The 71,877-nt window shown below is 44.7% G+C and overlaps 1 protein-coding gene and 1 long non-coding RNA gene across 2 annotated transcripts; one reads left to right on the top strand and one right to left on the bottom strand.

Moving 5' to 3' along the window:
• Window positions 1-28,497: 28,497 nt before the first annotated feature.
• On the bottom strand, window positions 28,498-32,635 carry LOC129046716 (uncharacterized). The gene is made up of 3 exons (XR_008508445.1): window positions 32,529-32,635; window positions 30,998-31,188; window positions 28,498-29,935 (listed from the first exon to the last, which is right to left on the bottom strand). It is a non-coding gene; the product is annotated as an uncharacterized LOC129046716 (long non-coding RNA).
• Window positions 32,460-53,337, top strand: NAA30 (N-alpha-acetyltransferase 30, NatC catalytic subunit). Its single transcript, XM_036384120.2, is given in 5 exon segments — window positions 32,460-32,688; window positions 32,690-33,535; window positions 40,802-40,925; window positions 42,942-42,997; window positions 49,919-53,337. Coding segments are annotated over 5 exon segments (1,248 nt in total). The 5' UTR covers window positions 32,460-32,604; the 3' UTR covers window positions 50,057-53,337.
• Window positions 53,338-71,877: the final 18,540 nt, after the last annotated feature.

The raw sequence follows: 71,877 nt of genomic DNA, 5'->3' as shown, positions 1-71,877 counted from the left end.
TTTGTTGGCTGTTTTTCCTAAATTGAGCAATAAAAAAATCTTCATCAAATAAATAATATAGGATGATATTCTATGCTGATTACATTAAAAACTATTTGCTGATTATTTATAGTAATCTGATGGTTAATTGCTTAATAAACAGGGTGTTATTCAAAACCAGGAGGCATCTCCAACACCTCTGAAATGTGAATAATTTCTATTTTTCAGCCCTCAGCAGTATTTCTAGAGGAGAAACACCCCAAACCACCTCTCAGAGCTCTGCTTTAAGTGCAGTGTGCACTAGGTCAACCTCCCAATTTCAATAAAGGGCAGGGACGTTTTATTATAATATACGGATATTTTCAGGAATGTTTTAATAAAGGCAGAACTTCCCTGGCTGCCGCCGATTTCCTGGGGAAAGCTGATGCTCTCCAAAGGCCGTTCCTGCCCCCCTGTGGTGGCTCAAACCAGAGCTGCAGCCCCAAACCAGCACCAAGGGATGGATGGAGCTGGCTCTGACATTTATTTCTCTGCGCTCTGGGCTGTCTGGGGGTCACTGGGACGCTTGATTTTGGGGGCAAGGACATTTTACAAATGTCATTTTGCATTTTACAGAGTGACAGGAAAAGAGGGGATGGATTCAAACTGACAGAGGGAAGGTTAGATGGGATATGGGGAAGGGATTTTTCCTTTTGAGGCTGGTGAGGCTCAGCTTACCCACAGGAGCTGTGGCTGCCCCATCCCTGAAGTGTTCCAGGCCAGCCTGGATGGAGCTTGGAGCAACCTGGGATAGTGGAAGGTGTCCCTGCCATGGCAGGGGGTGGAACTGGATGAGTTTTAATGTCCCTTCCTATGATTCTGTGCTCCACTGGTTTGCTGCAGCCTTCCTGGTGTGAGCACTGCAAACACCTTCACTCTGCTCTTTGAGCCACCCTCATCCTCACCCGTTTTTATTTTATGCTGACATGTAATTCTCATCCAGGCAGACATTTCCTCAGTCTGGCTTCATTTTGGGGATGGGAGAAGTTTGGGAATGACTTTGTTATCACAGCCTTTGCAAGCATTTAGGGTGATTCTCAGCCTCCTGCCACAGCAGCTCCTGGAGCAGATCCAGCCTCATCCCAGGCCATGGCAGCTCCCTGGGATAGCCCAGGTGAGCAGAGGTGCCTCACTCTGGGAAAACCTCTGGCAGCTACAACAATCTGAACAAAGCTTAGAAATAGGATTCTATTCACAAATTTCTGCAGAATCACTTTGCCACTGTCAGGACTTCTCCAAGGTTTATTCCCATTTTCAGAAGAATTTTCTCAATTTCAAGACTCAGGAGTGCAATATTGTGCACCTTTCACCCCTAAACCTCACTAAAAGTGCAGTAGCAATCATGAACTGATTTTTGCTTCCATTTTTCTACTTCCTGGCAGAAAAGGTGTGGCCACACTTACCCCTGAGCTTTACTGAGTGCCAGTAGAATCATGGTCAGGCTGGTTGCATTTATTGACACCAGAGGGTGAGCTGGGATTGCAGACTGGGCAATCAGGAGAAATAACACTTTGCATTGCTAAAACAGACACCTTTGGCTTGGAGCCACAGAGAGAGCAAGCAGAACGAAGGAAACATCAGCCCATTCCTACAAAACCACTGCTCTCCTGTGGGATTCACATTCTCTGAACCTGAGAGAAGCAGTGAGAGAAGCCGAGAAAAGAACGATCAAAACAATTCTTATCTCATTTGCTGCTCCTGTGTTGTGCCAAAGCAGAATGCAATGTGGAGATTGTTTGTTGTGCCAAAGCAGAATGCAATGTGGAGATTGTTTACCCAGAGTGATGGTGTTTTGTTTCCTTGGCCTGTCAGGGCCAGGCACGTGTCTGACAGTCACGAGATTCTGGGAAGTTGAGTTGAGTTGGGTGCTTGTGCAGATTCAGTTTAGATGTAGTGTAATATAGTCTAGAATATTATAGTATAATAAAATATTTAGCCTTCTGATATCCCTGGAGCCAGATCCATCACTTTCTCCCCACCATCCTGCTTTTACTGCACTCTCCCAGTCCCTGCTCCAACACACCCACCCTGCTCCTCAGCCTCCTCTGTGCTTGCCCAGGGATCTGGCTGGAGAAGGAACAATACCAGATGAACGGAGCTGCATTGTCTGAGCAGTCTGAGAGCAGAACTGGGGGCTATTGCCACGGGAATAAATCACCTCCAGACATTTCTTCACCTCCTCACCAGGTGCTCGTATCCGTTTCTGCGGCCGGCGGGAGCCGCTTTTCCGACATGAAACCGTAGCTCCGACAGCCAGCGCCTGGTGGCACTTCCAATTCAATTAACTTACTCACTGGAACTCCCAGAGAAACTGAATATGACCAGAACAAGAGGGGAAGCTGGGCCAAATTAATAGGATGAGATCCTTTTACAGCCCTGGCCAGCAATCCTGAGCAGCAGCCCTGAAAAGCAAATTGGAACAAGCAAATTGCTGTTGAAAAATTCTTTCAGCACTCGGCTGTTGCTACTCAGCCGGTCACTGCTGGGAGTCAAAGGTTGAAAAATCCTGGGATGGTGCTGACAATGGAGGCATTCTTATGACAAACATTTACATTTTATTTATTGGAGAGTTGGAGGTAGATTAGTCTCATCTTCGGCCACTCGGGATGGGCTGCACCGTTTGGAGAGGAGAGTGGTGGGAACAAGCATTTTATTGTGGGGGGAAAAAACAATAAAATCATATTTCCTGCTCCCAGCCTAAGGAAAGGGTAGTCAGATTTTGAAGATTACCCTCAGGAGAAAGCTTTTGTCCCAAGGATTCCTTTTAAGGAAAAAAGCACATTATGGGGGTTTTTTCTGATTCCAAATTAAGTTATCTTCAAAAATAATGTCATTTTATGTGTATGTCTGACTTGCCATGTGCTTTATGCTAAAGTCCTGCTGCTTCCCTTCATGGAGACCAGGGCACACAGCAAATAATTCATTCAAAGTGTCCAATCAATGCTTTGTACAGATGCAAACTTGTGTGTGGGCATTGTTTAATTGTGTGTGGTTGTGTAGCCCCATATTCACGGGAAACTCATTAGGTTGTAAAAAGAATAATTCCAAGTTCACAGCTGCAATTTCACTGAAACTTTTTTGGCTTTCAATGAGCTGTGGAGAGGGAGTGGAATTTCTGCTGGGGGAATGGACACAAGCAGGAAATCCTAAGAACATCCTTCTTCTGAATTATGCCCCAGACCTTATTTTATAGATAATAAAGCACCAATATACCTGTAGGGTAAAATGCTGGGGGAAAGAAAAGGGAAAACACCCAGGTGGGACCTGAGTGAATGGCTTGAACTGGAAGAACAATCACAGTGACCGAGTTCCTCACAGGGCAATGCTGGTCCCATGGAGGCTCCCGTGTCTGGGGGTGTCCCAATGGGGTGCACCAGCTCCAGGGCTCTGCCCCAAAAAAACCTTGGGACAGCTGCTACAAGGGGGACAATCCCCTTTGGCACCCTCCTCCTCAGCACACAGCAGAGAGCAGGGCTGCTCTTGGTGATGGCCTCAAGTCCAGCTCTGTCCTTGTCAATTATTTGGGAAAGATAAACCCCAAATCCCTTTATTCTCTCCTGCTGCTCCTGCCTGCTTGCCCACAGATAAGAGCTGAGGGAGTGCTTGTTCACAGACAGAATTTCTCTATTTTTCTGTGGTTTCCTTCTCTTCCCTTTGGCATGGAAGGGAAGACCAGAGAGACCATCAGCAAGGAGGGTGCTGGTCCCAGGGGCAGGATTTGTGTGCTGGCTGCTCTTGGCCACAGCTCTCTAGAAAGGCAAGAATGATGATCACTCCTCTTTGGGGGAGATCTTTTGGGGGTGATCTTTTGGAGGTGATCTTTTGGAGGTGATCAGTTCTTTTGCCTGTAGGTCTCAAACTGGAGCATTCCATGGGCCACAAAATCTCTCCTGCCGCACACTCCAGAAGCAGCAGGAGAGTGGATCCCAAGGCAGTGCAGCAAGGTGAGCCCTGCAGCAGACACTGGATGTTCACTCTGGCTCTTCCCAGGAAGCAAAGAGTGACCCATAACAACTCCAGGCCATTCTGGGGGGTTGCTGCCACACTCAGCCAGCCCTTGGATGATGACCAAGGTCCGTTTGATCTCCAGAGCTGCCCCAGCTTGAGTTGCAATGAGGCCACTCTGGCCAGCAAAGCTCCTGCTGCAAGACTCACCTGCCTACAGGGAGATTTTGCTTTGTTCTCCTCCTGAAAGCCCAGAACTTCATCCTTTGTGTCATTTTCCTCCCACGCTACCTCTGCCCCAATCTTTGCTTTGTGTCTGGCACAACGCTGAAACCAAATTCCACAAAAGCCCCACCTTAAAAAATTTGCTCAAGGAAAAATCAACTCCTGTCCCTGTCCAGCTGTGACCGTGTTCACAGGGATTTTCAGATGGGGGAAGAGATGAGGATCTGACTCCATGTTACAGAAGGCTTGATTTATTATTTTATTATATATATTACATTAAAACTACACTAAAAGAATAGAAGAAAAGGTTTCATCAGAAGGCTGGCTAAGCTGAGAATAGAAAGGAATGATAACAAAGGTTTGTGGCTCGGACTCTCTGTCTGAGACAGCTGGGCTGTGATTGGCCATTAATTAGAAACAATCAACATGAACCAATCCCAGATGCACCTGTTGCATTCCACAGCAGCAGATAACCATTGGTTACATTTTGTTCCTGAGGCCTCTCAGCTTCTCAGGAGGAAAAATCCTGAGGAAAGGATTTTTCATAAAAAGATGTCTGTGACACCCAGCTACATTGGATTCTGCAGGAAAACTTGGAGCATCATCATGCACTAAGAAAGGATGGAGAGGAAAGGCATGCCCTGGTTTTCTTTTACTCATGACCATTTATGGAACAAAAGGAGCTCACTGGAGAGGGACTCCAGCCAGGATCTGTAGTGGTAGGACAATGAGAAATGGGTTAAGAATGAAAGAGGGGAAATTTAAGTCAAATATACAGAATAAATTGCTCCCTGTGAGGGTGGTGAGGCCCTGGCACAGGGTGCCCACAGAAGCTGGGGCTGCCCCATCCCTGGAAATGTTCCAGACCAGGTTGGACAGGGCTTGGAGCAACCTGGGATGGTGGAAGGTGTCCCTGCCCAAACCATTCTGTGATTCTATACTGCTCAATCCTAGGTGGGATTTGCAATAAATGTCCCTTTATCCCCAGAGAGGGGCTGTAGGATTCCTTTCCACACCCTTGCAAACCTGAAGCAGCCCAGCACTGTGAGTAGCTGGACTACTGACACCTGATCCACAGAGCAAGGCCACTGGATTAAACACTTTGCACCTTTTTAATTCCAGTGGCCTTATTTCAAGCATTCAATATTTTCTCTCATTTTTGACTCAACTTATTTTTAGTTTTTTTTCTCCACTGTCAAATGTATTGAAGCTGACATAATTATCGCTCTGCCTCCCCCAAAGGCATGTATTTACCTACTTGTTAAAAGGCTTTTTCCATGCTGCCATGCTGTTGCTGTGACAAGATGACTTTGAAGGCACAGTAGGTAAAATAATATTGTATATTGCACAGCAACCCCAACAACGAAATGTTAATTTAACCAATAAAGTAACCACATGGTAATTATAATAATCACTGTTCCTTATCTCTTAACAGGGCTAAAAGTGGAATTCAGATTTGCCATGTAGTGCGTGTCAGCTCAGAAATTACTACACAAATCACTCAGAGCAGGGAAGTTTTTAGCCCCAACACCTCTAACTCATGGAAAGGATTCTCTGGAGAGTTCAACGTGGTCTCAGAGCCATCATCTTCCTCCCCCCTGCCCCAGCATCACTCTGGCAACAAATCACGCAGGGGCTGTGCAGGGACACTCTCTCTGAGCAGGTAATTAGGATTTAGCCATCATCCCTTTGTGCTTCCAAACCTCTCTGCTGGCTTTGAGACTCCCACCCTGCTTCTCATTGCCAATGTCACACAAATAAACGGATGCCAAGTTCTCTTTGAGACTCAGAAAACGAGTTACCAAAAATAAAGTAAATCTGTGGCAGTGATGGGCACCTCGGAAGGCAGAGAGCTCACAGAGGGAAAGAAAGGCAAGGACAGGGATGGAGAGCCTTTTTGTGCTTGTAGGCATGGCAAAAAAACCTGCTTTTTGCCCTTTTGCTGAGCAGCAAGTTAGGAAAAGTGCGGTGCAGTGCAGCTGGGGGAGGATGATCCAAAGCTGAACAAGGGGATTAGCAGGGCTTAGCCAAAATGCTCCCCAAAATGGCAAAGCAGGAGCATCTCAGGCTGGGCACCTCAGCCCTGGAGAGGAAGAGGCTGGAGCTGCACATCCCAGTGCCTGGGTGGCACTGAGGGGACCCCAGCCTGTGCCCGCAGGGATTCCCCAGGGATCCAGGGCTGCTTGGGAACCATGCCCAGCTCAAGCACAAGGGGATCCTTTTCCTGCCTTTACAACCCCTCCCATGGCAGAGATGGGATAACCCAGCTGGGATAACCCTCCCAGCTTAAAAACCTCTGCTGGGAATGTGCCACAAACCCTCCTGGGATGTGGGGCACATCGATGGAACAGGGGCAGCTGCAGACAGCAAACCCCATAACCCCATAACCCCACCATGGGTTAATTCCTGCTCCTGCTCCTGCTCCAGCTCCAGGATGTGGCTTCCAGACCAAAGCTGCCTGGCCAGGAGCCCCTTGGTAAAGCAAGGTTCCCCTGAGGGAAGGATCTGTAAGTGATCCCAGGAAGGTCCTGACAGCCCCTACAGAGGAGCTTTTTGAGGATGATTCTGTTACAGCCCGAGCAGCGCTGAGATTCTCCAACACCCCCAGTCTGTGTGAGGTCCCAAAACAGATTTTTCCCTTCTCACATTTTATGGGGTGTGGAAATAAAGCCAATTGCCATCCCAGGCCAAATCCCCCAGCCAGATGCCAATCTGGCTCCTGACTGTGATCCTCAAGCTGATATTAACTTGACACAGAGGCAACAGCAGAAATGAGGAATTTGAAGAGCAGGCCTGGCTCCATGCTAGTGTGGGTTTGGAATTTTAGTCCAGAACTTTTGGTCTGAAAATTGATCTGTGGCTTTGCAACACACCTCAGGAGCCACCATCAAACATCAGAGTACCTAATGCTTGCTCTGGGCAGATTTTCAAGATATCAGTCTTTCTCTTCCTTAAAAAGTCCTGGAAACAGCAATAATTCAGGAAATCTTGGTAAATACTGGGCTGCACTGACCAAAGCACCCCAGGAGAAATGCAGCAGCTCTTGGCATGGCCACTGGGTGTTGCCAGCCAGGGCTCAGGTTTTCATTTTGCCAATATCAATCCAACAAGATATTCCTTGTATTTCCCATTTCTACTCCCAAAGTTGATCTTTCTCCTTTTCTCTGCCCTGGGGCTATGGCAGGGGCTGGACACCAGAGAATTCCTCATCCTTTCCTCAGGATATTGAGGAAATGCAGCAGTAACTCTGTGTTAAATAGAGGGGGTTTAAGCCATCCCCACACGGCTTCTCCTCACCCCAGCACTCCCAAGAGCATTTTTAACACCAAATCCACAGCACCTGTGGCACTTCCCAGGCCTCAGAGGTGACAAACCTTCATTGTCACCTGCAAATGCCACTTTGTGCCTTCTGGGGACTAACGGTGAGAAAATGTACCCGTGCCTCTTTTTAATTTTCTCATCAGATTAGAGGCATGCACGTGGCAGGGGTTAATTGCCAGCAACTTTAATTGTTACCCTATGACTCCTGCTTCCCCTGTGTGTTAGTGGCACACAGTCAGGGCTAATAGTGAGAAAATTTGACTGTAGCTCCACCACTCTCTCTTCATTAGGCTAATGGAACATTTTCCTCTCATTTTCTCCCCGGGGTAGCTGTAGGAGTGCTACCTTATAATTGTTGCTCTTACTGTAATTGGCAGTAGTAGGAGGATGTATAATCTCATTGTCTTTCCTGTGCAGTGCTAGATTTATTTATGACCTATTGACAATTCCCAGCCAGCAGCAGTGGCACAGTGAGGGCTGCATTAGCCTTTCCCCCCCAGCAAAGGGGAGACTGCACAAAGGCTGTGATTAACCACAAAAAACAGGAGCCCAAGATGTCCCACAGGACCAAATGTTAACATCAGGAATGGCAAACAAAGGCACTGCTGACCCTGAAGGGATGGTGGTATCAAACTCCCAGGATTCACAACAGCATTTGTGGGTTCTCATGGCACATTCTCATCTCACAAAGGGTTAAATTAATCTTCGGAGCTGCTTCAGCACACTGACACCAAAAGTGTCTTCCAGACTGCCTTCCACCGTAGCTGGGTGAGAAAATGAGGTTCCTGAAAGCCTGTGGGTGAGGGGGGACATTCCAGCCCCACTCAGCAAAGCACCTAAACTTGGGCTTAATTTCCAAGTCCTTGCTTTGGGGTTTTGCTTCACAGGGCCCTAAACTGGTTTGGCAGCTGGTTAGGATGGTTTCACTTCTCCAGGCTGTAGCAGTTTGTGTCATCACTGAACATAATCACAGAGTCCCGGATGGTTTGGGATGGGAGGGACCTTAAAGCTCATCCAGTTCCAGCCCCTTCCACACCTTCCATAGGCCAGGCTGCTCCAAGCCCTGTCCAACCTGGCTTTGAACAAATCTGATCCTTCCTCCCAAACACAACTCTTGGATCCAGAAGCAGCTTGTAGGTCACAGTTGCTGTTGCCAGGAGGATGAAAAATAACACTTTTTCCATGGATGACACCCTGCAAGCAGCTATTTCAATCAGAGGCTGGTAGAGACCTTATTTATGTCTCCATGTCTTTTCTACCTAGAAGCTGCTGCTCCTTTTGGCTGCTGCTCCAGAGGAAAGCTCTTTGCATTTAGTCACAGAGCAGAATTTTCATAGCAGAAGCTTCAGACCTTTAGAAAGCTGGGGTCAGGGCAAGGCATGAAGCTCTCCAGGCTGGAGGAACTGTGAGCAGGCATTTATCCAGTGGTCCCAACAGAGCCAGGACCAGCCCCTGAGACCCTGAAAACACTGGGCTATCCTGCTGCACCTCAGGTGGAGAAAATAAATAGAGGTAGGTCAGGATCAGAGCTGGGATGAAGCTTGTGCAGAATGCTCCCATCATGTTTTTCCAGTGTCTGAAATGATGTTCTTTATTCCACCTCTCATCCTCTAGGCTGAATCAATCAAAGCAATGCTTGGAAAATCCCTGTGTCTCCAAAGTAGGGAGAACATGAAAAGCAAATCTCTGTCCTCCACCGTGACCGTGTTCACAGGGGTCTCAGGATGAGGGAAGAGACGAGGATCTGACTCCATGTTTCAGAAGGCTTGGTTGATTATTTTATGCATATATATTATATTAAAACTACACTAAAAGAATAGAAGAAAAGGTTTCATCTCAGAAGGCTGGCTAAGCTAAGAATAGAAAGGAATGAATGATAACAAAGGCAGCTGTTTCAGACTCTCTGTCCAAGCCAGCTGGCTGTGATTGGCCATTAATTAGAAACAATCCACATGAGACCAATCCCAGATGCACCTGTTGCATTCCACAGCAGCAGATAACCATTGGTTACATTTTGTTCCTGAGGCCTCTCAGCTTCTCAGGAGGAAAAAATCCTAAGGAAAGGATTTTTCATAAAAAGATGTCTGCAACACTCCACACTGTTAGCTTTATTTATTTATTTTTCCATCTTCTGTCTGTTTAAAAAAAAAAAGTAAATAAGAGAACAAACAAACAAATAAATAATAAAGAGGAAGCAAAGATAAAAATACTGACCCAAATCCACTAGCAAAGCAAAAAAAACAAAGGAAAGAGGGAGGGCACCACAAGATGCATCCTGGTTCTGTGCTCATGCTCACAAGGGTCCTGCTCACCTCCCTGCTGCTCAGCCAGGTCTGTCTGTGCTCCCACCTCTTCCCAGCCCAGGAAAAGCAGGTTTAGGGCTGGTTTAGGGCATTCCATAGCAGGCAGGATTTTCCCTCAAAAAGGAATTTGCCAGCTAGGCCCCAGAATGTGACCCAGGTAATGAGCTTTGTCATTTGCCACGTCTCCTGCGGGAGCTATTTTGGGAGCCAAACCAGCTTTTGTGCTCTGCTGAAATGCTTTGAACTCAGAGGGGCTGTCTCAGGGATCCCTCTGACAGCGAGAGCCATAACACCCACCCTGACATATCCAGCACACTTGGTGGGGGAAGCTTTCCCAGGAAAGGCTGGGATTTTCCAAGCTTTCCCAGGAAAAGCTGGGATTTTCCAAGGGAACATCAATTTTTGGGTAGGCAGGGAGATCCAGGCTCTCCAGGGAGGTGCTCTAGGCACCAAGTCATCCAGAGCTCAAGGAGGGTTTGGACAACGCTCTCAGGCACAGGGTGGTATTCTTGGGGCTGTGCAGGGCCAGGAGTTGGACTTGATGCTCCTTGTGGTTCCCTCCCAACCAGGATATTCTGTGATTCTCTGATCCTGCCCATCCAAAGGCAGAGATGCTGGAGATGCACCTTTCCTTTCACAGGACTGCTTCTTATATTACAAATAAAGCAGAATCTGAATGTAGATGAATATAGATCAGTAAGCATAATTTTGTGGCTGCAGTAGCCAGAGTGTCAGACCAGAATGATGCTGAAACAGTCACTTCTCCCCTTAATTTTCCATACTATATAATTTTGAGCAGGTGATTCAAAGCATAGCAAATTGTTATGTGCATGCAGATGCCATTAAAAACACACTGAAGAAATTACAAGCAATCCCCTCTCTTCTAGCATTATTATGAAAATGATAAGAACACTTGCCAGTCCCCCAGGTAAATGTCATAGGTATATACACTTTAAAGAATGTGGGAAGCCCCTGTCACCATAATGCTTAAAACTTTAAAAACTTGATTGTAACTCTTGCTTTTTAGGAAACTGCAAATGTCATGAGGAAGACTGAGCTGCTCTGTGCTGGCTGTCACCTGGAGATCCATGTAGCCAGAACTCAGACTGCCCACGCTCAGCTGCAGCCTGGTGGGAAACCCAAGCACGAAGATGCAGGAGCAAGAGCTTGGATTGTCTCATGGGAGCAGCACCCTGGGAGGCCCCATGGTGGCCCTGGGAAAACAAAATGTTCCAAGAGAAACATTCATGGTTTATCCAGGAGGAGATGGACACAAACGCCCTCTTGAGTCCTGCATATCCCAACATGTGGAACAACCTGACACAATTTTGGAGTCCCACACTGATCCCATTCCTTGCTCTTTGTCCATGTCTAGGCCCTGGGGCTGACATGGACAAAGAGCAAGGAGTGGGATCAGTGGTGGGATTCCAAATTTGTCCTTCCCAGCCCTGTAAATGGGTCAAGTCACAGAATCCCAGAATGGTTTTGGTTGGAAGGAACCTTCAAGATCATCCAGTTCCACCGCCTGCCATGGGCGGGACACCTTCCACTATCCCAGCTTGCTCAAATCCCATCCAACCTGGCCTGGAACACTTCCAGGGGTGGGGTAGCCACAGCTTTCCTGGGTGACCTTTTCCAGGTGTCCCATTCTGAGCCTCATTGGATGCCAGTGGAAGTTTTACTTCCGTGAGAGGCAAAACCAGCCCGTGCCCAGAGCAGCACACACGTGTTGATGGACAGGATGGATTTTCGTGTCAGAAGAGTGGTTTTGCTTATCTTCCACTGCACACAGATGAGCTTATTAAAGCAAAGTAGGTCAGGCACATGATATAACAGTGTGATCTGTGTGAAAGGCACTGGGAGGTGTTCATTGTGCTGAGACACTCCACTCCTGATGGATTTATTCCACTTCACACAAAAAGACTCGGCCAGAGTCAAATCCCCCCAACAAAGCCAGGAGCAAGCTCCCCACTAACTTCGGTGAGACCAAGATTTCAGCATCAGTCCCTGGTTTCTGCAGAGAATATTTCAAGGACTCCACAAAAGGAATTACTACCTCTGGATTCTATAGAAAATAAAAAGAAGACTAATAAAATTAAAAAATAAAGGAGTACAGTGCTGACTTCAGAAGGAGGATGACTTTACTTCTCCAGGCTGTAACAGTTTTTGTCATCATTGAATAGAATCAGAGTCCCAGGATGGTTTGGGTTGCGAAGGGATCTTAAAGCTCATCCAGTGCCAGTCCCTGCCATGGGCAGGGACACCTTCCATAGGCCAGGCTGCTCCAAGCCCTGTCCAACCTGGCTTTGAACACTTCTGCCACACTTGCAGCTCTGCAGGAACATGAACAGCCACATCTGTGCCTTCACCCAGCTGAAAATTAACCAGGTTTTGTCCTCCCTTGTCGCAGACATCTTTTATGAACAATCCTTTCCTTAAGATTTTTCTTCCTGAGAAGCTGAGAGGCCTCAAGAACAAAATGTAAACATTGATTATCTGCTGCTGTGGAATGCAACAGGTGGATCTGTGATTAGCCCATGTTGGATGTTTGTAATTAATGGCCAATCACAGTCAGCTGGCTCGGACAGAGAGCCCGAGCCACAAACCTCTGTTATAATTCTTTATTATTCTATTCTTAGCCAGCCTTCTGAAGAAATCCTTTCTTCTATTCTTTTACTATAGTTTTAATATAATATATATCATGAAATAATAAACCAAGCCTTCTGAAACATGGAGTCAGATCCTCGTCTCTTCGCTCATCCAAAAACCCCTGTGAACACGGTCAGACTCCCTCATTCCCAGCTTCCTCCTCTCCCTGACCTGGCTGGCACAGATGCTGACACAGGCCTGAAGGTTGGACTCAGCCCAGGACTACATTTCACCTCCCAGACAGAAGATTATTCTCAGTTAGGCATGAGCAAGCCCTGACTCCTCACTAGTGAGCAGCTGGAAGTGGAACCCCCTCCAAGAGGTGTCAGATCCAGCAGAAGATTCCTGCCCTGGGCTGGCAGAGATAATCTCTCCCTCCCTTTTGACAGGCACCATCCAACGTTATCAAATCCAGCTCGTGGCTCCTGCTCAATCAGCAGCTTATTTAGAAAAGTCAGTTTGCTAATTGAGAAAAGTTTAATGAATTTTTGGTGTACATGAGAAAAAAAAAAAAAAAAAAGATTACTTTATATTACCGATGTGTTCATTTGAAAAATTCATTACATTTATGTATTGTGTTTTCATGTAAATACCTCAGCCAAAATGTATTAGCAAAGAATACAATATTATGGTTCATGGTTCATGTGGTATCTGAAAGGAATAATTGTATAACTAATCAGTGAAAACAAAGTAAATGTTCCTCTTGAGCTTGTACAATAAAAAACTGAATTAAAACTATTCAGGCTCAAAAATGCAAATATGCCATGTTTCTCATCAGCAAGAAAATAAAAAAAATAAATAAAAAAATTAATATTTAGAAACCCACCTGCAGTACTGGGTTCAGGTCTGAGGGCCCCAGCTTGAGAAGGATGTGGAGATGCTGGAGTGAGTCCAGAGGAGGCCACAAACATTCTCCAAGGGCTGGATCCCCTCTGCTCTGGAGCCAGGCTGGGAGAGTGGGGTTGTTCAGCTGGAGAAGAGAAACCTCCAGGGAGAGCTCAGAGCCACTTCCAGGGCCTAAGGGGGCTCCAGGAGAGCTGGAGAGGGACTGGGGACAAGGGCATGGAATGACAGGACACAGGGAATGGCTTCACACTGACAAAGACAGGGTTGGATGGGATTGTGGGAAGGAGTTCTTCCCTGTGAGGGTGGGCAGGCCCTGGCACAGGGTGCCCAGAGCAGCTGTGGCTGCCCCTGGGTCCCTGGCAGTGTCCAAGGCCAGGTTGGATGGGGCTTGGAGCAACCTGGGACAGTGGAAGGTGTCCCTGCCCATGGCAGGGAGTTGGAACTTGATGGACTTTAAGGTCCCTTTGCAACCCAAACCATTCTGGGGTTCCAGAATTCAAGGACCCAGGGCCTCTGGGATTTTCTGACAGTCTCATCACAAGGCACTGCCCCAGTGTTTGTTCAAAGAACTTCCCTGTCCTACAGCCCCACCAAACAGCTCAGGCCTGGACTTGGGCAGCTCAGTTTGGGGACAGCTTTAAATGCAACTTTCTCCAATGATCCCTGGAGTGTTAGAGCAGAATGGGAACAAGGTGATTAATACACAGGAACAACCCCAGGACCTCTCAGAGGACAACCTGCTGTGTTTGAATGCACCCAAAGCACACAAATGTGCTGGCATTTGCAATCCACTTCAATTCCAGTGATTCCCTGCCCATTCCTCTCTTTTCATGTGCATGTGTATCACAGGCTGGCAGCATGAGACAGCTTTTCTCAGGGGTGTCTCAGGGATCCCTGTCCCTACACAGCCTGCTCTGAAACCCACAGACCAGAGCTACACCAAGATGATTTTTGGGAAGCAGAGGGTCTGGATGAGCAGCACAGCCTGTGGAGTTGGTACAGCAGGGCCACAACCTCCGTGTTTTCCAGAGGGCAGGGATATGCTGCAAGCAGGTGAGAAAGAGGGGACAAAAACAAGGGCACTCCCAAAAGTAGGGGGAAAGGAGGTTTTGCTCAGACTACAAAGAACTCAGTGGGGTCACGGATTCTGTGTCTCTGTTGGACCCCAGGACCACAGACAATGCACAGTGGAGCCTCCTGGATGGGATCTTCATGTCCTGACAGCAAAGGAAAAATGTTTTAAAAAGGGAAGGGAAAGGGAAAAAAATCCACTTTCAGCACCACTGGTGACACTCTGATTTTCACAGCCAATTGCTAACAGCATTTTCCTCACTCAGTACAAGCAGGGCTGGTGAGCTTTCACCCAGGCTGCCAGCAAGGAAGGGTTTTGCTGCTCCTTCAGCAAATCCCCAAAGAGCAGAGGCAGAGGAGATCCAGCACCCGCAGCAGAGGTGGAGATGGAGGATGGAGAACATCCAGAGCTGCTCACCTGGGCAGGATGAGGAGGCATTCCCAGGATAAATAAAGTCACACAGCATGCCCTGTGTGGGGTGACACGAATCCTGTGGCTCTTAATGGATTGGGGACCCCAAACCCCACCCTCAGCCCAGCAGCTGGGTGTCCCTTTTCCCAGAACCAGGCTCATTCCCGAGGCACAGCGTTAATATCAGCAGCGCTAAATTATTCACTGCCTCAGGGCACTCTGAGCCAGAGCTGGATGAAAGCATTCAGGAAGGCTCTCACAGCATCCTTGGGGGCTGCACAGGGTCCTGGGTCACGGTGGCTGCGAGGAAGGAGCTGGATCCTTCTCGGCAGGGCAGGAGGAGCCTCCAAGCGCCCTTGGAGCTGGCCCCGAGCAGCGTGCACCGGCTCCGAGCAGCCACAAGAGTGAGCCTGCAGCACGGCTTTGGGAAAATCAGCTGGGATGATGCTAAAAGCTCCCCTCCTCTGCACGATTTATTTTAAAAATGTCGGAACCCAGGACATCCCTCTGGCTGCCCTGAGCAGCCCAGAGCCCTGCCAGGGGGCTCAGAGACCCTGGCACAGAGCCCAAGATGCCCCTGGGGTTTTGATTATCACCCATGGAGCAAGTTACCAACCTAAGATGAAGATCTGCAAGCCACGACAGTTTAAGTAGAATGATAGTGAATTTATCACAAGGGGAAAAAGGAGATTTTGGGGTTTTTAGAATGGGGGTTCAGGGGGGCAAGATGGAGGGATCTGGGCGTGTCCAGCCTTTCTCCTTCTTCTTCTTGGTCTCCATCTTCTGCTGTGATGTTGGCACTTTTAGTTTGGTTTAGAGTAGAAGCTCACTGTCTAACATAGGTGATAGGTATTGGGAAGTAATTGTAAACATTGTACACGTAGTTTTTAGTATAAAGACATAACACTGCCCCTGGGGTAGGCAGAGTGCCTGGAACTGTCCTGCTGGACGGACCTCGGCAGGACAGGAGGAAGAATTTTATAGATAAGGAACAATAAACACCCTTGAGACCGAGACTGAAGAGCTCCGACTCCTTCTTCAAGCATCAGGATGGGAAAAGAGACTTTCCATCTTTTCTCAGGGTCACTCTGACCAGCAAGAGATCCTGAGAAAAAAATATGGATATTGATCTAGTGCTGATATCCAACTGTGAGGGACAAAATCTCTCTAACAGTTTAGAGTTAGAAAGTGTGTGTTTATTGTGGGATAGCTCCCAAATACACACTGCAATTTACAGGTGATTACAGCGTCCTTTTATCTATACAAGTGTTGAATACCCAAAATACAAATGCATATTCATAACTCTGGTGCATCCCATTCCCAATATGGATATTGATCTAGTGCTGATATCCAACTGTGAGGGATAAAAACTCTCTAACAGTTTAAAGTTAGAAAGTGTGTGTTTATTGTGGGATAACTCCCAAATACACATTGCAATTTACAGGTGATTCCAGAGTCCTTTTTTCTATACAAGTATGGAGGACCCACAATACAAGTGCATATTCTTAACTCTGGTACATCCCACTCCCTGCTCCGTATGGTAATTAGTTCAAAAGCCATTAAGCCAGCGCAGTTTGTTCCTTGAAATGGGTCGGTGGTCCCTTTCATGGGGAGGGGAAAAATGAGGAAGTAAATGAAGTCTTCCTCATTATGACCTTTCCACCTTTTCAATGCAGATACGGCTAATGAACCCTTGGTAGGACTCCTGCTCAACTGGTTTCAGAACAGAGGAGGCCACAATTGTCTTATGTTCCTAAAAGCCATTTATCAGTTTCTATATTCTTCATTATAAACCCAGCTAACCAAACATTGTGCTGACAAGCAATCAATTACTAGTTAACTAATAACTCTTAACTTCGTCAGGGCCTACCCATTTATTTTCATTAACTCCAATAAAGCTTATCTCTAACTAAAATCTTAGCTCTCTAAATCTCAGCTCTCTAAAATCTCTATATTTCTTAAAGTTTATGTCTCGTACAAGAGAAGGGTTCTGGCTCTGCCCTCCTCCTGCACAGGATCCCCCTCTCTTTGAGGACCAGCCATGACTCTTGGCTGGAGGGAAAGATCAGGATTTTGGAGCAGGCAGTCTGGAGGTTCTCAGCTGCTTTTTCTGCCTCTGTCAAGGTCGGGATTGAAGAGCTCAAGATGATGATTTGCACTCAGACTGAGGTGTTTATCATTTCTTATCTATGTTACAGTCTCACAAGCAGTGAGCTCTGCAGTATTTCATAACAAGGTACAAAATGGCTCACTATCTTTCTTCACAAGGTCTTTTAAGGCTAAACTATCCAATTAAGAAATTACACCTAAATTATTTTCACTTTTAACCCAATAACTGATCACTCCAAGCCCGCAATGCAGACTTTTCTGTCCAATTACAAAATACCACCCAAACCCATGAAGAAGGAAGAAGAAGGTGAAGAAGAAGGACCAGCCTCCTCCCTAAAACCTCCATCATGCTTTATATTTATTACTATATTCTAAAACCTAAAACTCCAAGTTTTTCACCCAGTGATATTACACACTTCTAATCAAACTACACACCCACAATCCCAGTGCTATCAATCAATTTTGGAAGTTTTCTCCATGGCCTCAGGTCAAATATAGTATTCTCTTGTGGGTCTGTGCCCTTCAGCAGAAAGTTTAAAATTCTCAGCATCCAGGTTTCCAACAGCAATCTTTTGTTGCATGTCTGGGTAGGCATTTTCTGCCTCAAGGATGTTTTTGCTTTCAGGCTCCTTAAAGCTGTAAACTCTGGAGATGGGTCCCTGCACCAGCAGGTTCTTCTCCCAGATCTTTAAGAGGTGTCATAACTTCATCCTTGGCAGTGCTGCATTAATTGTTGGACTTGATGACCTTAGAGGTCTTTTTCAGCTTTAATGATTCAGTATTTCCATGATCTGAGGTGGTTACTCAGGCTCTTTATTATGAAATTGCATCCCTAGGGCAAGACCATCCAAACTTCACTCAGTGACTGTAGGATGAACACAGACCTCAGGATTAAAAAGTGTCTTTCAGTGCATGTAAAGGGAGCCAAGGGTGTTTATTCCAGCTCTAGGGGCTGGTGCCTGTAGATATTGTGTTTGGCCATCTAAACTGATCTAAAAATTCACTCCTGTTGTCTGAGACCTGCTTTCACAGAATCACACAATCATTAAAGTTGGAAAAGACCTACAAGATCACTGAGTCCAGCCTTTGAGTGATCACCACTTTGTTAACCAGACCAGAGCCCTGAGTGCCACATCCTGTCATTTCTTGAACACCTCCAGGGCTGGGGACCCCATCACTTCCCTGAACAGCCCACTCCAATGCTTGACAACTCTTCTGTGAAGAAACTCCTCCTGATGACCAACATGAAGCTCCCTTGATGCAAGTTGAGGCCATTTCCTCTTATCCTGTCTCTTCTTACTGGGAGCAGAGCCCAACCCCCCTGGCTGTCCCCTCCTGTCAGGAGCTGTGCAGAGCCACAGGGTCCCCCCTGAGCCTCCTTTCCCAGCTCCCTCAGCCTCTCCTGGGGCTCCCAGACCCTTCTCCAGCTCCATTCCCTTCTCAGGACACGCTCCAGCCCCTCAATGTCCTTCCTGTCCTGAGGGGCCCAGAACTGGGCACAGCACTTGAGGTGTGCCCAGCACAGGGGGACAGTCACTGCCCTGTCCTGTGGCCACACTATTCCAAATTCCAGGTGCCACTGGCCTCTTGCCCACTTGGGCACATCTGGAATCATTCAGCTGCTGTCACCAGCAGCCCTGGGTCCTTTCCTGCTGGGCAGTTTCCAGCCACTCTGCCCCAGCCTTGGCCTTGTTAAACTCACACTGTTGGTCTTGGCCCATCTGCCCTCCAGCAGATCAGCTCACTGAGGGTGCAGTGTCACCATGATATTTTCTGAAAAATCCCTTTGCCAGGATTTCTTCTCCTGGGGAAGCTGAGAAGCCTCAGAAAAGAATGAAAACAAGAATTATCTGACTGCTTGGGATGTGGTCTGGAGATCGTTTACCAACAGGTGCATCTTTGATTGGTTCCATGTGAATTGGTTTAATTTAATGATCAGTCATGGTTCAGCTGTGTCGAGGCTCTAAGGAGTCACAGGTTTTTATTATCATTCTTCTTGTTTTAGCCTTCTGATGAATCCTTTCTCTATAGTTTAGTATAGTTTTAGTACAGCATTCATGTGATATATGACATGATATGTAATATAATATAATATAATATAATATAATATAATATAATATAATATAATATAATATAATATAATATAATATAATATAATATAATATAATATAATATAATATAATATAATATAATATAATATAATATAATATCAGCCTTCTGAGAACATGGAGTCAAATTCTCATCTCTCACCTCATCCTGGGGACCTCACAAACACCACAGTGCAGTAAGTCCATGCAGTGAGCCTACACAGTGATTCCATGAGCCCACACAGGACCATGGACACCATTTTCCTACCTGGGAGTGACTGCTCTGAGCATGGTTTGGTGTCACATCCCTTCAGCATCAACCCCCACCCCTCACTGCAAGTGCTCTGCTCCTCCAGGGTCCTCTGAGTCTGCTTGTGCTGGTTCCTGCCAAAAGTAGGAGGTGGTGGAGCAGTGAGTCAGTGCTGATGGCTTCTCCCTCGGCACAGATGGGCAGCCTTCTGCAGCCAGCACCAGCTGCAAGGCCCAACACGGAGGGGTTTGTGTGCAGGGACTGGGAGCAAAGCTCTGAGCCTTTAAATTCACATCCAGACCAATATCAGTGACTGCTGACCCCCACAGGGCTGGGAATTCCCATGTGCCATTAAAAAAAAAAAAAAAGTATTAGGACACAGATTTTCCCTTGTCTGCCAAGTGGTTTATTTATCTTCTTGTATTTTGCAGGGAATTATTTTTTTTAAAAAAAATACCATCAGAATTACTAATAGACTTTAAGTAGCCAGGCAGCTTCTAAAATGTTCTCTGCTGTCATCTTCTCATAGTATGAACATTCACATGTTCCAACCTCCCATGTATTTGTGCAAGAAAATGTGATGTCAGGAGCAATGGAGAGATGGGGCTGGTCAGTGGTTCTGTTTTGGAGCACTCAGCAGTGACCACAGCACCCAGCTCCATCTGGAGGGCCACATTTCTCTTCACAGAGAAAAAAACAAGGCACAACTTCCCAAGGATATTTTCTGGGAGTTGCAGCAAGGAACCTCAGAGAAAGAAGAGTTCTTATCTCATTTGCTGCTCTTGTGTGGTGCCAAAGCAGAATGCAATGTGGAGGTTGTTTACCCAGAGTGATGGTGTTTTGTTTCCTTGGCCTGTCAGGGCCAAGCACGTCGGTCAGCAGACACTCACAAGATTCTGGGCAGTGGAATTGAGTTGGGTGCTTGTGCAGATTCAGTTTAGATGCAGTGTAAAATAGTATGGGATAATATAGTATAATAAAGCCATTAATTAGCCTTCTGATATCCATGGAGTCAGATGCATCATTCCTCTTTTTGTCAGGGGTTGGTTTGAACCCTGTAGAGCCAAGGTCTGGTTTGGACCTGAGCACTCCCACATCCCTGGGAATTTGGATGGAGCTGCTTGGGAGCCACTGAAGGAACCAAGCCAAGCTGCCAAGCCTTGGGCTTGGTGTGAAGCTGATCTCCCTCCCAGCACAGGTGATGGGGAAGATGGGTCAGGGCTGGCAGCAGCTCCCTGTCACCTTCCATTTGTGAATGAAGACCTAACTCTGGCAGCAGGTGCCATCTGCACCAGCTTGGACACAGCCATGGCATCCAGGAAAAACAGGACAGCCAAGACAAACACTTGGTTCCAATAGTGCTCACAGCTGACACATTGCTCATGTGAAGGCCAAGGAACCTCCTGGTCACTGCTGACTGCTCCAAAACAGGGCCAGTGACCAGCCCTATCTCTCCATTGCTCTTGACATCACATTTTCTTGCACAAATACATGAGAGGAACATGGAACATGTGAATGTTCATACTATGAGAATACGACAGCAGAGAACATTTTAGAAGCTACCTGGCTACTTAAAGTCTATTAATAATTCTGATGGTATTTTTAAAAAATGAATAAATTATTAGGACATAGATTTTTTCCCTTCTCTGCCTAGTAGTTTATTTATCTGCTTGTATTTTGCAGGGAACTAAATTCTTGTCTCCATGGTGTTATCAATACTCCCACCCAGATTTCTTTCCTGAGCAGGTAATACCCATCAGAGTCTATAATTACATATACATGGTTAATTACTCTTTCCCATGTTTATTATTTGGGACTTACCAAGACAGAATTTCCCTGGAGTTTACCCTACAGTCACCAGGAGTGGGGATCCATTCTCTTCCCTTGACTCAAACCTTTAGGCTAAACCATCCCACGTAATTGTGTGATCCCAGCAAGCTGTGGCACCTCAGAAATCCCCTTCTTTTCTGGTCAGTTCCTGAAGAGTTTATCTGGACCTTTAGGGGATCCTGCTTGATAACCCCACTGCAGTGAAAAATGACCATTGTTTCTGTATTTTCTCTCCTTTCTTTCAACAATTAAAAATCCCTGACAGGGCTTTAATCTTACACCATAATAAAGTAATTTCTTTTATAAAAATGATTGCAATAGAACTGCTAAAAATCTTTCTGCAGTGACTGATCTTCCAGAGTCTGCAGTATATCCAAGTATCCCAGGGGATCCCTGCCAGTTTGCCTCTACAGAAAGAAGAGCTGCCAGGCTGTGGTTTCCAGGGCACCTCCTGCCTCTCCCTGTGGTGGTGTTCAAAGGGGGCCCAGGACGAGGGAAGAGATGAGAGTCTTGACTCCATGTTTCAAAAGGCTGATTTATTATTTTATGATATATATCATATTAAAAGAAAATTATGTATTAAAACTATACCAAAAGAATAGAAGAAAGGATTTCATCAGAAGGCTAGCAAGGAATAGAAATGAATGATAATAAAATCTTGTGACTGCTCACAGCCTTGACATAGGTGGCTGTCATTGGTCATCAAGTAAAAACAATTTCACTTGCTGGGTAAACAATTCTCCAAATCACATTCCAAAGCAGCAAAACATGGGGAAGCTGAAGCTTCTCAGCTTCTCAGGAGAAAAGATCCTGGCGAAAGGATTTTTCATAAAATATGTCTGTGACATCTCCCAGCTCCACAAGCACACTGATCCAGACTCATCCAACCCACACTCGCTTTTTGTCTTGTCTCCAGCGCTGGCCAAAGTGAACATCTAGGAAAAGTACAGGAGCAGGATGAGCTTAAAGTGATGTTTCCTCTGATAGGCTCTCAGACTCCGATAATTTTCCTCTTGGGAGCTTCTTGAGCCAAGTACTTGCAGATAGTTGGAAATCCTCAGCTGCTGCTTCCCTCTGGAGAAGGAGATTTCTTGGTTACACTTCTGACGCTTATTTTTTCTCTTTAAAAGATTCAAATTCAAGCAGTTTGACATTTTCTACCCTGAACATTTCAGAGGATGCTGGAAAGCATCCAGTACTCATTTTATCACTTTACTTTTTGGCCAGATTTCAGTGTAGCCTTTTTTCTTTTGCACAGAATTAAAAGATCACACAACAGGTTAGTTTTCCATATGTTTCATTGTTTTAAATTATTAGCTTAATTTAGGCTCCTTTGGTGTTCTCCTTTCACAGACTTTGCAATCAATGTGTTTACTAGCAAGTGAAGACATCATGAATGTATGTGTGTATTAGAGGGTAAATGCAAAAATTACATTCTGAATTCACTGACACAAGCAGTCACCCCTACAACACGGTTTTGAGAGTTTAATCAAGAAACAAAAACTTGTGAGCCCAAACAAAACATCTTGACTTTCTCATTTCAATTGCTAAACACTCACCCAGGCTGCATGTGAATGAATTACCGACCCTGAAATTATGTGCATAAATTATTTGGCAAACAAGTCTGAGTAATGAACAAATGTGGGTGAATTGCTGTGTTGGGGAAGAGAAAGTGAGGCATGATTCATTCAATCACCCACTCGTTATGGCTGAGTCCCCAGGCTCAAATTAGGCAATAATCAAGGATCCTTCAGTGCAGGGGCTGGAGTGAGCTCAGCTGGGCTGTCAGCCTGCAGACACAGGATTTGGGAGTTCTGTGTGCTGGGGCCAGTGTCTGCAGCATCCAGCACTCATCCATAGTGCTGAAGTGCCCAGCCAGTCCTGATGCAGCCACTTGGACACCCCTCATTGCATCAGGAAATTGCAATTCTTCATCTCACTGCAAAATCACACATCTCTGGGCCAAATGATGGTCAATCCATGGCCTAAGCCAGACTGGCTGTTCTCATGCTGTGTAAGCAGGGCTCACACTGGCAGAGAGTAGGATTAGATGGGATATTAGGAAAAAAATCTTGGCTGTGAAGGTGAGGGTGCCCAGAGAAGCTGTGGCTGCCCCATCCCTGGCAGGGTTCCAGGCCAGGCTGGATGGGGCTTGGAGCACCCTGGGATAGTGGAGATGTCCCTGCTCATGGCAGGGGCTGGAACTGGATGGGCTTTAAGGTCCCTTCCAAGCCAGGCCACTCTGTGGTTCACAGGCAGGAGAAAAGCTCACCTCGTGCCATCCCTGATTTTCAGTACCTACACTGGGTACCACCACCTGAAAGTGTGGAAACGATGCACAGACTGAACTGGATCCAAACCTGCACTCCCATTTGTAACTGTAGGAGAGGTTTGAGTTCTCTACCTCTTGAATTAGGCTGGCTTCTGACCGTTTCTTCTTTTCCACTCACACTCACTACTCCTTTGGGTTTTGAGGTTTGCATGGGATTTCTGTAAACCTTGCTCTTGATGAAGGATCTGACAAACTTGTGCCCAGTGTGACCAATATCCAACAGCTGCTGTCCATCCAAGCATGTCCTCAGCCCCAGCTCCTGCCCTCTGAGCCAACAAAACACAAAGTTCAGCTTCCCAGCCTCCCAGCTGCCCTTTGCCCTCACCAGGCTCGTGTTCAGACCTCTGATGGTTTGGGCAGAAGCATTGCACTGCCTCTGCTAGGTGGTCACTCTGTGCATGCACAGAGCAAAACCAACATCCAGAGATCCTCCAGGAACCAAAGATCAACAAAACATCCTCTGTCCTGAAGCTTTGTGGATAAAACCTCCCCAGTCAGACTTTTGAGAGAAAGAACAGAGTAAAAGCACTCAGAGCAAAAAGTGCCTTGTTATTTTTCTTTGGCTTTGCTGAGCATCAAAACAAATGCAAAAGTGACATTCCCAGGGAACTTTTCTTCCAACCATCCTCCTTCAGCCACTCCTGATTTCCAGAGTATCACTAGCAGGTGGTGCAGAAGACACTGCCAAGGCTCACTTGGAGGATATTTTTGAAAGCATTAAAAAAATTCCCTTGAACTATTCTGAGCACTGCAGGCAGCTCTTTTCTGCCTCAGAGGGGAGTGTGGAAACTTGGGTTTCCTCCCCAAAAGCAAAATACCTCTGCCTATCCCTGGCCCTGCATGAGGGTCAGTGTAGAATATGAGCTGGATTCCTCCCCTGGGGAAACCAGAGCTGAGTTATTGTTCAGTGGCATCAGGAATTGATTCAGTGTGAATGGGAGAATAAAAAATCCAGGGAAAACCCTGAGATCCCAGCCAGCAATACACTTAAACCCACATCTAAGCTTAAGGTCATGAACGGTCCCAAGTAAAATACCAGGACTGGATGTACTGGCCTTAAGTGCAAAAAAAAAGGGTTTATACATGCACAGTAATAAATTTTAGTAAGGATGGTGGTTTAAGTTGCCTAATTCCCTGCAGCACTTTGGAGTTTCTGTTTCTGGTTATGTCAAATACCTATGCCACAGTGAAGGGTGAATGACAGGCCCAGCACTGGAGCAGTGTGGTGTGGAGCAAGCAGGAGTTTCACTTCCCAGGCCAGCTATTTTCCCTCTGCTCTCTTGGGGAATCCTGTTGAAAGGGGAATTTGTCCATGTAGTGTCATATAAGAAAAGAAAACAAGTTTTGTACAACACTTTACACTGGAACACTGATTAGTACTCAGGCAATGTAACTTTTACTAAATTAGATTGGCAGTCACAAAACACTTGGCTAATTCTGTTTTCAGTGCTCTGCCAGTGACATTAATGTGAGTGACATGGCCTGAGCTCCCTGTTGCACAGGTGATTCTGTGCTGTAAAATCCACTTCAGACAATCAAAGATTATTATATGGCTGAAGGTTTAATAGAAGCAGAGTACAAAAAGACCTCAAGAACCTTCTCTACTCTGTTCCTGTGTAACAGGACAGGGATGAGCTGAGTGATTTTTGTTCTTGAAAGCTTTCCATGATAACCTCTCTATTATTTTATTATAGTTTATTATAGGACTTACTGTTCATACAGGTCACATTTTTCAGAATTCTCCTGGTCACTACACATCTCTTACACCTTCCTGGTGAAACTCTGAAACACTTTGCACTCAGCTCCTTGTAACTCCATATTTAAAATATTCCTTGTCTTGTTTATGTCTTTCCCAACAAAAGTCTAACTAATGTCAAGACTCACAACTTGAATGTTTTCCCTTCTGTCCCAAAGGCTGTTACTCTGCCATGGAAGGAAATTAGGTTGATTTGACATGATTTGTTCTTGACAAATCCATGTTGACTGTCTCTAATCTCCTTGTCTCTCTTACATGCTTACAAATTGATTATTTGTTCCAGGATTTCTCAGGAAATTGAAGGTAAACTGATGTGTCCATAATTCCCTAACTCCTTTCAACTCTCTCCTTTTTTACTAAATTTCCATCCTCACCTTCAGTTTTTTAAGGCACTTATGAAATATTTCATACCTTAGAGAATCTATCAGCAAATCAGGAACTAGCAGAGGACATTCTAAAAAGAATGATCGTAGTTTAATGACCTAAATTGCTACATGGTATTTTCATCAGCTTTAGGCAGATTATTATTGGGTTTTGGGTTTGGTTTTCTATTTTTTTCCAAAGCACTACAGTTTGGGTCTGTCTCTATTGTAGAGCTTTCAGCAAGCTCACTTACAGCATCACATGATTTTTTTAATATGCTGTAACTGTTCTCCTTGACAGCTATAAAGCAAACCCAGCCACGGGGGCCAGACTGAGCCTGACACTGCTGATGGCTGTTACTACACTGAATTTCTGCCACTGTGCTCCTTTCACACCATGAAGTGGGATGGGTCACAGTGTGTGGGTGAACAGTTCATGCAAGGAGAGCAACATATTGGCTTGCCCAAGTGCAAATCCCTCCTTGTGCAACGCTGGGAGCAGGGAACAGTGATGGATGAGAAAGGCAGGCATGCCCAATTCTCACAGCACCCTCCCTGCTGTGCCAGGGCTACTCCCCAGCATCAGCCTTGCAGCCACACTTTGAGCTTTCCTGGAAGTCACACTGGCACCTTCCCCCAAACTCTTCCTTCTTTCCCATTCTCAGTTGAGGTTTGGGAAGAGGAGAGCTGTCTCCAGCTATCCACAGTGCAGTGCATCATTTGAAATTAATCATTCCTCATCAGCTTCCCAGGCCAGATGCCAGGCACAGTAGAGTCAATCCTCTCCCATGAAATCATCTCTGAAGCAGCATCTCTGCTCTTAAGTGCATTTTCACTGGGTTTCTAAGCACACATCAAACCTGAGTTCAACAGAAAGAGATTTTCTCTGCTCTTTGCCTTGTTTTTTCCAGTACTACTGAAGGGCACTGTGTTCTCAGGAGACAGGGAGAAGTAAAAGGAGTTTTGGCAGGGTAGCAGACAGAAGGAAACTCTTCCTGAAAAGCTTAAGAGCACCTTATCAGAAGGAGAATGAGGTTATGGACACACCTTTTCCTTCTGCTGAGTCATGATTTCTTACTGCCACTGACAGTAGACAGGGAAAAAGCAGCCAACTCCCAGTCAGTGATCAAAGACTCTCATGATTTCACTTACAGGATGAAAAAAAAGAGGTAAGACCAAGAAATGAAATAAATATTGTCATGATTGACTCATCCTTCACACATCTCTGGTTTGTATTCCCTTTTTTTTTTAACCTGTCAAACCTCTCACTGTCATTTCACACTTGGTTTCAACACAGCTACAGAGGTGGAGATGGCAATTCTCCTGCTTATTGATCTTGACATGACAAATCCTTGTCTCACACGGAGAAAAATGTTCCTGCTGTCAAAAGAGATGCAGGCGGTGACTTTTGTATCTTCCTCTGGTAAAATAAACTTGGATTATGGCACGGGGTCAGTGCTGTGGGAATTGCAGATGCTGGAGTGCTGTACAACACTCCCCTCTGGTGATTTCTCTCGTTACAACACTTCCCAAACCGCAGCCTTTCCCCATTAACCTCTTTTACATGGCAGATTCCCTCCCTGAGCACCAGCCCTGCCCTCAAACAGCCACTTTCCTCAGTGGGGACTGAACAACAATTTTTGAAACATTCACACACATTTTAATTTTCCTGATTTCCTCCTTCCCTGTGCCTATAACCTTGTTATGTTTTTTATATACTAAATTCTTAGAATTTAGAATAAATTAAATTTTATCATTTTAAATTATGAAAAAATCTAATTTTTTATATTTTAAATTCTCTATTTGCTGCTTCAGGAACTTGGACAGACCTTGTATTCCCACCTCTGCCAGCACACGTTGCATTTCCTCTCTAAATGCAGAGCTCAGTGCAGAAATTTCAGACCTGCAGGTACATCTTTGCTATTCTCTTGTATTTATTGGAGCTGCAGAGGATCAGAGCCAGGCTGCTTCAGTGGAATGACAGCATCTTTGCCCACACAGTGCCTGTCTCTAAATTTTGAAAGCATCACGAAAAAAAAAAAAAAGAATCAGTGCAGGATTCCTGCTCAGCATGGCGAGGTGTGGGCTTGCACTGAGGAAATGGCAGAGTTGGACACTGCCCCAGAAGGGAAGGGAAGCTGGGGACTGAGTGTGGCAGAGAGGTGGGAGGGGTGGAGCAGGTGAGGACACCAGGGTGGCTTGGCTGTCACAGACACACCCGAGCAAAGCAAGCAGGGACACCTTGGTGACAGTGACCAGGCTCAGCTGAGAGCCCAGATGGCCCAACAAGTGGATGGGGAGCACAGGGTGAAGCAGGAATGGTCATGCTGGACCTATCCTGATGGCTCAGGATTTGGCTTTTCTATTTTTCAGATTCTCTACTGCTTTACTGTGTACTTGTGAGCTTCATAGTAGGGGATGGTGAGCTCTGTGCACAGAGCAGGGAGGCAAAACAATTCCTGCTCCAGCTGGGCACCAAGGACAAATGATCCAAATCTCAGCCCAGGAGCACAAACACCGTGGGCTGGAGAGAGAAAAACAAGCAGGGTGGGACTGCAGGGGCTAAAGCTGGAATGGGACAATGAACTGCAAGATGCAAATGGAGCAGAACTGATCCCAGGGAGAGACCCCGTGCCCGGCCGTGCATTTTGTGACCATTTTGGGTTCACCTGGGGTGTAGCCCTGGCTGGGCTCTTGTGCTGCCCAGGGTGGATCCATTGAGGTCTCCTAATAAATCCCTACTTTACTCTTTAACTCTGTCCAGCCTCTATTCTAGGTCAGCCTTCACAAGGCACCAATCTCAAAGCTGACCTTGACCCCAAATGGGCAAACCCCAGGAAGGGGAACACCCTCAGAGCCATAGCACTGACAAGTCCCACAAAAAAATTTTACTTGCCCAAGTGAAAAAGCAGATTCCAAAATATAAAATTTATTTTTTATCTGGACAGGTGGAAAGGAAAAATATACTTAATTACAGCTTTGCTGGTGTGCTCAAGTAATGCAGTCACTATTAGGAGTAACTTTCTTAAAGAATTTTTGTTAATAAGTGAAGAACAACAGAGAACTTTTCAATTCTATTTCCCTGTCACACACTCATGTCAAACTACTTCCCCTTCTTTGAGAAAAAACCCAACAACTTCTTTATTAAGCACTGACCTGCTCCTATATTTTATTCCCCAGATTAAGCACAGCTCAATATTTTGTCCCCAGCATCCTTATTTTTGGTGCAGCCGGGATGTCACTTTGTGACATCCACAGGGATGTCACAAAGGCAAGTTTAGATGTCCATTTTCTACTATAATACCTTGAGAGCAACTGTGAAACTAAATCAAAGTGTAGGTACTTGCCTTCAACACTGAAGAGAAGAGGAAGGCCACCAGCAGCTCCCTTTCTTTTCACAGATACTGGAACGAAGTCTCTAAAGTTTGCCAAGTTGCTGTTTTCTTAACAAATTAACCATGGGCACCTCCAAGGTCACAGAGTTACTGAACAAAGCATGACAAACAGCAAGGTCTGTGTCTGAGCCCCATCCCTGCCTCAGAACATGTGGTTTGTGATGGGCAGTGTGCTCAGGGCTGAGGGATGTTCAAAGTGCAGTGAGAGGAAAACTAAGGAGCAAAACGTACCTAAAATTAGGGGGAAGAATAAAAAGGTGTGGGTTCTGGTTGAGAACATGCATTTTCAAAGCAGCTGTTTCCATAACAGAGAGGAGAATTAAGACAACCCTTAACTTAGACTGAGCATATCTCAGCAGTAGCAATAGAATCATAGAAATGTGGACTGGTTTGGGTTGGAAGGGGCCCTAAAGATCTTTTTATTCCAGCCCCCCTGCCATGGACAGGAACACCTTCCAGCAGACCAGGCTTTCATGATCATTTAAATCATTTTCACCCTCTCTAACAATGTGTCCTGGCCTGGATTGCCTTCTTCCCACAGACATCACCCTAACACATGGCTCTGACTCTCCTAATGCCACAGCAGCAACATGGCAAGTGAGAGCAGAGTTTGGGCCAGTCCTGCACTGACATTTGTTTGCTCTGTTTAAACTACCCCAGGCCAGTGAACTTGTGCCAGAGCAATTCCATTGGGCCCACAAGGATCCTTTGGTGCCTGATAACACACACACAAAAATAAAAATGAAACCTTTGAGCACAGTTTTGTATGTGAGCACCTCTGTGGAGCAGAGAGAAGTGTTTAAAAACAGATCTGCAGAGCACAAAGCCAACATGGATAGAGATAATATGAATTAACCTTTCTGAATAATAGAATAACCACTGAATGGTTTGGGTTGGAAGGGACCTTAAAAATAATTTTGTTCCAAGCTCCTGCCATTGACAGGGACACCTTCCACTAGAGGAGGCTGCTCCAAACCCCGTCCAGCCTGGCCTTGGACACTCCCAGGGATGGGGCAAAGGAGACCTGGAAAAGAATAAATAAATGTAAAAGGATTCAGATACCCGTTTCTTTCTCAAAATTTCAGTATTCCCATAAGTAGTTACTTTAAATAAAAGCCTTTAATTCCCTCAATTTCCAACAGGTCTTTTACTCTTTTCCCACTTTACTTCAGCATTAAGCAGTTAATAAACAGGAGGCTGTAACCCCACACTATTTATAATTCCTAATTAAAGAATCCTGTTAGGACATGTAGAGCAGTTCCTGGATTTTACTTTTAAGCTCAGACCTGTCACTTCCTTGAAAAATAACTGTAGCAAACGAAAATGAGCAAGTCTTATGAGGGCCCTGCAAAGCTTCACGTGAGGAAAGGAAAAAACCCCACAATTTCTCTGCATTTTGAGGGACCTTGTGTGCACATTAATATAATATTCACATCTAAAGGACTTGTTTGTTGCTGTGGTATCCATTATAATTTTTAAAATAATTATATTTATTTGAGGCAGAAGAGTGGCAGGGATGGCTTGAGAGTCTTTCAGCCTTGCTGAATTTCCACTGTCACCAGGCACAGAACGCAACCCAAGGCTCATCCAGGCAGGAATGACGTCCCTCGTGCAGCTTTTGGAAGGAAAAGCAACAATTCCTTCACTCTGATGTGCAACAGTGTCACCAGAACACCTCTGGTGCCTGTCCCCAGACTAAACACAGCTGGGAATGTCCTTGTGGGCAGCGCTGGTGCCTGCTCAGGCTTGGGCTGATCAAACAAAACCCAGAGCAGACAGCGACTGTCCCTCGTGCTGGGCACTGCTGGGGCCACGCTGCCAGCCCTGGCTGCCTCCATCCATGCGAAAAACACCAATCGCTTGTTTTTAAAATTTTAAAAGTTTAATAGTAATAAAATGGTTATAAAAATAGCAATGTAGTAAGAGTAATAAAAATTTGGGCAATTTGGATTAGGACAGTACGAGACAATAAAAACAAAGAGTTATGGACAGTCCGGGTACCTTTTTCTGGGCAGCACGCCCAAAAAAGGCCCCACATTAACAGAGGATTAACCCTTAAAAACAATAACCTGTTGCATACTCATACATTTCATACACGATGCATAAATTCCATTCAAACACAGGATTCTGTCTGGTCATTGTCAATTTCTTCCTCTGAATCTGACGGCAGCTGAGCGAGGCAGGAAGAAGTTCGTTTCTCCTGATAATGGAGCAATAAATTCTCTTTCTCTGAAAGATTCAGGTGTCCTGTGGCTGCTATCTCAGTGCGAGTCCTTTCTTTAAAAAAAAAAATATCCTACATAGCATAGTTTCTATTTTAACCTTATGTGATAACCTAAAACTATATTTAACACACTACTTAATAAAATTAATACAGCATAACTTTCTAACATAACACATGTAATATTCATTTTAATATTTGCGAAAAGCCAATCATAAAATATGCATTTTTCACAATTCAGGATGACATTTAGGGATTGGAACAAGTCCAGGGAAGGGAATGGAGCTGGGGAAGGGTCTGGAGCTCAAATTATGGGCTCAGCCTGGAGAAAAGGAGGCTCAGGGGAGACCTTGTGATCTGCACAACTCCTGATAGGAGGGGACAGATATCAGGAAGAATTTCCTCACTGGAAGGGTGATCACACACGGGAATGGACTGCACAGGGGGATGGCGGAGTCACCATCCCCAGAGATGCTGAAAGCAAAAAAGCCACGAAGCTATTCCAGAGGCTCCAGAGGAGCCACAGGGATGGGGAAGGGCCTGGAGGGGCCTCATGAGGAGCAGCTGAGGACACTCGGTGTGCCCAGCCCGGAGCAGAGTCAGACCCTGAGCAGCCAAAGCTCCCTGAGGAGAGCAAGGCAGGGGCAGGGACTGATCTCGTCACTCTGGGGAGCCCAGGGAGCAGCAGGGGCTGAGGCACGACAGGGTTAGGCTGGATATCAGGAAAGGTTCTTCCCCCAGAGGGTGCTGGGCACTGAACAGGCTGAACAGGGAATGGCCACAGCCCCAAGCTTGACAGAATTCGGATCTGGGACAACGCTCTCAGGCACAGGGTGGCATTGCTGGCGTGTCCTGTGCAGGGCCGGGCGTGCGACTCCATGATCCCTGCCCGCTCAGGACACTGCGAGTCTATGAAAGACTGGATGTGTTCACTCATGGGCTGGGCTCAACGACCTCAGAGGAGTTTTCCCACCCGGTGACCGCCTCCGTATCCGTGCCCCGCTCCCCCCGCACCGGGTCCCGTCTGAGGGCGCCAGCCCCGCCCCGCCGTCTCCAGGCGCCGCCGCCAAGAGAGGAAGTGTCGTAAGGGCCGACAGGAACTGGCCGCGGGTTTTACGGCCGCGGCGGCCGCGCTTGGCGGCGGCGGAGCGGGAGCTGCCCAGACGCGGCGGTGAGTGGCGGCGGCGGGGGCACCGCGGGCCCCGAGCGCTGCGGGAACGGCGCCGCCCGCGCCCGCAGGGGGAGCGGGGCAGCCGCCACAGGGCTCGGCGGGGCGGCGAGGCGCGGCCCGGGCACCGTGCGTGCCTTTGTTCGCGCCCCCCCCCCCCCCCCCCCCCACTCCGCTCCCCGCCGAGCGCGGCCCGTGAGGCCGCCGCGCCTCTCCCCCCCCACACACCTTCCCGTGGCCCCCGCTGGGTTTGGCGCCTTCCTCCTCCTCCCCGGTGAGTTTGTGTCGGTCTCTCCCGTAGGATATGGCCGAGGTACCGCCGGGGCCTAGCAGCGTCCTGTCCCCGCAGGGGGACACGCTCTCCCCCTTCCCCGGAGGAGGAGGAGGAGGGGGGGGGGGCTGCTTCCTCCTCCTCCTCCTCCGCCGCCTCCTATGCCGCCGCCGCCGCCTGCACCGGCGCCCAGGACGAGGAGGCCGAAGAGGAGGAGGAGGAGGAAGAGGAGGGACCCGCGGGCGGACGGGAGCAGCAGCGAGGAGGAGGAGGAGGAGGAAGCGACGGCGGCAAGGGGGGCTCGCAGCACCGCCACCACCACCGCCACCACCACCACCCCCCGCACCACAACCACCAGCTCAACGGCCTCATCAGCCCCGAGCTGCGGCACCTGCGGGCCTCCCTCAAGGGCAAGATCCTCGGCTCGGAGGCAGGGGCGGCCCCCGAGGGGCTGGAGAACAAGCGAGCCAGCAAAACAATGGGCTCCGGACAGCAGCAGTCGTCGCCCCCCAGCGCAGCGCCCTGCTCGTCCCCCCACGCCAACCACCTCCCTCCCCAGGGAAGGACTGCACCCTCTCCTCCTCCTTCTCCCCCGGCTAAAGGGGACAAGAGCCAGCCTGCTGCCACAACCACGGCTGCTGCTGCTGCTAAGACTGCAGCCCGCAATGGGCTGGCAGGAGAGACTGGCTTGGAGGAGGAAGAGCAGGAGGAGGGGGATGAAGGAGGGGAGGAGGAGTCGGAGTCCCTGCAGCTACTCTCCGGGTCCTTAGAAGCAGCGTGCAGTTTGAAAGGCTCGGGAACGGACTGTCAGCCCGAGGAGGACCTAACGATACGATACGTCCAGTATGAGTCAGAGCTGCAGATGCCCGATATCATGAGACTGATCACCAAAGATCTGTCTGAACCCTACTCCATTTACACATATAGGTATTTTATCCACAACTGGCCACAACTTTGCTTTTTGGTAAGTGCCGGAGGGAGCAGGGTGAGGGGCAGGAGTTGGGAGTGGCTTGGGGCTGGGGAGGACGGGGATGGAAGGGTTGGCGTTTGTGGAAATACTTTTTAATCATCTTTCTGTGGGTAAGGCCGAGCTTTTTTGGGAATACCTGTCCCCTTGTGACCCGTGCAGGTACAAGTAAAGCACGTGGCCGAAGTTTTGCATTTGTTAACACGTGTTTTAAATGGTGGGGAAAGGGTTTGAGCACAGGGCTAGGATCCAAGAATTCAGGGCTTCTAATCTTGGTTTTGACATTGGCTTTTGTGACCTTTGGTAGCTCATTTTATGATTCTGTCTCAGTTCCTGGGCTTGGATTTAAAAAAGAAAGTACTTAGTCCACTAATGCCTTGTAACTGCTTGCTAATTCTTGCACAATGGTTTTAAAATTGACTGAAGCAGGGCTGGCACATAAATGTTAAGTGATAGGTGGAGAGGCACTGTGAAAGGTTTAGCAGACTTTTTGATCTGTGAGCTTACTTTGACAAAGACAAGTCAACTGTGTTGCTTTTACAGGTGTGAGAGTGCTCGCAGCACGCAGGAATGCTCACGTTGGCTCCCTGCACTAACAGCATATTTAGTGTTGTATTCTTCCCAGTGCACTGTTGAAAGGCTGGTTTAGCTGCCTCCCTGCCTTCCTAAATGTTTAGCACTTTCTGTGTCTCAGTTGCATGCTTTTAGGATGACAGTGCATCCACAGGTAAATGAAAGTGAGTAGAAGCTGGCCTGAGGAGTGCATGTGCATAGTAAGGGCTTAGCTGTGCTCGATTTACTCATAGCAACAGTCCCAGCTGCAAAACAGAGCGTTTAGGGGAGTTTGTGGCACTTCCTTGCTAAAGAAAATGATGATTTCTTGTCTCTTGATGTTTTAATGAAGGCTGGACACCCCTCTGAAAGGTCTGATTTAGCCAGAGCCAAGGCACCCTTCAGTTCAGAGGTATCTCTGAAGTTTTGATGGAATATGAGCACAAGAGGTGAGGCTAGTGGAGCCCATCTGGCCTTCAACTTCCTGAATGCTCCTGGTTTAGGATCTGCTAGAATTTATAGCAGGATTGGTATGGTTTGTAGGAGGATTTTCAGAACTGTGCCCCTTAAAACCCTGCAGAGGGAATACAGTAGGATTACAGGAAGTTGAGCAAAGCAAAATGTTGACCTTCTGGAACAAAACAGAATATGGGAATATTGGAGGGCATTGTTGGATGCAAAGTCATGTTTGCCATTACAAGGATGCTGATCAGAGCACAGTGATGTTCAAACACTGAGCTCTGCCTGTGACAGATTTACCTCACACTGAGAGTAAAATACTCAAGAATTACAAAAGTCCATCCTTTGAGCATCAGGCGCAGCCCTGGTGATGCCAATGCAACGCTGGATACTCTTAGATCATAATGCATTTGTTTAGATTTTCACTCATTATGGGGTTTTTTTTTGTCAGGGAATAACTGGAGAATTTTGTTGTGAGAAGAGCAGTGACAAGTTGTTTGACAGAAAACTAAAACAGATGACTTCTAATAAGTGCATTTAAAGAGTAAGATATCACTCAAAAGAAAGAAAGCTTATTTTGTAGTGACAGCTTCATTTTTTGATAGCCCTGAAGAATCAACAAAACTTTTCTTGAACTCAATGCATTTACCATTTTTTTTTAGAAAGGTGAAACAATGTAAAGTACATAAAAGTGTAGAGAATAATACATGGCTGTGAATGTCTAAAGCCAGCAAATTATCTGCTTAATAATTTGAAGGTCTTGCAGCATACTGAGTCAAATTCATGTGTGGGGAGGTTGGGGTTTTTTGTGACTGGTTTTAATGTTTTTGAGGTTTATTTCTTAGAGGTCGTCTTGAAAATTTTCTGATCTATAAAATATAATTTGTTCCTGCAGTTAATGGACTCCTGAACTACTTCTCTCCAATAAATAGCTTTAAAATATTTATCTTCAGTCAGGGACTGCATATTTCAATTAGCAAGAATTGTCAGGATGGTGAGCCTGAAGCTCAGTGCCTGATCTCACAGAATCATTTGATTTAATGCATTGTGGCCCCACACCCTGCTGGTTTCAGGTTTTGGCTGGGTTTTGAGTGTTTTGGGAAGAGGGGTTAGCCTGTGATTTGATTGTATTTGGAAAAAGATCTGTAAGGCTTCAGCCAATTCCTTTGCTGAATTTCACCATCACCTTTTGAAAACTCCTCCAGAGCACATTCACCTGTTTTCCCTGTGCCCTGTCATGGCACCTTTGCTTTCCTCTCCCTGTGAGGGGAAAAGACTGACACCACTGAAATGTAAGGTGGGATGTGTGTTTTCCCTAAACAAACAGCACTTGGTGAATCATCTAAACCATAATTTCCCTATTCTGACGATGCAAAGCTAATTTCTGGGGACATTATTAACTTTATTGCATGGATCTGAAACTTGCTGAATTTTGGCTTGGCCTTCCCAAGCTGCCCAGTTGCTCTAAGGGCTGGTGCTTAAAACAACTCCCTCTCTTCAACTCCCTCTTCCTGCCTTGTGCCAGCCCCTGTGTTCCTGTGATTTTGGGAGCCAAGTTACCCCTCTGACCAGCTTTTACTTGTAAATGTGTGTGTATTTAGCTGTTTTAGGGTGATGCTCTGTTGGTTTAGAGCTCCAGATCTATTCCTGCAGGATGTCCCAGGTGCAGGAGGAGAGGTGGGAGCGCACAGCTGGAGGGAAGGCAGAGACCAGCCCTGAATGGTCAGTAGTGACCACAGTTTTGCAGGCTCAGACCACTTCCTAACTGTACACCCAAAGAAGAAGTTAATATTCACTTCAAAAGGACCTGGAGATACTGAAAGTCTTAAAACCCTGTTGAATTCAATATCTAATTTATCCACATAATTGTTATCCTGACTTTAGGGGTAGCAGCTTGGAAATACTGCTCAGTGCTGAGGTGTCCCACTGCAGCAGTATCTGGACTGTGGCAAGGTAATAATGACATTTTCCTCCATAAACTTCCAGTGGAAGGTGTCCCTGTCCATGGCAGGGGGTTGAACTAGATGATCTTAAGGTCTTTTCCAACCCAAACCATTCTGGGACTCTGTAAAACTCCAGCTGTCTGTTCCAACTCATGTTTTGCCTGTCTTCAGAAGAGCAGCTTTGCACTGTCTGTTAGGTGTGGGTGCCCAGTAAATGTCTGGGTTTTGCTTATTCTCAGAAGCTCTGTCAGCCCAGTTTCTCCTCAAATACCCACTCCTCTGTCAAAGAATGACAAGGGCAAGGGGCATTTTGTGTTTCATGGGAGGTATTTTTAAGCAATGTTACATCTTTGTCCGCAGATGGATTCGAAATGCATTTTCAACGTTGTAGCTTTCTTTTAAAGTGGTTTTGAAGCTTCTAGTCTTAGCAGTGCTAAAGTTCTGAAGCTTGCATTTCAGACTGATAAATAAAATATTTTAGAAAATTGTTTTCAAAATCCTTTAGCGTGGGAGAGGTGAGCTTAGGAAACCTTGCTCTGTGCCAGAGTTTGGGTAAGACAGAATGTAATAAAAGGCTGAGTGTTGTAACCTCTCCTGTAATTCACTGTACCATTCAGCTGCCTTTTAAGAAAAATCTAGAAAATCTATGCTTTTATTGGGTTCTTAACTTTGCCACTAGCTATAGCAGCATTTATAATTTAAACTTTCACAAGTTTAAAAATAACCTATTAATTCCATGTAAGTGGTTTTAAATGTGTTGTAAATCCTAAATGACTGCAGTTAAGTCTTGTTTTATACTAATGCTTTGCATTTTTTTAAATTGGATTTGATTCAAGAGTCTTAGTGTGTTGAAATTAAGACTTGTAAGGCATCATCCCTGTTCTTCACTTGTGGAAAACCTGGGGCTTAAAAAGGAAGAACCAGAAGAGTCAGGAGGTTGTCTGAGAAGTCTTCCTGGCCTTGTGGCAGATGTAGGAAGAAGTTTTGTAGGAGAATTTGCAAACTTTATATTCCAGTTTGTTTTTTGGGAGTGATCTCACTTTCACACAGTCTCTCCCTGTGGAAACTGAAGTCCCTGCAGCACCTGAGCAGGTGACAGCAGCCAGGGCAGTAATTCCAGGGGTGATCCTCACACAGGGGGGAATTGCTGCTGTCCAGGTTCAGGGAGGTGGTGATTTGCCAGGTCCTGGGGAGAGCTGTGGCTGAGGTGGCCCGGTGAGGTTAAAACCATTACCCTCAGTGTATCCTCTAATGGCATTTGGTAACTTGATCCCTAAATGGGAGCCAGCTCCTACCCAGCTGTGCCTGGGATAGTTGGGATGGACTTTGGTGCAGGTGTGAAAGGAAAAATGCAGTGGAGCAGTGCAGGTTCTGCTGGGTTTGAATTGCAGAATATTTCCCTTTTGGGGCTAGTTGGCTGCTTTAATCTGCTTTAAACAAAACTCACAGGATCTGGATATTAAATGCATACTCAGACTGTGGCTGGCAGACATAATGCCATCTTTGATAATGAAATTAATACAAATTGATTAATTCTATGAAAAATAATGTTCTTGCTGATTTACAGACATTTCTCTACTAGTTCTTCCAGTATATTAAAATCTGGTTTGTTTTAAGCATTTAAACTTATTCATAGGAACAAAGATGATGCAAATATTGGATTTGGATTCATGTATGTTAATCCTGCTACTAATAACTTACTATTGGAGTAAATCTTGTAGTACTCTGTGGAGTTTATAACATATATAGTGACTTAGACTGAATTCTGTTTGTAGAAAATTGCATGTTTAAAAGTACTCTTGTATACCTGAAAGGAAAATTTGGCCCATGATTATCTTTTCATAAATGATGTTGTGTGGGAGCTACTTTTCTTCCATCCTCACAACTCTCCCTATTTCAGTCTGGGTTTTTTTATTCACAGAGTTTAACTTTCTCCAGGTAATTAAATTGTAAAATTGTGCATCATTTTGGTTTAGGTTCATTTCCAGCTTTAGATAAGGTTGGAAAGAAGGAGAAAGGAGAGGAAAGGCAACAAAAACCCCTCTAAATGAGGTGGAAATGCATCATTCCCTTTGTGAGTGGAACAGCTGTAGATTAACTGCCAGACTTACCTGCCTAAAGACAGAGAAATAGATTTAAGGGTTTGGAGAACTGGTAACAGTCATTCTTTATTCAGCTCTCTGGCAGCAGTGGTAAAACCAGTGGGTATTTGCTTCTTTGATCACTGAAACAAAATTCTTTGCTGTTCATTTAGCATTTTAAATATATGATTCATGAATATAACTTTGCTAAAAAGTGCCCTGGACAAGAAAGAGCTCAGATATGAAATGTCTAGCTTGTCACTACTCCTGAAGCATGTAAAAAAAATATATATATAAAAATACCTTTAAAATTCTCCACATAACTGTTAGGATCAACAGTTTGCACGTGTTCACTCCAGGGCAAAGCACAACTACAACATGCTAGTTTGTGGTGTGCTTTTTTTTTTTTTTAGTGAGGGATAAGATTACATCGAGGTACTCTGCATAATTATAGCAATGTTCTGAGCAGTTTGTCTGATGATACTCTTTATTTAACTCCCTGCTTTTCTCAGGTCTGAGCTGAGATACAGAACTTGCCTTGAACTGAATCTTTGCATGCACAGCTCCTCTTTTCTGTGGAATAACCTGTGTTTTGGAACAAATGAAAGATTGCTTAGAGGCTCTGTGTTTCAGTCCAGTTAGATCATGCTACAGTTTTTGTTTGTTATTTTAAAAACCACTTGTTAGATTGTTCAGGGTTGTTCTTGGATACTGCTGAAATGTGTTTTCCTGCCAAATAAAAACTTAGCAATAGTTATATTTGCTTCAGCTACATTAGAAATGGGATTATAATCATGCTGTATCACAGGGCTTTGGAACTGCAGCTTGTACTTTTTTTGGCTGCTTCATTTCACCTTTGCTGCAGCTCCTGGTTAAAAGCTGACTTGGTTAATAACCCCCATCCAGGTGGAGATGCTCAAAGATTTGATTCTTTTTGGGGTGAAGAGACTGTGCCTGCAGTATGACCTGCAGGAAGGGATCTTCTGTCCAAGGAGCTTTGGCCTCCAAGCTGTGCACAAGGGTTCAGGTGGTTGAGTTTATACCACAGACTGTGGAGCAGTGAGCTCTGGCTTCACAGGTGGCTGCTCTGAGGCCTGGCAGTGCTGGCTCTAGCAAGTCCTTTTCATTTGCCATGTCTTAGAGTTGTAAATTTGGATTATCCACAGCTCTTGTGGCAGCACATGCTCGTGCCAATCATGTGCTGTGGTCCTGGTTTAGCTGCTGCACTCGAGCCCAAGGCTGGTCCTCCCTGCAGCTCTGTCACAAGCCATATGTAAAATTAGGAGTTTCTTTTTATCTCTGCCCATCTTTCCTGAGTGCCCAGGAATTTGTTTTCCCCTTGGATGCTGTCCCACTCTGCAGCATTACTGAGTTCTACTGCTGCAGGTTATAATGTCATAATCCCTTGTGCTGCCTAATCCCTCACTTAACATCACTCAGTTTTCCTTTCTCTCATGGTGAAGTTTTGGTGAACATAGTGGGTGTGCAAGTGGTTTGCTGAGTGTTTGGGGAGGAGTTGGGTCCTTTCCTTTTGGGGTTTTTCTTGTTCATATTTCAGGATGCCTACGTCTCCTTGACCACGGTTACTGTGACAATGCCACTGGGATTAACTGCCAGTGCTCTTAACAAACGAAATCCCCCACTAGTTAACATGTGTGAAATTAACTGTGCCTTTTTGTTTGTTCTCTGGGTGTCATGTGACTGAAAACGACAGTGTCTAAAGATTAAATGCAGCAACACGTTCCTCTGATCCTTTGTGGCCTTGACATTAAAACCAGACAAAAATTAAGCATGTTATCTAGCACAGCCCTTATACAGGAAAATTCAGATCACTATAAAACAGGAATGGACATTTTTCCTCTGCAGAAGCCCATATGAAATGGTAATTTATGCCTTAACCTGGTCTTTTATTTTATTTATTTTCCCTTTTTAATCACACATGTTCTTACCTGTAGACTTTGTGAAATGATAATGTGGTTCTCTCCTGGAATAATTCATTGGTTGTTAATTGTCCTGGAACTTTATTGGAATGTAATAAAGCAATTAAGTCTTTTAATCTTAGTAATACTTTTGGAGACACTTTTAAAATTTACTTTGTTACCTTTTCATAGCTTTATACAAACAAATTCTGTGGGGCTCTTTCACTTGAAAAATGAACTGTTTTACTGCTTTTGGTAGCCCTGTGGATCCCAAACTGAGAATTCCATGCGTGTATGTTTGTCTTTAAGGCCATGGTAGGTGAGGAGTGTGTAGGTGCCATCGTCTGCAAGCTGGATATGCACAAAAAGATGTTCCGCAGAGGTTATATAGCCATGTTAGCAGTGGATTCCAAATACAGAAGAAAAGGAATTGGTAAGAATAGCCTTTTTTTTTCTTCTTTCTTCTTGAAATCCTCTCTAGCTGGGATAACTGTAGCTGTCGTAAAGATTTAAGCTGAACTGAAGTTGAGGATGTGGTGCTTTGTGTGTCATCCTCGCCTTACTCAACCACACAGGCTCCCCAGTGGATTTTCTGATTTTGTTCAAATAACCTGAAATGCCCTGTGAGGTTCACACCTGGGATCTGATAAGGCAAAAAGAAAGGCAGGCAGCAGCCCCTTACCTCTACCTCTGCCAAATAACAGTGGGAACTGCTTTGTGGTTTTATGTGTGCCCTCATCGCTGTATTTCCATGTTGTGTTCAGGCTCCTTTTTTACAGTGAACTTATTCCCTGACTTCCCCCTATAAATTATGCATATATTACCCATCAGGGAGAATGTATGGAGCTCATTATTGTATTAATCAGGGAAGAAAAATAGCTGTGTATTGTTACTTGAGTGATTGAAATGGAGATCTGTTTTGTTGGGAAGGTACGTGGTAAAGAAATCACTCTTGGCAGGGAGTTTGCCCTTTCTCGTTAATCAGTTTTGCCCTGGTGAAGGGATTTTCATTCTAACTCCAGTTAGCCAAGTTGGCTTAATTAAATATCTCTTCTTATGGAACTTAATTTTTTCATGCTGGTTATTGTGAAATTACATTATGTAAGGTATTTTTAACCAAATGTAGATGTCAGCTCCAAAGCTTAGAGCTGTGCTTCACCACTCATCCACACTGAACAGCTCATGCTTCTGTGATTAAAGACAGAAAATTACTTGCAATCAAAAAATACAGTGATCCATTGCAGAATGTATCATTGTGTTTGCTTTCTTCCAGAAAAAACCCTCCAAAAAAACACATTACCACGACTGTTCAAGCATGTGCAGATTTTTTCTTTCCCCAGTGCAATTCAAAAGCCATTGTTGGTTTCTGTAGTGGAGCAGAGGAAGAGATACTGAGAAATCACTGTCTCTCCTTTCCATTTAGCTGAGTCATGAAGGAGTCTGCCATAATTTAATTGCAGGTGCTTGGATTCAGAAGTAAATAAGAGCTAATGCTGTTATTATGAAGATCACTGCTAGACTTTTCCTTCACTTTAGTCAGTGGTTAAATTAGAATTATATACATAGAATTTATCTTTAAAGCCTTGCTTACTTAACATCGTATCTGTTGGCTTTTTCCTACATTTGCCACCTTGCTGTTTCTCAAAGTGTGCTGTTAATCTGAAGATCTGCTTTAAATGTAGAACAGTTTGATCATCATATTCAGTGAAAATCTTACTTGATTAAAGTTTTGAGAATGTATTAAAACATTCTGTAGATACCTTGGGGTTTTTTTTCCTTTTCCATAGCTTTCTTATGGAAGTGAGATTCATGCAATTTCACTGAACAGCAGTTTTTTCCACTAGTAACTTTGAAATCAACTTTCAATTTCACCCCAATTCTACTGACAGGTAGGGATATTACATTTGTAGAACTGTTGTGAAATAGATGAAAAATAATGATTAAAAAATTAAGCTAATGCTTGACTGAGGGGAAGGGATGGGCTTTGAGAATATTAATAGATACTAGCAAACCCAAATGGGAATGAGCCATAAAAACAGTGGTTTCATAAGTTCTGTTACTAATACAAGTATTTGTTTTAGTAAGAGGAAATTCCCATGGAAGATGAATGTCCTTCAAGTACATGCCAGCAGATTTTGACTTTAAATGCAACAAAAAGGAATGAATCACATCTTGGAAGGCTATATTTAACACCATGTTGAGCAGAGCAGCCAGTTTCTAATATCCTTGTGTTACAAGAATCTTGCACTTCAGCTGAGTCTCTGGATAACTTCACAGATTATTTTAGTGTTCAAACTTGAGACTGCAGCTTGACTGCAACTCCTTGTTTTTCTTTGCTCCCTCCTTTCCCCAGGTGTCATGTCATGTAGGTAGCACACATTAGTCATATATAAACTGGCATTTTTGTTTTGCACTGCAACTCTGACACTTACTGAAATCTGTGTTTCAGGTACAAACTTGGTTAAGAAAGCTATTTATGCTATGGTTGAAGGAGATTGTGATGAGGTAAGATTTTATAATCAAAACTTTCATAATATAAATGGTTTGCACTCTCTTGTATGTGGATTCATTTCACAGGTTTTTCTTCTCCAGGACTTTTTTTAGGTGGGAAATAAGTTGGTAAGAAGCTCCTTTATAATAAAAGAGAAAACAACCTCTAAAAAAAGTATGGCACAAATAGGAGATGAACTTTCTAAATTTGTCCTAAGTGCTGAAATTCAGCAATTTACATTGTGAAGCTGCCTCAGCCTTCACTCAGGCCCATTTTCCTGCAAGGGCCCCATTTGAGGTGCAGCTGAGCAGTGGGCAGAGCATGTCCTGTGTGGCCCTGCCATCCCTTCAGAGTACACCCAGGCACAGAACAGTGTGTGCTGTGCTGCTGCAGAATGTGGATTTATCACAGGCACTCATCAGCCTGTTGTGACACTGCACAGAGCAGGGCTGCAGTGGGTTAGCTCAGACACACAGACCTGCAGGGAGAGTGACTGAACCACTTCCCTACAAGCTGGTACTCTTTCACCAGATTACAGTTCCTGCTTTCTTTAAAAATATAAATATGTACATAAAACAACTCTGTTGTTGTGTGCCTTGTTTAACTTGTGAGGAGCTCTCCATCCATCCATCCATCCATCCATCCATCATCCATCCATCCATCCATCCATCCATCCATCCATCCATCCATCCATCCATCCATCCATCCATCCATCCATCCATCCATCCATCCATCCATCCATCCATCCATCCTCTTACCCAGGTTATCTGTCCCTTTAACTTCCAGCTCCTTGGCACAGTGCACTTGTTGCTGATAAGTGAGCACTGTCATTTCAGTGTGTCATAGTTAATGAGCCTTTGATCTCTCTGTTATCTCACTTCAGCTGCTCCCTCCATTGTCCCACTGCTCCTTCCATTGTCCCACTGCCCCTGGGGAAGTTCCTTATGCAAAGCTACAATTGGTGTCACAGGGCTTTTGGCAAACACTCCAGTTTATTTTCCACTTGTTGTGTTTCTCCTCTTGCAGCATCCCTGCCTGTGCTCTGGCTTCATTCATTGGGAGATTTATTCTTCCCCTCAGATCCCTTCATGCCTCTGCTTGCTGCTGTCTTCTGCCCCCTCACCTTCTAATTTATGTTGTAGTTGGGCACTACAGTGCAGCCTGTAATTCTTTTAAGTTCTTTCTTTGGGCTTCTTGCTTCTATCCTGGTTTCTAAAATGCTTTCCTCTAATCTCCTTTACTACTTGTCTACACTGAGCTAATCAAGGAGGGATTGGTTGGTTTGTTCTCCCCATTGCTTTCCACTATGGTCTTGAGTTGATTTCCCATTTCTAGACTAGTCAAGATTTTTTTAAATTGCAAAATACTTGAGGATCAGGGTTACAGAGTTCACACCAGAGCTGCAGAAGTGAGATGCAGAGAAGGGAAGTGAATTATCGACTGTTATTAGAGAGTCAGGAGTAGAACTGGATGTTTCTACTGAAGCTCTGAGTTGCAGTAATTACTGTGTAATTTCTGAATGTCTGTGTGCTACTCCTCATGTAAATTCATTTTTAGATTGGACTATCTAGCAGGTGACCTCTGACAGTAACCTCTTCTGTGTCTTTTTCCTCTACCACTGTCATATTAATCCAAGATCCCTTTTTGCTGGCATTTTATCTCCATAAACATGAAATAAATGTGATAAGGCTTGCAGGTCTGCAGTGAGGTCTCATTAAGTGTTAGTCACAGATTTTCCTCTCTGGTGCTGTATAAATGCTTTGGACCAGGGGCAGAGGGCATTGCTCAGATTCTGTCTCTATTCAAAGGCACTACAATTCAGACTCCTTGAATTGTGTGCTGGATGGGGCCAGCCATGGTTTTGGAGCTGCTGTTTGTAGAATGATGATTCCAAACACATCCCCTGATTTTTGGGGGCTTTTGCACCAGCTGAGTCTTGTGCTGGCACTAAATTTTGGACTGGGAGTCCTTTAGGAAGCATGGAATACAAGCAGAGTATTTTACTGATTATTTTTCTGCACCATCAACTGAGGCACACCCACAGCTTATTTTTATTTATGTTATTCTTTTCCACATATAGGTTATCCACAACCAAACAGCCAATGTTTTCATGTTTGTTTTTTCCTTTGCCACCAAGTAGGTTTCTTCCACATACTCAAAATGGTGTAAAATAAGGAGGTTATGTGGTGCAGTGCTGAGTTTTGAGTCAGACCAGAATCTGAAAAATCTAACTAGACACCCATGAAAAGCTCTGCCCAACTCTTGGGTCTCACCAGTTTTCACAGCAGTTGTCAGGAGATCAGTTTCTGATTAATTGATGCTTAAAGCTCATCAAACACAAAGTGGTGCATCATAATAATTTGTCTGTGTGAGGCATAGAAATAGTTTAATCATCCCTGCAGCTTTTTAAGGTATTTTTCTACATCTTTGAATAAAATCAGAATCCTGATGAAAATAAAAAGATACTGCTTTTTGAGATAAGATGGAGTGCAATTAAAAGCAAAATGCTATTTTCTGAAACTTGCTTGGAATAGGATTAAAAACATGAATATGCAGCTGTGGGTGTCGTGAAAAATTTCCAAAGGCTGCTTGGAAACTCTTCCCTTCAATCTAATTATGGAATAGATGCAGTAAATAGACTTAATTTTAATAATTTGTGGCATATAATCTGATAAATGCCTCACTCAGTGTGTTGCTTTTCAAAGTATCACAGATTTGGCTTTGGAGGTACCAGTGTTGAGTCCTGAAAAACAAAGGATTTATACAACACCACAGATGAAAATCTTGACAAATCACAGCTGATAGGTGGCATTTCAAAGCCTGCTGCAATGGTCTGGTGTTTAAGGACATTTTTTTCCCCTGGAGGCTGTTTTAGTGGGAATAAACCAGGGCAGGCCTATGGAATGAGTGGGTTACAGTGGTCAGCACCCTGCCTGAGAGGCAGAGTCTTCCTCAGGGGTGTGGAAGATTTTCTCTGGGAAAGCTGGGGAGGTGAATAGAGTGGAATGGAATCTGTGTGCAGGGGAGGAGCTGGCCATGGAGCTGGCCATGGCCTACATTAGAATAGAAACCAGGGAAGTGATCTGCTGTTGGGGGTGGGTGCTTGAACCAGAAATAACCTTCAGGCCTGGAGAAAATACTCACACAGCAGCTTCCAGCTGGAGTGTCTGCATATAACATTACAAAACTTAGGCATCTCTGATTATTTTTTTTTTTTTACCTTTGTGACTTTTTAAAAATATTTGATGCTCATGAATTCTGATATTTGGGGTAGTGAACTGTACTGGGCTGAGTTTCCAGTGGATCACAGTGATTTAGGATAACTCTGGGCTGGTTGCATAGAAGAGGGGAACTATGGAAATAAATCAGGTGAAGGTGAGTAGTTCTACTTTCAGCTCCAAAGTTTTGGAAATATTTTTCTTCCAGTTTAAAAGAGAAAAGCATGTGCTGACTGCAGCAAGGTGGGTGTCTGGCTGCTTTTTGTACTGTTTTTGCTGGCAAGCAATTTCCCACAACTCTACAGCTGAAGGCCATCCTGTGGAACTGTTACATCCCTTAATTACAATTGGAAAGGAGGAGTTGTTCATATGCAGGTTTTCCATCTGTAACAAATGACTGAGGAATCTGCATACAATCCATGCACTTGGTGTTACTGAAATAATATTTCAGTCATATGAAGTGAATGGATTGGTAACTAATGAAAATAAGACTCCAGTAATGGGACTTCAAAAACCCTTTTTAAGCAAAAATGTAGAACATAAAAGGGAACCACAGATTTTCATGAGACTTCCCATTAGAACTTCAGGGTGATTTAGAGTGGGGTTTCTGACCACACTATATGTGTGTCATTTTAATTCAGCACCACACTAGTAAAAATGAAATGTGCATTTTTATGGAATCCTGTTTGAAATCATTACATTGCTGATATTTTTAGTTTCTCCCTAATCTACAAAACATAAAAAGTATGAACTTTAGATTTTGGGTGATGCCTGTCTTTAAAAGTTAAGGCAGTTAAATTGATTAAGGACACTGGACGAGCCCTCATAACTTGAGTCTGATGATCTGTCAGACTTAAAAGTAAGAATAGCAGCCTCCTCTGAGTGCTGAGAGGACTTTCTTAATTTGGCTGTATCCATTCTATTACTTGGCTTTTAAACTTGAGTTCCTTCAGAGTTTGAGCTGAAGAAGCAAGAGGGCTTGACCACTCCATTTGGCTTCAGTTCAGGAATAAATTAAAGGTGTGAAAATACAGCAACAAGGAACATTGCACTCCACTCTTAATATAGATATGTTTTTGCTTCTAAACCCAGTTAATATTAGAGTTGAGCTAAAATGTTTGGTTTATGAAATTTAAGATAAAAGAGAATGTCACAACCTTCAGAAAGTTGCAACTTGAGCAGAAAACACTGTTAAATCTAATCAGAGCTTTGCTGCCCTTCAGGGGAGGTGTAGCTGTGTTATCAGAGGATTTAACAGGCATATATTACAACAAAATCGACCCACAAGAGCAGAAATAAATGTAACAATTGAGGGTTTGGAGCTTGATTGAAAAGCTCACACAGGAAGAGATGCGTTCTTCACCAAAGGAAGCTAATGAAATCTGAATAAAATATGCCTGTGTTTCCTTTTCAGATAACAGAAACATGGCCTCAGCTGCAGTATGTTGAGATCAGGGAATTACTTTTCATTGTGCTGAGGCTTCCTTAGAAATACCAGAGCAAATCTCTTGCATTTGCTTTCAAGATGAGCATTCACTTAGGTAGTGGGATTCCAAAAAACCTGTATTTCAACATTTAACCACTCCCTTCAGCTCAATCACCTGCAGTGCTGGAAGTGTTTTAGCATTGCCAGGTGTTGGTGCTTGCAGTTGAATAGAGAGTTGTTACATCACGGTGCCAGGTTACTGAACCTTTGAGAGAGTGAATGCCCTTCATAGCTGAGAGTTCAAATAAATAATCCTCTGCACAGGTCAGATTCCTGCTTTGGCTTCAGTGTTTTGTTTAAATTGGAATTAAGGAGTTGTACAATGTGTAGAAAATATCCTTCTCCAGCAAAATGATGGTGCTTCCATAATTTCTTACAGATGAATAGTTACCCATTTTAATGGATGAAGGATGTTAGGAGTTCTCCAGTTCCCACGGGACTTACTAGTAATGTTCTGGGAAGTGCCAAACAGAGAAATTCAATCTCTCAATCTTGTCACAAAACTAAGAATTGAATTAGGCTGTCTTAAGTGTGCAGCTACAGCACTGCCCTGCTGTAATTTAAGAACTCTGATGATTAATATTTCAATGTGTGACTCTTAGTTCCTTTTTTTAAAAACTGTTTCCAAGTCTTATGTTGTTCATTGGGTTGTTATCCCCAGCTTCATTGTTCTTTCAATGTCCTTACACTGAGAAACACAGGTGGGATTTCCCATTGGAATGTGGCAGCCAGTGGTTAGACTGGTCACCTCCAATAAGATTTAAAAATCCTTTTAATGCATTTATTTGACTCAAGTTTCAGGCCACTCTGACCACTGGCTGCCTCCCCCTTTCACACTGGCCTAGCCACTCCTCAGACTGCAGAAAACAAACCCTGTGGAGAGAAAAAGGAAAGGTTTTCTGCCAGGTGGCTTTGGAAGGAGCTCAGGAACCAGCCTCGAGAGGTGGCAGGAAAGGCCAGGGAAAAGGGAGTTGGAACGTGTGCCTGAAGGAGGGGAGGCCACAGAAGCCACAGAGCAGATGGACTTTACCTGCTCTACAAATCCAGGCTGGTATTTTGGTCCTGTGTTTTCATTCTATGGTCTTTCTACAGTGACCATCAGTTGCTCTTTAATATGTGGATATTCACTATCAGGGGTGTATGGAGCCCAAGCCTTGTTAGTTCAGCCCCTGTTCTTGCTAATAGCAGAACCTTCAATAATTGAGTTGAGCACCAGTCAAGAGGCAGAGTGAGTTTTTATTACATGGAGGCAATGCAGGGCTTGTCAGTTGTGGCAGAGCTCTGTCCAGTGCATGTGTAGAAAAGAGAGAGAGAAGAATCTGAAATTCTGAACTTTTTGTGATTAATGTCTTGTTAAGGCCAGTGTAGTTTTTTACCTGTGCTTGAGAATTCTGATACAATTTTGAGTCTAATGTGGACTACTCTTGGACTTGACTTTGGATGGTCTGAGTTATTTCTGACAGGTCTTTATGCAACTGGGATCTTACCAACAGAGGGGGAAAAATATGGAAAACTCTGCTTATTCTTCTGGTGTGCACTGCGATTTGGGTTTAGGGTATTTGCTGGTACCCAAACTGGATCAGACTCAGAGCAGCCTGGGATAGTGGAAGGTGTCCTTGCCCATGGCAGCAGGGGACTGGAACTGGATGATCTTGAAGGTGCTTTCCAACTTAGACCACTGTGTGATTCTTGTGCTGAGCAAAAATATTCACTGCAAGTGTTGGGTCTGACAGCTGCTGTCAATTCAGAGCTTTTATCTACATCTAACTCCAAGGAATCAGGGGTCAAAGATATTAAATCATTAAATCCTCATGTGCCAAGGTCTTGTGACATGCAGAAGTTCAGCTACTCACTCAAAAGATGTTTTGGACCCTAACCTGTTTGGTAGCTTGGGTTTTGGGGGAGGCTGTTTGGGATTTGTTTGTTGATGTGGTTTTTTACCCTTGTTATGAGGTGGTGAACTGAAATACTGCTTACAGCCAAGAATAAAATCTTGAATGTTGTTTACAATTACAGTTGTGGATGAAATGCTGTATTATATTTTTTTTAATGTGGAAGTGGATGCTTAATGTGGAAATACTGCTTAATTAAGTAAAGATAAGAAGAAATGAATTCCATTCATTGCTAACAACCATACCTTTAAATAAAACCATTGGAATTGGTTCAGCAATTGTGTACTGCCGACTAACATGACACGCTTTTTTTTTCTTTCTTTCTTTTCTCCCTTAAAGGTTGTATTGGAAACAGAAATCACAAATAAGTCTGCTTTGAAACTTTATGAAAACCTTGGTTTTGTGCGAGACAAGAGGCTGTTCAGATACTATTTAAATGGAGTGGATGCACTGCGTCTGAAACTGTGGCTGCGTTAGGAGACCCCGTCCCAGCCAGCAAGCGACGTCCCAGCAGCGCAGAGTTGTCCTTTGCATGCAATGCAATTTGTCCCAAATTGCTTTGCAAGGTGGACTTTTAGTACTTTCCATGCAGCTCTTAAACCTGTCAGTGTCCCATTGAGTGTCGCACACATTCGTTGCACTTTGGCATGGCGCATTTGTTCCGAATTAAAGCCGATTGTCTCAGACTCCGAGTCCTTTTGGTACCAGCCAGATGTGCCAGGTGATAGCCAAGATATGTTCATTCATTTGCAAGTCTGCTGACTCTTTAGGACATCCACACAGTGAACGTTTTAGCAGAGAAAACCTGGATGGGAACGCCGCTTTTGGTTCCCGAAAATTCAAAATAAAGCCAATGTAGATTGTAAAATTCTATAAGTATACTAACATTTCATACAAAAATTGCCATAGTTTTCTGGGGAAGAAGAAGAAGAAAAAGAAAAAAAAGGCTTCAATTTTAGGTTTTATTTTTCAATATTGAATTTTTCCATTCTTAAATATTGGTACCTCAGTGATTAGTGAATGAAAAAATGTATTGTAGGGTGGGGTGTGTGTTACAACGAGTAACCATTAAATTGCGTCTGCCAGTGCCTGTATAGATAAGTATATTTGTCTTCACCTCTAAGTTTGGAGTGCATGCTTTTATTCTTTTACTTTCTTCAGTTGTCTTTGCAAGGAAAAAAAAAATCTGCTTTTATTTAAATTCTGGATTTGATAATAAATTATTTCAGATTTTTATAATTCGGATACTTCTCCCAAACAAGGGGTTGGAAGGCCCTTCTTATAGCAAGAAGTGTAAGCTATTTTGAAAACCTTGAGTAGCTGCTAAAAGAACCTGGTGGCACCAGTGAATCTCTGCTGGGTTTGGATGCACTTTTGTCATTAAAAGAGTGAGGGACTTCTTTTAAAAGAAGATATAGAAAATTAATGTAAATTGGTATGATTTTTATTTAATCAAAATTATTGCTAGAAGCGCTGAGAAACAGCTATTTTAAGATAGTTGGAACAATTTTTTTCAGATTCAGATTGCTTTGCTTCAGTGTTCTAAAATGCTTCAATCTTTGGTTCTTGGTCTTGGAAGTGAATTTCAAGGTGTATCATATTCATTTTCAGCTGCTCTCATTTTCTCAACTTACATGAGCTAAATTATTGGGGGATTTTTTTTCCCCTCTAAAATCAAAGCAGCGGGGAAGGAATTCTGTCTCTCTTTCTTGCATTCACTCTTGCTCTGTTTTTCTTTTTTTTCTTTTCCTTTCTTTATTTGGGCTTACATAGGTTTTACCAATACCCATCATTTTTTTCAGTAATGACAGCGTTGAGGTTTTCTTGTTCCGTGTGATTCCATAGCCCAGGTCTATGAATCATTTGGGTTGGGGTTTTTGTTTTGTTTGTGGGGGGGTTTTTGGTTTTGGTTTTGTTTTGGTTTTTTGAAAGACAAGAATAAAGGTATTAGGTGACTTGTGGAAGCACCTCTGTAATCAGAGATCTCAGAGTGTTCAGAGTTGGAAGAGACCCACCAGGATCAAGTCCAGCTCTGAGGTGAATGGTCCTTACAGGGATCAAAAGGATGAACTCTCAGTGAATCCACTCTCATGGAACCGAGCGAATTCTCCAGATTTGCCTTACTACACTTTTTTTTTTTTCCTTTTTAGGGTTTGGTTTGAGTCGTGGGGTTGGTTTTGGGTTGTTTTTTTTTTTATTTGTTTGTTTTCATTTTTGCTAATTACTGTACACTAAAAACAAAACCAACAAAACCCCTACCTCCAGTATCATTTGGAAAAGAGCCCTGTGCAGGAAAACTGGATTTGAGCAAAGCCACCTTTTGCACAGACCAAGCGCACATGGTGATGGACGATTCTTACCATGTACAAATCATGAGTTGTATTTGAAAATAAAGATTTTTAATGGAAGTTGGCCCTGCTGAGTTTTCTGCTTGTAGAGACACCATCTGTGCTGTCGAGGGGGTCTGTTCCCCTCAGTAAAGAAAACTCATCTTTAAAAGGGTGCCCAAGACAAAGTGTTGTAAGTGGGGTCTGTTACTCCCAGGACATGCTGGAGCTCAGCCTAAAGCCTCTGTGTAGCCACTGCTGCCTTGTGACACCATAAAACCTCTTGTTTTTCTGCCAGTTTTTCTGGGTGGCTTTTCAGCAGTTTTGATCAGTGCTAAGACTTCGACGTTGGATTCAATCCCTTGAGTCAGGTTTCCCTCAGCTGTGGTCCAGGATGTAGGGGACTGCCTTGGAGCTGGATCAGGAAGGTTTCAGACCTTGCAAGCAGCTGCTGGACTTGATTCACAAATTGCAAACTGGGCTGCCTTGTGTGTCTTGCTGGGGTTTCAGTCTGCAAAGCCAGACAGGCAAGTTTTCTATTGGTTAATATTTAAGCCGTGGGTGTCTTCGGATTCAAAAGCCGACTGGCAAGTGAGCTGAAATCCCTCCTCGCTGCCAAAATCATTCCTCTGGAGCAAACTTCAAATACAATCTGGTTGGTTATTGTAAGAAGTGGTTGCTGCCATGCCTGTGTTGAAAATACTGAGCAAAATAGGTGTAGATCTCCCTTTTTTTGTTTTTCAATATGGCCTGAAAGGTTATGCCATGGCTGCTGTGTCACAGAGTCACTGCAGGAGACACTGAGCTGCATGTGCTGGGTCCTGTCAAACAGATTTGTTCTCTGTGCTGCTTGGGATTAGGAAATCAAGTGGGAAGCCTTGAATTTGCATAGGTTTTCAAAAGGAATCTAGCAAGGAAAGGTTGGTTATTTCTCCTGTCTGTTGCTAAACACAGTTCTCTCCCCCTCGCCTTTTTGCATTGACAAATCTAACTAAGGAGTTGATTGCTTTTATATTTAAATTTGCCCAAATGTTGCTATTGGCTGACATGTCAGTCTGGATGTTTGCATTCATTATGTTGGTTTTTTTTAAGAAATGATCAGGTTCATCACCTTCAAGGCATCATCAGATTGGTGTTGCAGAGTATGTCACAAACTTTTTCAGGGCACTGCAAGACATTGCTACAACTCAGTGCTGTGTTGAAAAAACTTCAGGTCTTGTATAAACATTACAACCTGTGTTGGAGTTCAGGTATCAGGTGGGCATCTATGAAAATAGCAAGTGTATCTCAAAATACTGGACTGCTGTTTTGAGTGGATTATATTCTTCTGTCCCTTTATCCTTTTTGATGAGAACAAAACCAGTGGGGTTACGAAATGTACAAGTTGTCTAAATACAATGCAGTCAAATAAATGGTTACGTTGTTTATCTATTTCCTTTTCAACGGGAATGTTCTAGTGCTTGTTTTGCTTGCTCTACAAAATACAAACGCACACTTGCTCAAGGCCAGGCTGGATGGGGCTTGGAACAACCTGGTGCCCCTGCCCATGGCAGGGGTGGTCGTGAAGATCCCTTCCAACCCAAACCATTCTGGGATTCTGTGACAGAGAAATGGTGGGAAAATTTTTACAAGAGAAAACTGCCTATCATGGTTTGATTTAAAAACTGCCATGCCTGTGTCAGGGGCATGTTGAACATCATTTATCTGAACAGTGTCACAGCTGAACTGAAATGGGTCCTTTTTTATGGCTTTTAAGTCATGACTAACACAGACACTCTGGATTTTCCTGGGAGGTAAGGAGGGGGAGTTTCTTATTTTGGTTGCAAGTAAGCAAGAACTGAGGGCTGCTTGCAGCCCTTGCAATGCTGAGAACTCTTTCAAGCATACAGAGGAGTCCTGTATGTACTTAGAAAAAATGTACTTTTGAAATCCTCTCAAAGTACTTTCCATGTACTTTGAGCTTTATTCCGTTTTATTTATCCCATTTTGTCCAGGCTCCTAAAACCCTGGGGATTTGCCAGCAGTTGTGGCTGTGTGTGGTGTGCGGGTGACTGAGGGCTGTACCCAACCTGCCAGGAGCTCCAAGGCCTTTCTCCTTCCAGTTTGTTTGGATTCCTTACAGCTCCCAGTACCAAAGAGGAACTTTTCTACAAGGGCATGGAGTGACAGGACAAGAGGCAATGGCTTCAAACTGACAGAGGATGGATTGACAGGTTGGAGATGAAGAAGAAATTCCTGACTGAGGGTGGTGAGGCCCTGCACAGGGTGCCCAGAGCAGCTGTGGCTGCCCCTGGATCCCTGGAAGTGTCCAAGGCCAGGCTGGACAGGGCTTGGAGCAGCCTGGAGAGTGGAAGGTGTCCCTGCCCATGGCAGGGGTGGAATGAGATTGTCCCTTCTACCCCAAACCTTTCCATGATCCTGTTATTACAGTGAATATTCTCCAGCTGTTCAGCCCTTGCAGGTGGCTGGAGTCTGTAACCTCCAGGAGGGACACACAGATTTAAATTCCAGCTCTGCATCCACCACAAGTTCCATCCTGGATTTAAGAAATTATCTATCACAACCAAAACTGAACCTGAGAGCATCAGCAAAAAATGGCCTAAACAGCTTCTTAACTTCTCTGAGAGGTGTTTTTCCTATTTTCTGAACCAGCTAGTGCTTTGATTTGGGGAGTTTTCTCTTTAAAAATAAAGAAAACAAAAGCAGGAAAGGAAAATTACTTTCTGCTGAAGTGAATGCTTCTCTCCAGGTGTCAAAGACTGAGAGAAGGTGACAAAGAAGAGGTAGTGGCCAAAGATTGAATACAGGAGCTTGATAACAACTGGTTTTCTACTTTCTATCTGTAACAAGATGCCACCTGCTGCACCCTTTTTTTGTTTGTTTGTTTGTAAAATACCAGTTAAGAGGAAGGTTGAAAAAGTAGGTGACCAAGCAGCTTTGCTGAAGCAAGAAAGATTTATGCAATGAAGTGATTACTTATATGTAATAATAATAGTAATACTATAGACTTGTTGAATAACCTGAGTTGGAAGGGACCCATAAAGATTATTGTACTCCAACTCCAGGAAAAATACATATTATATTATATTATATTATATTATATTATATTATATTATATTATATTATATTATATTATATTATATTATATTATATTATATTATATTATATTATATTATATTATATTGTTTTTATATATTATTCAATTACATTGTATTACATTATAATATTATATTTATTATATATTTTACTATATTTATTATATTATATATATTTTATATACATATATAATAATATATTTAATATGATAAATAATATAATATAATATATCATTTATATTATTCATATATTTTATATAAATTATAAAATATCTAAAATAATATAAGTTATATATATTTTATATAGTATATATTTTATATATTTATTTTATAATACATATATAAAATTAATTAATTAATAATAAATATATTATATTTATTATATCAATTTTACTATATTTATTATATTTGCTATTCAACCCCCTTCCAGACAGTACCCTGACAATCCCCGTCCATGTGAACACACTCCTTTCTATGAGTAATCTAGAGCACAGAGTTAATTGAATACTCTGGTGTTGCCACAGCTCCCTCCCAAGGGATGGAAAAGGCTCTTAGTCTAAATCAAAATGAGTCTTTAATATCAGCAAGAGCAAACAGAGGAGCCTTGCAGTTGGATGCACTTGGTGAAAGGAGCTGGTGTGTCACTCCTGCGCTGGGCTAAGTGTGCTCCAGCCCCATTGACTCTGAGCAGGAGGCTTTGCTGGAGGAGATAATTATATAAAGATGAGAACCAGCTGCTCTTCAGACAAATTAAGGATGTCCTTGTCCCTCATGTCCCCTCCCCGTGCTGGTCTGGGAGTCCTGCAGCTCTCCAGGAATGAAAAGCAGTTTCAGGCTCAGCCCTAATGAAGGGCTTGCACCGTCCGTGCCTCCTGCTGCTGGTCAGTGATAAAATTCACCACAAAACTGACTTTTTTCTTTTCTTTGCCACCCATTTTTTTAGTCAGGTGACTTGATCCAAAAGCCTTTAGGTGTCCTCAAGTCTGAAATCTCTCCTGTGGCTGGCACAGGGCTGTGTTTCTTGCAGCAATAAACTGAGTGTTAGGGATGAGTGAGCCGGGCTGCCTGAAAATGTAAACAGCCTCAGAAAGTAAATAAATTGGGAAGTGGTTCAAGCCACAAATGGCATTGGAGCCTTTTCCTGCAAACGGCAGAGATTTTTATCTCACTATCTGAAAGTGACATTCAAAGAACTGCTCTCCTGGGATTGGAAAAGAAGTTCTTCATTACAGGAAACAGGTCTGGATATGATTAAAAAGCTAAAGTGTTCTCCTTGGGTTTTTTTTTTTTTTTGTTTTGTTTTATTGAAGGGAAATTGAAAAATCTGCTGATCTCAGTGAAGCAGAGATTACTGCAGTGGCTCCATTTATAAACTGACAAATGGAATATGGAGCAGACTTTTACAGAGGTGCTGCCTTGCACTGGGCTCTATAATCTCAGTATTCTCACTCCCTCCTACTGTGTCAAAACAGGCCAAAAAGTACATTTATTGAAATGTCAAACTTCAATGTTCTGGCTCTGTCCTTGTTGATAGAAAATAACTTTTCTATCTCTCCAACAGGAACTCTGTAGTTCTCTGTGAGATTGTTTTGCAGTTTACTGTGTGTTCTCAGAAGGTCCTTTGGAAGAAGTGCTCTCGGAAAACTCTCAGCCTCAAAATCCCAGGAACATTTTGAACCTACAGAAAGAGCCCTTTTGGTTTTTTTTTTTCTCACAGATCCTGAGAGTGACTTCTCCTGTTTTTTCCTCACCAGCTGAAGAGCTTAATCCAAGTGTGGAAATAAAAATCAAATTCCAGAAAAATATTTTAAAATATCTTCTTAATGATCCACCCCTCTTCCTCTCCTGCTTGAGCTCTGCAAACCTTTTAGTTTCAAGCTGTTCTAACACTCAAAGGATGGATGACTGTGGGTAAGTTTTCCTTGGTAAATAGTTTCCAGGGAGATTTAGATTTCTTTAAGCTGCAAATTTCTGCTCCTTGAAAATGCAAAGATCATTTTCTGGGGTTTCTTTTGGTTGTATCCAGCCCCAAAACTTTCTGTCAGCCTGCACTGGATGCATTGTGAGCTCTGGGCAAACTGGTTCAGGACAGGCTGGGGAGGAAAAAGGGGAAACTGAGGCAGGAGAGGCTGGGTGTGCTGGATTCTTTGGATTCATGAATTCTGGAAATCAGAACTGCTGCTTCTTCAGAGGCAAGTGCTGTCATCCTGCCTTGGAGTGCATGGATTGACCAAACCTTGTACAGGTGGGAGCTTGGGATGTGCTAGAGGGGCGTCCTTAGGAAATCTGCTCATCCTCCACCCTTTTCTTCTCTCTGTGCAAACAAGAATGGCCTGAGCAAGCATTATCCTGCTTAAAAACCCTGATCACATGGCAGGGGAAAGGCACAGAAAAGAGCAAAGCAAGGATTTGGTGTGGGAGTTACCATTTGTCAGCACTGGGTTGTTACAGGAGCCTGATCTCATGGACTTGAGCCAAAGCAGGTTTTGCTGGGGACTTTCTGTAGCCATGGGGTTAATCCTTAGAGCTGGTCCTGACACAGGATGGGGACTCTGACTCCTGTGACTCAGATGAGGCTCGAGGCTTGGACAGCCTCGCTTCACCAAACAGAAGCTGAATTTTTCCTTAAAATTAGGACTTGAGGGGGAAATGGTGAACCACAGTAGGTCACAGCTAACAAAGCACAAACAAAGCAAACCACCTCCTGAAACAGCAGCTACACCAGCAGCTGTCTCAGCTGGGGCAGCTCTCTGAAACCTCTCTGCAACAGGCAACAGCTTTTAATTGGCACTTCTAAATCCCTGCTGCCCATCACAGCCGTCCTGGCTGTCACCTGCCTTGGGACACGGCTCCCCCTCTCCAGCAGTGAGAGCAGAACGAGCCCCTGGCCATGGAACTCTCTGGTTTCTGGGGCTGAGATGACTTTTGGGGTATTACCAAGTCTCTTTTTTCCCAGCCCCACGACCGAAGAAGAAGTTGAGATTCATCAGTTCTGCATTTCAAGGTTGTTTATTTTTTCTTATTTATTATATTCCTTCTCTGACCTGCTGAGATCTGTCCAGCAGGTCAGGTTGTGGCACAGTGACTGCCCTTGGGATGGTGTTGGCTTTTTATGCTAAGAACTACCTGTACTTTATTTACAATAATTTTCCAATACCTATCACTCATATGAGACAGTCTGTCTCTACTCTAAACCAATCCAGAAGTGCCACCATCTCAGCAGAAGATGGAGGACAGGAAGAGAAGAAGAAGGACAGGACACACCCAGATTCCTCCATCTTGCCTCTTGAACCCCCATTCTAAAACCCCAAAATTCTACTTTTTCACCCTCTGACAAAACTCTTGTGGCTTGTAACTCTTCACACAAAGTTGGTAATTGTTTCCATGGGCTAAAATCAAAGGCACAGGTGTTTTTAACTCCGTGCCAAGGTCTCTGAGCCCCCTGCCAGGGTCTCAAATCACACAAGGCAGCCAGAGGAATGTCCTGGGTCCCGACATGGAATTACAGCCACAGTCATATCCCCGTGTATCCTGGACTTTTCCCACATTTCTGCTTGTTTAGCAGCAAGAATTTCACCCATTTTTCTGCAGACAGTGGAGGCATTGATGCGGTTGGCATCAGTTTGGCTGTGAACAGGTGTGGATGCAGGGCTGGGGGCTTTGACTCCTCCTGGTCTCAGCTCCCAGGGCACAAGGGACAGGACAGGAGGAAACAACCCCAAGTTGTGCCAGAGGAGGTTGGGATTGGATACAGGTGAAAAGTTCTTCACTGAAAAGATTGTCAAGCCCAGGGAAGGGATGGAGTCCCCATCCCTGGAGGGACTTCAAAGCCACTTGGGGACATGGGTTTGTGGTGGCTTTGGCAGTGCTGGGGGAATTGGATGATGTTAGAGGGCTTTTCCAAAGTTAATGATTCCATAATTCTCCACATTGTTGCTCTGAGTACATGGTATTAACTCAAAAATCCCAAGATACAGACTCTACACAAAGGATTAGTCTTTTCAAGAGGAACCTTGCATCCAGAGCAAGGTGGAACCACAAAAAGTGGAGCCACTTTTTGCTTCATGTGACTACCTGGGCACCTTTGGAAGTCAAAATTTTACAGCAAGAAAATTTTCCTTTCTCCTTTTGAAAGGTTCTGTAAAGCTTCCAGCTGCTTTTCCAGTCCTCTGGCTCCTACAGCTCTGCCCCACAGTGCTCTTTATGTAGCTCAACAAGCATCACCAGGCTGCTTCCTGAAGAGCTGGAATAGCTGCATCCCATCTGGATTCTGCTGGGAGCCTGCTCCACCACTGCCTGGGTGATCCCAGCGTGAATTATCTGCAGCAGCAGCAGCAGCAGCTCGGGCTTGCTAATAAGAGCTTTACATGGAAATGAGGCAAGAGAAGGTTGGGATGCACAGGTCCCATCTCTGCACTTGGTTTTTAATAGGAAATATGGGGGGAAGCAGGAAGGCGAGGCTGGGCTGATGGATGAAGTTGGGCAGAGTGCACAGACCTCCCATATTTTTATATTTTTATATATATAATATAATATAATATAATATAATATAATATAATATAATATAATATAATATAATATAATATAATATAATATAATATAATATATAATATATATAATATATACACTATATAATACTATATATACTATAAAAATATATACTATACATACTATAATACATAATAATATATATTATATATAGTATTTGTATATAGTATTTTATATATAGTATTATAAATATTGTATATATAATATAGTATTATATATAATATAGTATATCTTATATACTATAATAATATACTTATTATATTATCATATCAGTATATATAATATATAATGTATTATACTATATTATAAGTATATTATATAATAATATATATAATATAATATATACTATTATCGTATTATAATATTATTAATTAAATAATATAATAATATATATAGTGTGTATATATAATACAGTGTTTTATATCTAATAATATAGTATTCTATATTATATATTATTATATATTATATTTGCTTTACACACTTGAGGCTAACCAAGCCTGGTGAAACAGATTCTTCCTTGATAGTAACTGCCTCAAATAGGGTGGGGTAACACAGGTGAGAAAAAGAGGGGTGAGGGATAGGAGGGATAGGAGGAGAGGAAAGTGCCAGGGATGGGAAATCAGAGGTGTGAAGCTCGTGAGCTGCACCCAGTGTCACCTGCATGCACAGAAATGGGCACCCTCGGGGCTGGGAGGGGAATTTCACAGATAATTTGGGGCTGCAAAGCATGACAACAAGGTGATGCCTCTTGCAGAGGGGCCAGGAGGGTCTGCTCTGAAAGGGCAGCAGCTCATCCAGCTGAGCAGTTCCGTGTGGCCAGGAGGAGATGCCTGAAGAGGCTGAGAGATGGTGAAAAGAATGAGCTCCTGCTGCAGAATGGGCTGCCAGAGCCCACAGAAAGGCAGAAACAGGCTGGAAGTGCAGCCCTGTCTGCAGCCAGTGTGTGCCCTCCTCTGAGAAGGTTGTGTCCCTCAGCACAAACACACACCTGGGATGTGTTGCTGCTGGGGTGATAAACTGAGGCAGCTCCCAGAAAGGCTCAGCTAGCAGAGGACAAGCTGGGAACAAGGGCAGGGAGAGCAGCACCTTGGTATTTTGGCTCTGAGAGCAGCTGGGCCACCACAAGTGACCTCTCCCAGCTCCCAGCTGAGCCCTGGCAGTGCTGGCTGCCCTCCCTGGGTGTTCCCCCATGGAGCAGCTTCCAACTCAGTTATAAAATAACCCAGACTGAACCCTGCTCTTGTGTCCCTCTCCCCCAGGAACACAACCTGCTGCCCTTCAGCCTCTGCTTTTCCGGCCCCCTCTGATTAATTTTTCTTCCTCCAGGCTGGTGTGGCAGCAAGGGCTGTCCCAGAAGAGCAGGAAAGCAGAGGGACTTCTCCAGAAGCTGCTCCCAACTTCTGTGCCCACCAGACCCCTGATGCCTTAAGTTTTAGCTTTCATATTTTCCAGATTCTGCACTGCCTTAGTGTGTGACTGAATGAAATTGTTAGCAAGTTCTCCTCACAGTTCAGTCAGACAAAACAATCCTTTTCCAGCCCCACAACCAAGGACACCATTGCAGCTTCAGCCCCAAAAAGTGCAAACAACAGAGAATTGAGGACAGCAAACTGGGAGGATGGGACTGCATCACTGGAGCTGTAATTGGACAATTAACCCCAATATGGAAATGGACCAAAAGTTATAAAAGTGTGAAAACTCGGGACTTGGGGTCCATCTTGGGTAGAACCATGGCTGGGCTCTTGTACTGCCCCAGGTGAATCCTTTGAAGGCCTTTTAATAAATTTATTTATTCCTTTAACTCTGGTTCCAGGTAGCCCCTCCAGGCATCACCTCTGCCATGCATGTGGCCAGGGAAGGATCTCCTGGTCCAGGGGTGCTCAGCAGCATTTCATGATGCCCTCAGAGAGCTGAGCCTCCCCTGGGATGGTCTAAGCAGGCAGATAAATGTTCTCATGTTTAAGAGCAGGGAATTAATCACATCTCCCAAATCCATCTTGGTAAACAAGCTTAAGCTTTACCTGGGAAACCTGAAATGATAAACCCCGCTTTTCCATTTGGGAACTCAGCTGTTTTCTTTCAGTTAAGCTTTCTATGTCCTTAGAACACTTTTGGGGTTATTGTCTGTTTCTGGCCAGGCACTGAGAGGGGAACAAACTGAAAATTTGTGCAAAAGCCTTTTTTTCTGGAGGCTGGAGGTGTGGGCTGCATCCCTCTGATCCACTCTGAAGGACATCAGGGAGATGGATGCTCAGGGATCCCTCAGAGCCTTCACCATGGCCACAGCTTTATCTCATCAGCTTCATCCTGGAACTGAACCCCAATCCATGAACTCCTCTGACAAAACACTGTGGGGAGAGATGCTCTAAAGGACCAAGGGGCTGCAATCCATAAACCTTTGGGAAAAGTTTCACTGCAGCAGGAGGTGTGGCAGGTTAGGAACCTGCTCAGGGCTGGTAGAATCACCTCAGGGGATGGAAGAGACCCCAGGCTGTTCTCTCACTCTGCTCTCCCCATCTCCCAGAGCATTTGACCCCGGAGCTGTGTCTGGGATGGAAGGCTGGGATTCATGTTAACAGCCTTTAATTGTGTGGGCAATGTGCTGCTCCTCCAGGTGTTGGGTTACTGCCTGTCCTCTGAAAGCAGGGACATTTCCTCAAGGTCAGGGGCTTGCTGTGCATTTATTCGGTCACCAAAGTAACACCTTCCTTCTCCTGGCACTGGGAAGGTGGTGGTGAGAAAAACCACCAGCAGAAAACCTGAGCTGATGTCGCTCACACATTTGGGGGGCGTTGTTTGCTTTGTTTTTCTGTCTGAGGTCTTTCTTTGTCTTTTTTTTTTTTTTAATCATCTTTCTTGGGCTCTCTTTGAAACGTGCCAAGAGGATGATGAATTGCAGGAAGCATCCAGGCTCCGGGGCGTGATTTGCGTGGTAATCAGTGCAATCAGCACCACTGAATCCTGTTACACCTGGCCACCAAAGCAGGCAGCAGGGAAGGGATGGAAGATGAGAGCCATGAGAGCCCTGCAGGACAGGGATTCCCCAGGGGAAAGCTCAGTTTCACACCTTTTACGGTTTTACATCCATTTTACACCTGACTCATCACTGTGGTCCATCGGGGATTCTGCTTATGGCTGGCAAAATCTGACACTGGAGGGAGGTGACTTCAGGGAAAACGTTGCCCTAAAAGCATTTCATTATTTCTCTCCTGTCTGATGGGAAGTGCTTTGGGACACTGAGCCAAATTTTATGATGCTCTCGGAGATTTTGTGAAACCTTTGTTGCAGAAGAGCCAAAAGCAGCTCTCAGGGAGCATCAGCCCCCAAAGGATCACAGGATTGTTTGGCTTGGAAGGTGCAGGAGTGTGCTCCTTGTTGATGGAGGGACAAAACTATATTTTGTCCCGTCAAAAAGGAAAGAAGCCCAGAAGTTTCTCTTCTTGATTAGGTGAAAAGACCTCATAGGACCTGGGACTTCACCTCCAACTTTAGGATAGCTAATTGGATAGAAGCCAAAAAGTCCCTCTTGGGCAATTTACTAGGAAAAAGAAGTGAACAAAGAAATAATGGCTTTTGTGAGGTGTTTTACCAGGGGCAAGGACCTCCTGCACCTAACTTGGTTTTTCTTTGTTTATTGTTTTGCCTTTTATTAAACCTTTTTGTTTCCAACACTGCAAGAGAAGCCATCCTGCTGATTTTTGTGCCTCCAAAGGTAGCTGAGCTATCTTGGGTGTGTTATAGGCTGTAACAGTGGAAGGGACATCAAAGATCATCCCATTCCAACCCCCTGCCATGGCAGGGACACCTTCCACTGTCCCAGGCTGCTCCAAGCCCTGTCCCACCTGGCCTTGGGCACTGCCAGGGATCCAGGGACAGCCACAGCTTCTCTGGGCACCTGTGCCAGGGCTTCATCACCTTCAGTCAGGAATTCCAATTCCCAATCTCCCACCCATCCCTGCCCTCTGGCAGTGGGAGCCATTCCCTGGCTCCTGTCCCTCCATCCCTTGTCCCCAGTCCCTCTCCAGCTCTCCTGGAGCCCTTCAGGCCCTGCCAGGGGCTCTGAGCTCTCCCTGGATCCTTCTCCTGTCCAGGTGAGCACCCCCAGCTCTCCCAGCCTGGCTCCACACCAAACAGGCAGGGCTGGCCCCTCTTATTTTCCTGAAGGCTATTTTCCAGGCAGGTTATTTTCCTGAAGCTGGACACGTCTGGGCTAAGGGCAGGGGTTTTCTGTGGAGGTTTTTTCCCTCACAGGTTCACCCCCTGCTCCAGATCTCAGTGCCCCTCTGCAGTTCCTGCTGTGAGCACAAAGCCAGGTCTCATTGTGCCAAACTGGAACATCAGGTACGGAATCTGAGCACTCGAGAGCTGGGAAATGAAGAGGTAAGAACTCACTCATTTTAACCATTTCCACAGCATAACCACTTACATGGCTTTTCTTGCTGAGGGAAAAAGAAAAAGCCTTTTCCCTCTCTGCAGCTGCCTAATTCCAACTCAGATTTTTCTCTGTATTTTTTGGGGGATTTAAAAATCTTTTTAATGTTTTGTATTGACAAAAAACCATTCTTTTTTTCCTGCGTACACAGAGGAAGACTGGACTCCTGTCATTTAAACACCTGGATCAGAAAACTCTTCAGTGTGTTGCATCCAAAGAGGAAAAAATTAGGGTTAACCTTGTAAAATGTGCAGCTTAATATCTGTGTTGGTAGGAGGAGATTCCAGGGATCCAGGGGCAGCCACAGCTGCTCTGGGCACCCTGTGCCAGGACTTCCCCACCCTCCCAGGGAAGAATTCCCTCCTAATATCCCATCTGAACTTGTCCTATGTCAATTTAAAGCAGTTTCCCCTTCTCAAAAGTTCCCCTCTAACTCTTCTGGGGGCTCCTTTGTGCTCTGGAAGGTGCTTTAGCCCAGCTGTGGATTCACTCCTGGGTTTTTCCTGTCAGCTGAGAGGGAGGAAAACTTCAAGTTTTAAACACCAAAGGTTGGGATCTCAGACAGGGGCTCTTGCCATGGGATGGAAGAAAGGAAGAGTATTTTGTTTGCAGGGTGCCCTGATGAAGGAAGGAATGATGAATCTGACTCCATGTTCTCAGAAGGCTCATTTAATATTTTATAATATATATTATATTAAAGAACACTAAGCTAAACTATCCTAAAGAATATAGAAAGGACACTTACAGGAGACTAAAAAAGATAATAATGAAAACTCCTGACTCTCTCCAGAGCCCCGACACAGCTTGGCCCCGATTGGCCAAAGAGTGAAAACAACTCACAGCAGAACCCAATGAAACAATCACCTGTAGGTAAACAATCTCCAAACACATTCCACATGTGAGCACAACACAGGAGAAGCAAATGAGATAGGAATTGTTTTCCTTTTCTCTGAGGCTTCTCAGCTTCCCAGAAGAAAAATCCTGGGCAAAGGAATTTTTCATAAAATGTGAATGTGACAGAAGAGAACAGGGCAGAGCTGGGAAAATAAATCAGAGCAGTGACCATTGGCTGCTGGGGCAAAGCTGGCACTGACTCCAGCCCCAAAACCCCCAATTTTTGTCCCATCTGGCTGTGCAAGGCTCCAGCACCAGCAGGACCAGGGCTTTAACTCCCACCACTGCCTTTCTCCAGGAGATGGATGAGTTTTGCCTGAAGCCACCCCTGGGTGTAAATGGGGCTTAGCCAGGCTGGGGGTGGTTCCTTCTCCCAGGAACAAGAGACAGGACAAGAGGAAATTACCTCAAGTTGCACCAGGGGAGGTTTATTAAGAGGATAGTGCGGAAAATTGAAATAAAAGTTGAAAGCAAAAGTTGCTGCAGAGAGAAGGCCTTCTCTTTTTTTTTTTTTTTTCTTTTTTGTTTCTTTTTTTTTCTTTTTTTTCCTTGCTTTAGCATTTTCTCTCACCTTTTTGTGATTACTTTCAGTAATAATCTTGCCAGCTCATTGTTGCAAATCATCTTTTCAAAAATAGCAGCAGTAAACTTGTTGTGGCTGAAAAGTGGGAATTTCAATAAATGAAAACCAGAGGAAAATCCCAAACCAAACCCTGGCTCTTAACCTCAGTGACTTTCTGTTTATTTGGTTTTAAAGAGTGGGAGATTCTTAGGGAGAAACAGAATTTTCTAAAATACATTTTGCAAAGGTCTATAGGCACATTTTGAAAATTAGGAAAATTAGGAAAAATTAAGAAAAATTAAGAAAATTAAGCAAAATTTTAAAAATTCAGTGTCTTATTTTATCAATCCCCACCCCAGGGCAGCAGCAATGGCCTCACAGTCCCTGTGTAGTGCAACGTAGCCAAAATGAAGCTTCAGAAGCTTTTTCCTAAGAAGAACATTGGAGGAAAAAAAAATCAGCTCCAGCAGCTCTCAAAGGCATCTTTGTGTGGCAAAAATCTGCATTTTTAGGTCAACTTGGCTAAACTGAAGGAGGTGGTTTGTGTGTTAAGTAGGAGTAATGCCTGGTTTTTAAGCTCAGCCTGAATTTGTGGAAGGTTTGGGGACTGTTTGGAGCTGGGGACAAGTGGCCACCAGTGAGGGACACCTGCTTGGTTCTCAGTTTTAATTAGAAATGTGTATCTGCAAGAGGTGACTGCAAAAGTGCTCCTTTTTCTCCCTTTTTCCTCACAGAAGAGTGGTTATTTAATATTTTAATGGAGTAAAAGGGATAATTTTGGGTGTTAAATCACAGCTGCATGGAGCAGCAGTTAATGCCAGGGTGGGTGTCAGCTGTGAGTCAGGAGGAACTGAAATTTGGGGAAATCAGGGAAATTTGGGGCTGGATCAGGAACACAGCAGGGTTTGCTCTGCCCCATCCCTGAGGGAGAGCATCAGCATTGATGGGAGTGAACAAAAGCATGGAGCAAACGTGGGAGAGGCTCTGGGCAGGTGGGGGATCCCCCAGATCCACAGCTCCCCTGGCATCTCCTGTGGGGACACTTTGGAAAGGCTCATGCCACAGAATACCAGAACGGTTTGGGTTGGAAGGGACCTTAAAATCATCTTCAATTCCACCAAACCAGGTTGCTCCAAGCCTCATCCAACCTGGCCAGAAAGGGAATTTAGGGGGAAGAGAAAGGGGGGAAGAAAATAAATGAACTGAGGCAAGATAGAAGGGGAAGAAAGCATGGTTTGATCTGCCACCAGGAAAAATGATTTCTCACATGTGGAATGATGAAATGAGGTGCTCAAAGGCTGAGAAAAGAGGGCAATAGAGCTAGGACCAATCAAACACTGGGCCTAAGGACTTGCAGCTGTGCCAGTGGGGGTCAGGCTGGGTATCAGGAAAGGTTTTTCTCCCAGGGAGTGGCACTGCCCAGGCTCCCCAGGGAATGGGCACAGCCCCAGGGCTGCCAGAGCTCAGGAGTGCTTGGACAGTGCTCCCTGGCACAGGGTGGGGTTGTTGGGGTGTCTGTGCAGGGCCAGGAGTTAAATTTGGTGATGCTTGAGAGTCCCTTTCAGTTGAGGGTGTTGTAGGACTCTGTGGGAGAAGTGCTGCTCTCACCAAGTGCCCTCCTCGCTCCTGGCTTTATTTCCCTGTCCCTCTCAGCCTGGGCTGGTGTGGCCACATTTCCCTTCACAGAGAAAAACAAAGCACAACTCCCCAAGGATAATTCTTGGATTCACATTCTCTGAACCTCAGAGAAAGAAAAAAAACCCAATTCTTATCTCAGTTGCTGCTGCTCTTGTTGTTCACAAGTGGAATGCACCGTGGAAGGTTGTTTACCTGAAGGGAATTGGTAATTAGTAATTGGAATTGTTAATTGGATTCTGGTGTGAGTGCTTTGATTCACTGACCAATTTACTCCAGGTGTGTGGATGACAGTCACAAGATTCTGGGCAGTTGAGTGCTTGGCAGATTGAGTGTAATATCGTGTAATATTAAAAAAATGTACAATAATATAGTATAATAAAGTAATTAATTAGCCTTCTGATATCAGTGGAATCAGATGCATCATTTTCTCCCCAATGTCAGGGTTGCCCTGCTTTTACAATGGGCTGGGTGCCAGAGCCAGGGCAGGACTGAGCCTTCCTGCAGGAATTCTCTGGCTGAGCTGTTCCCACAACGTGTCAGTAGGTGGCAAAAAGCTCCAACCCTTGTGCTAAGCAAGAAATAAATATTATTTTTTTCCTGCCTCTTTCAAGAGCAGGAGGGATCTGTGGGCAGCCCGGTGGCATCAGTGGAGGTGGATTTTGTTCCCACTGGGACAGAGATCCCTGGATTGTGTTCCCACTGGGACAGAGATCCTGCAGCAGCACTGCTGCCAGGGAGAGCCAGCTCAGATCCAGGAACAGGTGAAGGGGCTCAGAGACAAACAGGAGCTGCCTCCTTCCTCTTAATTCACCAGAGGACCCTTGTGCCATGGCTTGACCTTTTCCAGGAATTATTTGAAGGAAGCTGGGAGCTGTGACTAAGGGAAAGCAGCAGCTCTGGGGCTGTGCTGTGGCAGAGCAGTCTGAGGGTACCTGGTGAGGCAAACAAAAACCTGCCAAGCTTGGTATTTTCCCAAGCTGGTGATAAGGCTTTAATCTTGGTGTACAGCCTGAAAAGGAGCTGCTCAAGCCGCTGCTCCCGGGGGCTTTTCTGTGCAGCTTTGTGTAAGCAGATTGAAGCAATCCCAGCCTGTCACACACCTTCCAGGGCACATAAAGGCTTTAACAGGGATGCTGATGGATCCCAGTGGCTCAGATGGTGGGGTTTTCCCTGCTTTGGAATGCTGTGTGCACTGGGGAAGGGGATGGGATGTGATGCTGGAGACTCAGACACTCCTGAGCAGGTCAAATGCTCTGAGCACCAGGTGGGACTGAGCCCAGGGAGGTCAGAAAATCCCATTAATCCAGGCTAGTCAGTGAGATCCAGTTACAGTGTGCCTTTGTTCAGCTTTATTTACCTAACACCTCTCTTTGCTAAGTGTAATTAATTTTTTTTTCCTCAAGAACAGTAACAGAGGTGTTACAGCAACCTCAGCTCATTTTTAAATACAGAAGTGCAGTTCATTGACATCTCCTCTTATAAATTGTACATTTAATTGCTAATGATTTTACCAGGCTGGTGCTGACTTCAGGCTGAGCATTATCATTTTGATTTCACATTTCAGCAAAACCAGTTCAGTTAACCCTGAGCTGGAAGAACTTGGCTTGCTCTGGCCATGTTTGACAAAAACATCCTATAACATCCTAAACACCTCCCCATTAACCATTTCCCTGGTGTCCTTTGGGGCAGGGGTCTGTCCTACATCTCCTCTAGGGCTGTACCATTTGCTGCTCTCCATACCCACACCAGTAACTGTGTAAAATCTCCATTCTTTGCTGTTTTGGTGAAAAGTGATAATCTGAGTTCTCTGAAGGTGCTGAATCTGGGCTGAGCAGGTTCTCCAGCACAGCTCCTGTGTGGAGACTCCTCTAACCTGCAGGAAGGGTCCAGCCTTGCCTTACAGCTTTGGGTAGTGTGGGATAGCCACAAAATCACATTTTTAGCCTGGGGAGGCACAGGGGGGTGAGGGGCTCTGCTGGACACAGACTCTGGTTCCTGTGGGTGTCACTGGGGTTGGAGCTGGCTGTGCTCAGATGTGGTGAGGGGCAGGCTGTGTCCTCCCCAGAGCTGCCTGGACTGGCTCAGCCTTCAGATGATTCCAGCATTTGGAACTGGGAGCTGAATTCCTCTCCCTGAAGTCTCCATGGCTGAGTTGCAGAACACACACTGAGGGAGCTTGGTTGGGTTGGTTTTGTTTGTTTTTTTTTTTTTTCCCCATCTTCTGCAGTTTGTAGAAAAGTCTGTGCTTCACCTTTAGTCACAAAGGAAATGTTTTCATTTCCAGTGTCTGGAAGGAAGTTAGAAAACATGAGCAGAGGATGAGGTGCCCCCTGCCTCTCTACAGGTTGTGATGAATTAATACAACCAAGAACAACACAGTCAAAGAGTTTTGAGCACCACAAGTGTTTCACAGACTCACAGAATGGTTTGGGTTGGAAGGGACCCTAAAGCTCACCCAGTTCCACCCCCTGCCATGGCAGGGACTCCTTCCACTGTCCCAGGTTGCTCCAAGTCCTGTCCAGCCTGGCCTTGGACATTTCCAGGAATCCAGGGGCAGCCACAGCTTCTCTGGGCACCCTGTGCCAGGGCCTCCCCACCCTCAGAGTCAGGAATTCTTCCCAAATCCCATCTCCCCCTGCCCTCTGCCAGTGGGAAGCCATTCCCCTTGCGATGGGAGCAGCTTTGCTGATTTTCCCCCTTCTGTAAGAGCAGGTTTTGCATGCTGCAGATTGGTAAATTAATGCTCAGAGAGTCTCTGTGCATAGGCTCTGATGTGGATGGAGTGGCCCACAGACACTTCTCCGTGGGCAGCACTCTTCCCCAAGGCTGGCAACACCATTATTGGAGAACTAATCAGCTCTAGCTGAGATAAATTGCATTTCCACCAATTATAGCTTAATTGTTGACAGATGGGAACACAGAAGGACGATGTGTCACATCATTAAGAGAACAGGTGTATAGACAAGTGCCAGATTAATTGTTCCAGCCCATTAAATCATTGACCTTTTCAGCACACCCTCAACACTGAGCTCGAAGCTCTCAGGGCTTTTCCAGCTCACACAGAATGGCTGTGTTCATCAGCAAAGTTCTTGGGGCATTTTAAAACACACAGACTCCAGCCATGGACTCATTAGCCATGAGCAGCTCTCCTTCTCATTAAAATGATTCCTCTTCTTCTTCCTTCCCTGTGCTGGGCTTTGTTTTTGTGTTGTTCTGCTGAGATCCCACATGGTGTGTGGGCTTTCTCCAAAGTGCAGTTTTCCCCATGGAGCAGGCAGACATTCTGTAATGGGCCATACATTCAGGGATGTCAAAAGCAGGTGAAATCAGGACAGAGCAGCAGCTCAGTCCTGGGCAGCTTGGCTGTGGAGGCTCCAGCTTGATTTAGGGCTTTGTGATTTCCAGCTCCCGCTCTGCCGGGGATTTTCAATAAAGATAAATACTGGTGAAAGTGAGTCAGCCATGGGTGTCTCACTCCCTTAAATAAGTGTAAAAATGTGTCTCCTGCTCTTTTCCTGGCTGTGGAAATCAGGAATCTGAGGGTGCAGTGCAGACACCCCACAACAGCTTTGAGGGAGGGAGCAGAGGTTGGGGACAGGGATGCAGGACAAGCCTCATCTGTCCTGGCTAACCCAGAACTGACTCAGATCTCGCTCTTCTGCCTTGAAAAATGAGAGGAGCAGGTTTCCAGCTGAAAGTGCTGTGATGGTAATGGTGTTTGTTACACCTGGAGCCCCTGCCCTGCAGCAAGGAGCTGATCTGAGGATGCTTTGCCCCCCTGGTAGTTCCAGAAGACCAGGTGGGAAGGGAGGGAGAGAAGCAGGAGGCACCAGGAAGGGTTGATGCCCTTGGCCTGCAGCTGCAAACAGAGGCAAAGCTGGCACTGGCAATCAGGGCTGGTGGGGAAATCTCTCCCTCCCTCCCTCCCTCCCTCCCTCGTGTTTCACCAATCCTCTACTTATCTGGTTTGCCACGTTAAAATAACAGTGATATTTCACTGAAATCTCCTTTTATATAAAGTGCTGTGAATCCACAAACTTGGTGGCCTTTATGGACCTCCAGGGACAACCAGACAGGATACAGGAGAATTGGGTGAAGTTCCCTCTCAGGTAACAAATTATTTTGTAAGGAAAATGAGATCATTTAATAAAAAAATTCAGTTTATGTGAGATGGAAACTACAGGAGCATTTTTGATAGATCAGACACCTTATATAATCCTATTTTTCAATGTGGTTGGAAATGTCAGATTGCAACAGGGCAGCTTGTTAAAATCCTGGGAGGTGCTGCAGCCTTGATCAGCATTCCTGGGAGAGTGTCTGCAGGAAAAGATGGAGATTTCTCCATTTCCATCAATCACTCCCCAGCACTGAACCCTGGACAGGAAAAAAAAAATGAACCAAAGCCAGATTTTTCAGATTATATATAAATCTGGTGGTTAGTTCTGAAGCAAGTACATGTATTTCTGTGTGCAGGACAGGAAGAAGAGAAAATAATAAAAAAACCCAAAACCAACAAACAAACAAAAACCTCCCACAAACTGAAAAAAAAACAAACCAAAAGCCACAAAAGTGAAAGAGGAATTTTAGAAATGTGAAAAAATGTAATTTAAAGACTTTCTAAAGGAATAATTTTACCTTGCATTTTGAACTGGGGTTTGTGGTTTTGAAAAGGTTAGCCCCAGTTTAAACAGGAACTCAAAGGCAAGAGAAACATTTCATTTCAGTTGAAATTTAATATCTGGGGTTAACCCAGAACTTTCCCCAGCCCCCTCCTCCTCTCTCTACCCCATTTCACTGTTGCT

The sequence above is a fragment of the Molothrus ater genome, chromosome 6, assembly GCF_012460135.2.
Source record: "Molothrus ater isolate BHLD 08-10-18 breed brown headed cowbird chromosome 6, BPBGC_Mater_1.1, whole genome shotgun sequence".
In the NCBI taxonomy this organism is placed as follows: Eukaryota; Metazoa; Chordata; class Aves; order Passeriformes; family Icteridae; genus Molothrus; species Molothrus ater.
Note: the sequence above shows the minus strand (reverse complement) of the source record. Positions and strands in the feature narration are given on the sequence as shown.